General features: G+C 43.6%; 1 protein-coding gene across 1 annotated transcript; it reads left to right on the forward strand.

The window, feature by feature from the left end:
- The first annotated feature begins 7,207 nt into the window (after positions 1–7,207).
- LOC115137480 (deoxycytidylate deaminase-like) lies at positions 7,208–41,383 on the forward strand. Its single transcript, XM_029673795.2, has 6 exons — positions 7,208–7,353; positions 11,620–11,737; positions 18,081–18,216; positions 25,854–25,970; positions 35,464–35,560; positions 40,862–41,383. The coding sequence occupies exons 1-6, from the start codon at positions 7,286–7,288 to the stop codon at positions 40,938–40,940; spliced, it is 615 nt and encodes a 204-aa protein (XP_029529655.2). The 5' UTR covers positions 7,208–7,285; the 3' UTR covers positions 40,941–41,383.
- Positions 41,384–72,089: the final 30,706 nt, after the last annotated feature.

A 72,089-nucleotide genomic window follows, 5' to 3' on the forward strand; every position in this document is an offset into this window, starting at 1 on the left:
TATTGTGACTTGGAATCTATGTGGATAATACATTGGATTTGCAAAAAGTAATCTGTTGTTTTGAGGGTGAAATTTCCAACACAGAATTACGTCATCATGGTAACCTCAATTCTAGACAACCCTTATATAATATGTTGAATTTGTACCTCTGAAATAGTGGATATAACTTTGAAGATCTAACACGATCAGAAAAAAAACAATAGGCTAGGCAGCACCTCCTACAGGAGAGTTAATCTATATACAGCTATCCATTTGGTCTCCCATCCAGGATTTTAACCAGTCCTGCTTAGCTTTGATATTTGTCACTGACTACAACCAATGTGCAATCATGAGAATTATTATTCAGAGATCTCTTCATAAATAAATAGATTCACCGTTGCTATCGAAGTCACTCCAAAGGGTAGGCTTAATAGGGAAAATGAAATCTAACCATACTCTATAAGTCATTTAGGCCTTTGTAACATTTGCAGAGTCCTCAACAGCTATTGTTTCAATTCAACCCAGGGTTAAACTAAACATAGACAATACATATACGTAGATTCAAGCTTTGGTTAATGTCAAATGTAATCATAACTTACCTATTAACTTGTTAACACATGATATGTTGGATTCACATCTCCGACTAAATAAAAAATAAAAAAGTTTAAGAATAGGATTAATCCAGTGGCTCAGATGAAACTATCCAGGCATTAGGTACATCTCCTTCACTGTTGATATTTGGTTGTGTTGTCAACCAAACTCAATTCGATATGACTTGTAAAGTTAAGACTATCTTACAAACTAATGTAACAGTTTTTATTCAACCTTAAAATGAGTAACTAAACCATGGCCACATTTTGAGGTTGCTGTAACTATGAAAGTATGTATGTTCAAGATAGCATGCGTAGGTCGCAGGTCTTTGGAGAGCTTCACAATAGAAATATCTGTTGCAGAATCTCGAACAGCACTGATGACTTGCAAATGACCTTTCAATGTATTGTCAACTACAATCCATGTCATTTGGTTGTGCTTTCAGATAGTTGAAAGCATAGTTATAACACATTGGGAATTCAACAAACTTATGGCAGTCTTTTCGAGGGGGTGAATAAAGGCTCATTGATCAACGTCTCAACCAAAAATGTCCATCCATGACGTGGTGAGCCCAGTGGGGTGGTAAATAAGACAGGAAGTTTGATAGATGATGAAAGCAAGAAATAGATCAAGAAGAGTTGGAGAAGAAAGAGGGAGGAAGAGAGAGAGCGAGGGAGGAGGAGAGGAGAGAATAGCTCAGGAAAGGGTGCCATTTCTGCAGTGCTGCTGACTACGCAATATGATGAAATAAATCATTCTCACATCGCTGCTGGTAAACATCTTTGTCTTTTTATTTTCTCCGACTATCTCCAAACTCAATTTGGTAGATCAGGGACATTCCCGACCTTTTGATCTGATTTGCTGACCGAGGCAGGAATCAAGCTTCTACTTTCCATCCATATCTTCTGTCACATTTGATAAATGGATACCAGTGGATGCTGCTGAGAAGAGGATGGCTCAATCCAGCCATTATTATGAGCTGTCCTCCCCTCGCCAGCCTCCGCTGATGGATACTTCAGGGATGGTGACTGACTGCCATCGTAGTTTTGGGTGGAATAGCAACGCCCTACAAGTAAATCAAGTAAACACTTGAGTAAATGAGGGATATAAAGTATATTGAAACAGGTGATTCCACACAGGTGTGGTTCCTGAGTTAATTAAACAATTAACATTCCATCATGCTTAGGGTCATGTATAAAAATGCCTAGTTGCCCATTTTTTTGGCCACCATGGCTGGAAGAAGAGGTATCAGTGACTTTGAAAGAGGAGTCTCAAAGGAGCATAGGGGGTGTGTCTTAGTCACCAGATCTCCCAATTAAACACTGCTCTTTGACCTGGTAACGAGGACCACAATGGAAATAAGTCTTGTTCATTTGTTCGTTTGTTCATCCATTCACTCATCATATTTGTTAATTCATCCAACCTTTCACCCACCCACCCATTCAGTCATTCTTTCATTCACCTATCAATCCATCCACATATCCTTCCATCCATCCATTCACTAATCCATCCATTTTACCTGGTACAGCTCTTTCTGGGTGACCAGGGCATCCTGGGCTACTGTCAGGTACTCCATCCTCTCCTGCTCCTTCCTCCACTCCGCCCAGGGGTCCTCTAGCTGGGTACTCTCTAGAGAGGGGAGAATGTCATCAATGAGATCTACTCCCATAAACAAATGATGATGATGATGATGATACTTTATTTGTAGCCTCTTTTTGTGTCATACAGCTACAGCATGCCAGAACACTGATTCAGATATACAGGTAACTGCCAAAGTAATGGAAACACTTGAGTAAATGAGGGATACAAAGTATATTGAAAGCATGTAGTTCCACACAGGCGTGGTTCCTGAGTTAATCAAGCAATGAATATCCCATCATGCTTAGGGTCATGTATACAAATGCTGTGCAGACTATTATTATTATTCACAAGCGTTTCGCTACACTCGCATTAACATCTGCTAACCATGTGTATGTGACCAGTAAAATGTGATTTGATTTGGTCCATTATTTGGCTACCATGGCAATGCCCTCATAGGATGAAATATTCCCCCATCCACAGGGCGCGAGTGGTCACTGAATGGTTTGATGAACATAAAAAAGATATAAACCCTATGTCATGGCCGTCTCAGTCACCAGATCTCAACACAATTGAACACTTATGGTAGATTCTGGAACGGCACCCGAGACAGCGTTTCCCAGCACCATCAACAAAACACCTAATGATGGAATTTCTCGTGGAAGAATGGTGTCGCATCCCTCTAATAGACTTCCAGACACTTGTAGAATCTAAGCCAATGCCTGTGGTGGCCCAACAGCCTAGTAAAACACTCTATGTTGGTGTTTCCTTTAATTTGGCAATTACCTGTACATTCTAATGAACCAACAGACGCTTCTTTAAGGGTCACACAAAACCCTTTCAAGAATTTCATTTTAAACCACCAAGACAGAGAAATACAGTATCTTCCATTCATTTCAATATTTCCAGGAAAATACAGATAAACACTTGTTCATCAGTTTTCTCGGAGTTCTCCATAGACTTCATTGTGTGGTGGTGGTGAAGCTTTAGCTGCTAAGCACATTTCTGGAGAGTTAGGTCAGTGGGCTCTCCGCTCTACTTGTGGTTTAACACGAGAATTCCGCAGCATTCTTGTCGTTGGTAGTCATGTGCTACATCCCAAATAGAACCCTATTCCCTACATGGTGAGATAATGATTGGGCCCCTGGTCAAAAGTAGTGCACTATATAGGGAATAGGGTGCCATTTGACACTCAGACATGGCTTTCTTCAGATGCTACCTCTGGTTCAGTCCTCTACCGCTATTAGCTAAGCTGCTAAAATTGCTCTAATTGTAAGTAGAGCTTTGATGTTGCTGAGAGCAGTTCCACCCGTCTTTCCCCATTTAAATCATTTGCCCCCCAGCGACCCCTTCAAAGCCAAAGTCATCTCAAAGTTACCTGTTTTATCCCCTAAACACACTTTAACTGTAAACATTCCATTGAACAATTCTACTACAGCAGAATTAGCTCGAACGTACTCAAACGTACTAGAATACAGCAGTAAGTTGCATAATGATGACGTCTATTTTAGCAGTAATCTGTCACACTATACATTGACATAGGATATCGCTCGAGCACTTTTACAGATACGGGACACCTATGGGTACGGCGCTAGGGCATGACGTCAGGGGTTAAGGCATGATGTAATTGGATTGAAGTTGATACCTTTGTTACCCTTCTAGAGGTCTCGTTCCCATCCGATGCCTGTGTGTAAGTCTGGCCAAGTGAGACTACCTTTTCGGACCAGTCAGTCAAACATCATTTTGAGAAGGGCACCATCATGAGTTTGACATGGTCAACACGAGGCAGAGGGAAACATCTTTGGTGAAAATAGAGCCTGCATCAAAGAGAGAGAGAGAGAGGAGGAGAGAGAGGAGAGAGGAGGAGAGAGAAAAAGTTAGTTGTCAATACACTCCCTATTCAACTCAAACAAACACCTAAACAAACTACTGAAATACATATTTACGTAATCAACAACAGCATGACTGATGCATTCCTTAGGAAAAAGCCATTTTAATCTTAATTGGTTTAGCAACAGTGGAATTCAATGCATCTGGCCAATATCTCTTGGAGATCCATTCCTCCTGAAAGTGGCCGAAGGGGGAGGGAGAGAGAGGGGCGGAGAGAGAGAGAGAGTGAGAGAGAGTGTGCCTACTACAGCAGGAAGATGTGTGACCTGTTGCCACAAGAAAATGGCAACCAGTGAAGAACAAACATCATTGTAAATACAACCCATATTTATGTTTATTTATTTTTCCTTTTGTACTTTAATTAAAGGGAAGTAGAAATACATTATAACACAATAATGTTGAAGTAAAGACCCCTGCCAACTAATATCAACCCATATTGAGTTTGGGATAAATTATTTGCCGTCTGCAAGTTTAAGAAACAATGCCTTGTGCTTCGAAATTCCTTTCCAAAACCCACATACAGTATCTTTAAGATATTTTCTAATTTCAAGGCACACGGCAAAGTTCACAGAAGTAACAAGTAAAGATAGACATACCAATTAGTTAGTGTTTTTACTGATATACATTTTTGTTTATGAATTATTAAGTGATTAAAACGTGCAATTATTGAATTGGCTACAATGAGAAATCATAGTAGTCACAAACAATAGCTAGGTCACTTGCTACTGTCTTCCCTTCCACTGGCATACTGTTATGTTCAGATCCAGTTCATTTGGATCTCCCGGAACTTACCAACGCCCACCCTCGCTTTCCATTTACTGTAACCAGCATCTGCACCCACTGAGCACCGACCGACACGGACATCCACGGACGTTGAAAAGTAGGTGAAATTTGGTCAGTCCACCCTGGCCTTAATTTCATTTCGACATCATTTTTGTTGGTCCGGACCCGCCTTGATTTCAACGTCCACAGACGTAGATTGGTTTAGACCAAATCTGAACCAATCATGTACTTCTATGTTTCATAAGTTTGGAAAGCACAATACAGTACAGTACAGGGAAGCACAGTGGAGTGCAATACAGTAAAGTAAAGAACAGTAGAGTGTAGTTCAGTGCAGTAGGCCTACAGTAAAGTAGAGTTCATTACAGTACAGTAGAGCACAATAGAGTACAGCATAATGTATTGTACTGTACTCTACTATACTCTACTTCAGTGGTTCCCAACCAGGGGTACTAGGACCCCTAAGGGGACTTGGCCTATCCACCGGGGGTACTTGAGAAGACTCATGAGACCGTAGGCCTACTGGTAAAATGCACACGAGGGGGTAAATCAGGGGTACTCCAGGCAGAGCAAAATAGTTGGTGGTACAGTAACCGAAAAGGTTGGAAACCACTGCTCTACTCTACTGTCCTGTACTGAATTCTACTATAGTGTTTTTTATTTTATTTTTATTTTATTTCACCTTTATTTAACTAGGCAAGTCAGTTAAGAACAAATTATTTTTTACCATGACGGCACACAGATTTGGTTGGTCCGGACCAGATCAAATCTGAACCAATCATAGACGTCTATGTTTCACAAGTTTGGACATCACAGCACAGCACAGTAGCTTTAAACATCAACTATCTGAGCAGCTAACCGATCGCTACAGCTGTACATAGTCCATCTGTAAATAGCCCACCCAATCTATCTACCTCATCCCCATACTGTTTTTTTTTTGTTTACTTTACTGCTCTTTTGCACACCAGTATCTCTACTTGCACATCATCATCTGCTCATTTATCACTCCAGTGTTAATCTGCTAAATTGTAACTATTCGCTCCTATTTATTGCCTACCTCCTCATGCCTTTTGCACACACTGTATATAGACTTTATTTGCTTTACTTTATCTTGGCCATTTCGAAGTTGCAAATTAAGAAATTGTTCTCAACTAGCCTACCTGGTTAAATAAAGGTTAAATATAAAATAAAACAAATGTGGTCTTGTTTGGGGGCAGAACTCATTAGAACAATAGCATGTTTGTAGAATAATACCCATATATGCAAAGGAAGATATTGCATATTTCTCCCTTTGTGTACCTATTCAGGATACATCATCACTCCAAATTCCCAATCTGGTCTTCATACTGTACCATCATGGCCACCTAATCATCCCCAGCTTTCAATTTGCTGATTCATCCCCCCTCCTCTCCCCTGTAACTATTCCCCAGGTCGTTGCTATAAATGAGAATGTGTTCTCAGTCAACTTACCTGGTAAAATAAGGGTAAAATAAAATGCAGAGAATTCTATAATTAGGAATTTCTGTGTAGTACAGATCTGGGACCCATGATGTAATTCTGTTACCGTAATTCAGTTACCAAGTGAAATCCACTTCACTTACTTTACCAAGTATTTTCCCAGGTAAGATGAATCAGTTCAATAACCAAAATATATTTTTTCAAACTCAAGGTGTCATGTCATATAGCTGACACCCCATTCTTTCTGCAGACATCTTTGAATCTTAATTCAGGGCAGATATTTAACAAAGTTTTTGGAAAACTTAGCCACATAGAACAAGGAGCTAGCTGTGTGACTGTGTGTGTGGTCACAGAGAGTCAGAGGTGTGTGGCTGTGTGTGTTCTCAAAGAGAGTCAGAGGTGTGTGGCTGTGTGTGTGGTCACAGAGAGTCAGAGGTGTGTGGCTGTGTGTGTTCTCAAAGAGAGTCAGAGGTGTGTGGCTGTGTGTGTCGTCACAGAGAGTCAGAGGTGTGTGGCTGTGTGTGTCCTCACAGAGAGTCAGAGGTGTGTGGCTGTGTGTGTCGTCACAGAGTCAGAGGTGTTACTGTAACTGTTCTTCCCTGATGCAGATGTAAAATTCGGTAACAGAATAATGGTACAATCTCCTTTATTTTAATCTGTGGTTTTAGTAAAACACATGACTGCCACGTAGTGGCGGGGAGGAGGATATATTCTGTCACTCACTTTACTGTTTTTGGTCCTATGCAGCTTCAGCTTCAGTTTACAGTGGCAGAGAGCACACACATTCCGCAGGTTTTACATATTGTTCACAGAAGTCCACCTTGGAAGGCTAACTGTAGTTTGACGCGCTCTACAGATGTTCGTTCAACAAGACAACTACGTGGATTTACACATTCCCTAATATAGGCTGGTGGTTGGACCACGTGACATTTTCAAGCGCGGGAGATTTTCATGCCTTGTGTCTTGTCCTGTGACGCGGTATGCCAGTATCAGCTAGGCGACACATCACATGCAGCTTGCCAGCACAGAAGCAAAGATGAGCCATGAAATTAAGAACGAGACATCTCAACTGAATGGGTAACTTTTTTTGTTTTGTTTTTACTTTTCATTTTGAAGTTAGCAGCGAATTGTCAGTTGTTTGGTTGCGTGCGTTTCACTGTAGGACTAGCTAGCTAGGCTAAGTAGTAGTATATAGCTAGCCAACTCTTTCAGTTCTTTGATAACACACAACGCTACAACGTCAATATATAAACATAGCTCGTGTTTGTTGTTAGCAGCATTTTCAGAAAGTCATTAGACATGTAAGATAGATGGATATATAGCTAGCTAAGTTACTGTACAGTGTATTGAAATAAGGTCACATTCAAGCTAGGCACTTAATGTATACCTGCCAAAAAACTACTAACTGCATTGGGAACATGTATGTATGTATGTATGTATGTATGTATGTATGTATGTATGTATGTATGTATGTATGTATGTATGTATGTATGTATGTATGTATGTATGTATGTATGTATGTATGTATGTATGTATGTATGTATGTGTGTGTGACAGACTGGGGAGGGTTGGCAACTTCAACAGTCCTCACATTCCGTGTGTGTGTGTCTCGACGCAAAGTCAGAAAAGGACTACACACCTTAGAAACCACTGTAGCCATTCTCAGGATAAAATATCATCCTCTATCCTCTTCAGACATGATTATCACTTAGCCCCCCCCCTCCTCCTGTGTCTGTTTTGTATTTAGCGTCAGGTAATATTCTATCTACTCCCCTTAGTTCCCTATGCCATCTTGGTGAAAGACATGGGGGCGGGATGTGTAAGATGTAGAATATGGATACTGCATAAGCTGTGACACACATACAGTTTCTCTTCAGCTGAAACGAGTGCAATATGAATCCGTGGCCCTCAAAAAGGGAGGACGTCTCTCCCCCCACCGTTGAGTGTGTGCCCATGGAATGGCAGCAGTGTTGGCACAGGGAATAAGCTAACGCGCAGGAGGGCAATGAGGACACAAACACACATCCCACACACACTACTCCTAGTCCCAACCACACTGTCACTCTGACTCTGTGTCAAATGTCAAACACGAGGAGCACTCTAGCTCCACCCGTAACATGCCCTCAATCGTCTCGCACACACCTGGAGGGATTCCCGACACCCAGCAGAGTGCCAGGAGCCCAGAAAGGTGAAGAGGACCTGGGCCAACCCCTGTGGCCCCTGGCCCTCTTCACCACCACTTTAAGCTGCCTGAGGGCCCACTTTGGCTGTTTTGATCCCCCAAAATGAGCCGGTGCCTCCCAGGGCCTAGCTCGATAAGTCTCTTTCCACCGTGATTTCACGCTGTTATGAAGGCTTGAGTTCCGGATGTGGTTGATTGAAATCTGGATGGCATTTTGAGACTGGTTGCATCATGTTTAGCCTTCATCATAAATATTTTTTAGTGTACAGCACACAGCTGTTCTCTTTTAACTAGTTCAGCCTTCAAATGTTTTTGGCTCTCTGCTCTGCTTACACTTGTATCACCTTCATTGATGTGAAGAATGCTTTGGCTGAAGGCCTATACCTTTTCCATGTCAACCCTCAGCCTGAACTCTTTAGGCTGCCTTCAGAGTAACTGTTGCTTGCCATCAGGTTGACAGTTTGGTCATGTTCTTCTGACCAAGCTCTGAGTTTGCATTCTCATCATTGCTGTGAAGAATGCTGGTGCTGAAGGCTAGGCACATAGGCCTGTCTATTCCATATCAACTCTGAACTGGTTGCAACCATAAATGTCCTTTTAAATTCCTAATTCTATGGTAGCAAGCATAGGGTGCATGTATTCAGTTAGGTCGCGTACCTCTGACATTTCCATCCCCGTGCAACATGCATGTTGGCAAACTTGGCATTCTGAAGGGCCTTCCTGCCTTCCCTAATACCACTCCCTATGTCGAGCGTCCCTTTCTGACCGGCTTTGTGCACTTTCACTAAACTAGGTAGCCTAATGCCTTAATTTTCTAAATTCTGTTCCCAGATAGAGCCTACGATATAGGGCCGAGTATAGCCAGGAAAAGTCCTATTTTGACGTGCTGCTTGGAAGCGTGATGATAGCCTAATCCTCCAGCTCATTAAGCCAATAAGGAATAGGCATTTGCGGGAATAATAAACCCCAGAAGGGAGAACGCCCAGGAAGAATTACCCCATGTCATGTTATCTCTTCTCCCAGCAGCTGTACGGTTGAAAATCCTGTTTTGGAAGGCCGACCACCGTTCTGCAGAGTGTAGGACCTCTATGACAATCTGGTGCCTGGGAAAGCCTGTAGAGCCCAGGGGAGCGAACACACTCATCTGCGTCTCATTAAAGGACTAATGTCCTGAGTGACACTGAGACCACAGCAGCAGCTGCCATTGGAGCAGTATAGGAGAACCATATAATTACAATGAATTGAACTTGAGCGGCATGCAATTGGGGAATTGAATGTCTGACTGTTCTAGTCATTGTAATTCTATGTCAGCATTTGAACATATGACAGCAGGAAGATTCCAGGCTTCTGAATGACCGTGTGAACACCACCAGGTGTCAGGTCTCCGGTGGGGAGATATTAAGGTTTGCGGCCGGATCAGTGATGCTTTAATGAATAATGAGAAGGAAGGCCCTTCTGCACAAATTGATAACAGAAGACATTTACGCTACCACAGCTTCCCCGGAGACCAATGCTTAATTAGATGTATCAAGGAAGAGTCAGACACTCCCTAAAAAGCTGGATCAAATTGAAGGTCTGTATTGGAAGGTGGAGGCCTACTCAACCGAATGTGTTTCAATTCATGTTTTATTCCTCTCATCTTGTTATTAAACAGTTTGAACAAATCAAATCTATACATCAACTGTAAATGATTTTACAACAGCCTCTGTAACTAGATTCTTTAGGCCTAATTAAATGCAATATGCCACATTTGATCAAGCCACAATGAAAAACAAACGAGCAGTTTCTTTGTCTTTTGCGCAACGACGGCCCCTCTGCCCTATGATGTGCGCCACTTAATGCGTCCGAACGCCTGGAAATGTCACTTCACTTTAAAGTTTGTCCCCGTTTGGCAGTCTTGCTCCGCATGCTGTCAACCATTAGCCAATTTTGAAACGTAGGGACGAGAGATCTCACAGTCCGAGCTGTGGAGGAGTTCAAAGGGTCGGACTCCAAACGCATCCCTCTTTCTCCCTCTCTCTTTGATCCCTTCATTTCTTTCTAGTCCAGTCGTGTCTGCAGGGGTATAGGCGAAAGACGTCACCGATCTTGTCTTTGTAGACAGGCAGATGTCGTGCATTGCCGGACAACAATGGGTCTCGGTTGCCAACCTAGGGCAATAGGGCCACTCTTTCATTTCTTTGTCATGTGACAGCCAGGTGGGTAGGGTTTAATTGCCAGGTCAAAACGCATGGCCGAGAGATCACACTCCAAACTGTGGAGGAGTTCAAAGTATCCCTTCCTCTTCTGCCGTCACTGTGTCTTTGGATCCACTTTAGAGAGTGCTTTGTAGACAGGCAGACGTGGCATCTAGGCCTAGATCTATGGCACGATCCACCCTAGGTTGGTGTGACAGCCAGATGGGTAGGATTTAATTGCTGGGTACTGCTGCTTCAGTTTCCAAGGTGCTCCAGCCTGACCCAGTGGGACTTTCTGCAACTGTACCCATAATAGCTCCCGGTTCCTGTGTCTGGATCTGTAATGGTGGGTGAGTGGCCTGGAGCACAGCAGTAAAGAGAGGATAGAATGGTTTTCAAAACACAAAGAATGTATGCTGAGATAGTGAGGTCTCTAGACAGGGGTGTTGTCATTATAGGGAGTGGGCGTCTGTTCTCTGTGGGGTTAAGACCCAGGTTTGAAGCCCTTTGAATCGTCGCACTGGTGGCCTTGTGAGGATGTGTGTGTGAAGTGTCTGACTGAACTTGTTTGCGTTCACGACAGCACGTGTTTTCCTTTGTAAAGCAAGAGGACGGAGACCGAGACTACATCATGCTGACCTCAAGTGAAACATGCGACCGATGCCACTGACTGCCCCTTTTTGACAAACGAGCCTTTTGAAGGTTCTATTTTTGTTTATACGCCATCCCTCACTACCTTGTCACTTTCCTTCTATTCTGTCTTGTCCCTCTGACTCCCCTGTTCTCCTTCCCTCCTCAACCTCTAACGCTACCCTCCTTTTCTCTTTCCCCCTTCTCTTTCTCACTATTCTTTTGCCCATTTTTCTGACCTCCATTTTCTTTTGTCTTCATGTTTGTCTCTCTCCTTCTATCCTCCCGTTTTGACCTTTCTCCATTTTCTTTTCTCTCTGTCCTTTCTCCCTCTCCTCTTTTCCCCTCCATCAGGATCCCGGCCTCTGATCCTGCTCAGACGAAAAAGCGTGAGGACTACCTGGAGTGGCCTGAATATTTCATGGCTGTAGCTTTCCTTTCAGCTCAGAGAAGCAAGGATCCCAGCTCACAGGTAAACGCATATATATATATATATCACACACGCACAACTCAAAGAAGCATTCAAGATCCTAGGTAACATCACCACCCCCTACCCCCCTCTTCATTGACCCTGGTCCTCCAACCACCTTTCTCTCCATTTCTCTCTCTACCACGGCTGTGTAAGGCATCCACAGTCCCACCTGTTGTTAAATATTAATCCAGATGCCAGGCCCTTCGCCCTCAATAAGGCCTCCCTGCTTTTCTGATCAGGCCCTGGCACGGACTCCTCTCTTTGACACTGCCGGTCAAGGCGGCGGCGGGTATTTGATTGAGTTCCCAGAGTTCCCGGCTGTGGGGCGAGCACCAGGTTTGGGTGGTGTGGGGTGTTTCAAGCAGTTGGAGGCCTTAGCCCTTGTCTGCCTTAGTCAGGGATTGTTTTTCTGGTGTAGGCCTGTAAGCGCCAAGTTGGATGTCTGTTTTGATTTGTTTCGACACCTATACCCCCTGTCTGCACTGCGCTGTCTAGTTTGATGATCAACCTAGAGCTTGTTTTGATATGGATTTCTGACCCACAGAAGTGGATGGATGGAGTGAGGGATATCAGTGAAATGGAGGGGGGGGAAATGGCTACAGGTTTTCAATCCTAAAAATATTTGGTCAAAAAGAGATGTCTTGAGGGAAGTTTGGACTATGCAGGGTTTATTAGGGAATTTAAATCAATAAATTATTCGATCCAGATGTATGGAAGTGTGTATGTGCACTTTAGTGTGTGAGTAAATATAAAAGTCTCTCTCGCCCTAGCCCCGCCCCCTGTCACTCAAGGAGCGCTTTTGTTGTTGCTCGACTACGACACTTGCGTTCAGTAATAGAAATCTGCAAACAGCTTGTCAGAGCAAAACTAGCTAGCTATACAAGCCTGATACCAGTGACGGTTTAGGCCTAAATCAGCATGTTTGTGCAACCAAAGAGTATTTATTAGACAAAGCATGAGTATGTAAGCTACATGAAGTAGCTAAGATAACATTTTTAATGTAGCAACTTTGGTTCCTACCCTGTCACAATAACTCCTCCCTGGCATTTTCATTCGTTGTCATGTAAAACACTATGCCCACTATTATATTCTAACTATTGATTTAAAATAATAATAATATTTCTATGATTCCAACAGTTCACCCAAGTGTTTAAATCGCAAGTCAAATTGCAATTGCAACATTTGGTTAAAAAAAACGCAATTGCAACATTTGCCAATAGTGTGCAGCGCTATGTGGAGTGTGGATATGATCTCAAATTAGTGCAGGAAAGGCAGACATTTATGAAAAATTCAGAGTTGAAGTTTAATTGAACAGTATAAAACAATCAGAATGGAGAGACTCATTGAAATCACGTGTTTCCACCCTAGGGTCATGCACTACTCATAAATAAATACAAATATTTATATTATTCAAAACCATAAAATAACGTCAACATATGAACCACAGCTAATGAAATCACCAAAACCGTTAAAGAGTTGCAGTCTGTTTTGGAATGGGTGGCCAGTAATAAACTGGCCCTGAACATCTCTAAAACTAAGAGCATTGTATTTGGTACAAATCATTCCCTAAGTTCTAGACCTGAATCTGGTAATGAATGGCCTGATCAGGCCCTACACCCAAACAAGGGCACTGCGTTCATCCACCTCTGGCCTGCTCGCCTCCCTACCACTGAGGAAGTACAGTTCCCGCTCAGCCCAGTCAAAACTGTTCGCTGCTCTGGCCCCCCAATGGTGGAACAAACTCCCTCACGACGCCAGGACAGCGGAGTCAATCACCACCTTCCGGAGACACCTGAAACCCCACCTCTTTAAGGAATACCTAGGATAGGATAAAGTAATCCTTCTCACCCCCCTTAAAAGATTTAGATGCACTATTGTAAAGTGGCTGTTCCACTGGATGTCATAAGGTGAACGCACCAATTTGTAAGTCACTCTGGATAAGAGCGTCTGCTAAATGACTTAAATGTAAATGTAAATGAATGGTGTGGCTGTTGAAGAAGTTGATGACTAAATTACTTGGTGTTACCTTAGATAGTTTACAATCACGGTCAAAACGTATCGATTCAATGGTTGTAAAGATGGGGAGAGATTTGTACGTGATAGAGATGTCCTGCAGGCTCTAGTTTTATCTAATCTTAATTATTGTCCAGTCGAGTGCTGTAAGGAAAGACTTAGTTAAGCTGCAGCTGGCCCAGAACAGAGCGGCACGTTCTGCTCTTCATTGTCATCAGAAGGCTTATATAAATACTATGCATGCCAGTCTCTCTTGGCTACGAATTGAATCACTTCTTTTTATAAAAAAAAACATTGTTGAAAATCCCAAATTTGCATAGTCAATTTACGCACAGCTCTGACACACATACACACTTACCCCACCAGACATGCCACCAGGGGTCTTTTCACAGTCTCCAAATTCAAGAAGGCATACAGTATACAGGCCAGTGGGGCACAGCAGGGGGTCTACGGATCCAGTAATCCTCCATCCCTCCCTTCTGACTCCACACCTGCTGCTGGGAGTTAGTGCCTTTAGAAACTATTCACACCTGTTGACTTGTTCCACATTTTATTGTGTTACAGCCTGAATTCAAACTGGATTAAATAGATTTTTTTAACTCACTCACTCACCCATTCAATTTATTTTCATCCCAAAAAACTCCATAGTCCTTGCCAATGACAAGCATACCAATAACATGATGCCACCACCACCATGCTTGAAAATATGAAGTGGTACTCAGATGTTGAATTTGCCCTAAACATAACGCTTTGTATTCAGGACCCAAAGTATATCTCTTTGCCACAATGTTGTGGATCCATCTTCAGTTCTCCTATCACAGCCATTCAACTCTAACTGTTTTAAAGTCCCCTTGGCTTTGTTCTGTGTGTGTGTGTGTGTGTGTGTGAGTGCACATGAGATGCGTGTCTAGAAAACCTCCCTGGTCTTTGTGGTTGAATCTGTGTTTGAAATTCTCTGCTCGATTGAGGGAACTTACAGATAATTGCATGTGTGGGGTACAGAGATAAGGCAGTCATTCAGAAATCACGTTAAACACAATTATTGCACACAGTGAGTCCATGCAACTTACTGTGATTTGTTAAGCAACATTTTACTCCTGAACTTATTTAGCTTTGCCATAACAAAGGGGTTGAATATTTTTTTTTATTTTTTTAATACTTACATTTCAGCTTTTCATTTTTTAATGATTTGGAATTCTACTTTGACAATATGGATTATTGTGTGTGTGGGCCAGTGACCGAGAATCAAAATATAATCCATTTTAAATTCTGTCTGTAACACAACTAAACGTGGAAAAAGTCAGGAGGTGTGAATACTTTCTTTCGGCACTAGTTACCAACCAGCCCAGAAAGAACGAGAGGGGGGGGGGGGTGATGGAGATCAAGAGACAGAGGGAATGAGAGCGAGAAAGAAAGGGAGGAAATTTCAACAAGTCTTCTCTAATGACCTCTCCTTTCTAAACTAGTTCAGGATGTTGTCTGGTCTCCACCTCGAGGGAGAGAGAGGTGGAGGCGATGGGGATTAGAAGAATGACAGAAAAGTTTTTAAACCAGCCAAGCCTTCCCTGATCAAAACAGTGTGAGGATGAAACAAGAGGGTTTGGAGCTTTAGTCGTCTATCCTTTATTTTCTCCTCTTTTTTTTCCCTCTCGGAAGAAAGGGATATCTGGCGCCGTTTCATGTCTCAGCGACGGGTCCTCGCGAGGCCTCTGTTTACAGACGGGAGGACGAAGCTTCCGCCTTCCGCTTTTGCCACAATTCCCCCATTGATATCTGACCACCTTAGTTGACGCAGTCCACCAACAAGAAAGGATGGTAGCTTGTCCCTCAGGGGGCTCTCTCTCAAGAAGCCACTGTTTCTTAGTCCCCCCTTAAAACGCTACAGCCTCTGTTTTAAGGCTCAGCTCTCTAGTCTCTACCCTCGTCAGATGTATCCTTCAAATAAGCCCCCTACATTAATTCAGCAATGCTCTCTAGACAGGCGCATGTGTGCACACAGCACAAATCCAAGGGGACGCGAGTCGAGACTGAACTTAATTTGATCTGTGATCTGAACAGCTACACTACGTATCATCTTCAAGCTTCGTCTGACTTTGTCTTAGTCAGTCCTATGACACCGAGAAGGACCCTCTATCATTTCGCTCTCTCTCGCTCGTCTTTTTGTCTCTCCCTCTCGGTCTCTCTGGCTGACTTCGTCTTTCACACATTTCTCTGACACACTTTTATCATTCTAACATATGAGTGATGGAGCTGGGTGGAGGGCGGGTGGGGTTTTATGTATTGATGGATGGGGTGAGGCTGGGGGGGGGGGGTGCGGTGCGTGGGTCTTTTTAAAGTGATAAGGGGCCTGGCGGAGCGTTTCTAGCCCTGATCAAAGCACAGCGTCCTGGGGAGAGCCATGGCGGGGGGTGGGCTCTCTAGGTCGTTTGATGTGTTGGAGCTATGCCAGTTCACCTGGAGAAAACTAACAGTACAGTGAAGGGCATACGGTACGGTTCCACCGCCGCACCCTCATTGGTTAGATGACCGATCATTATTAGCCAAGAAGTGGTTAGAAAACTTCGATTTTTTTTGCGAGTTAGATTAGAATCCCTCCTGATTGGTTGTTCCACTGTGTTCGTTATGGTGGAGTAGAGGTTTTGTGCTTTCATGTGATTCCTGATAAGTTGATGCCCCCCCCCACTCTCATCTCTCTCGCTCCATCTCTAATTGGCCTAGCTCTCAGCTGGAGAGCCCTCTCTTCTCTTTCCCAAATCTCTAAACCACTGAACATTGACCTCCACCCTTCATGCCAAGTTGCTCTGCCTCTACTTACATACACAGTGAGCTCCAAAATTACTGGCAATGCAAAAACAATATAATTATAGAAACTCAAAATACCAACATGTGAGAAATACTGTACTTTATTAATGTTTCAATGGAACCCGCCAAAATCATTTATTGATTTAGTTAAAAATCAATGTCCTCCAAATCAAGGTTTCACAATTAATGGCACCCTTAAAGATGATTGTAAATTGCATCTACCAAAATTAAACCAGAAATTTAATTTAATTAGTTTTAAGTCTCAAGGAACTATATTGAGCCATTACATTACTTGTTTCACTAGGGTATAATGAGGTAACACGCATGCAATATCCCTTTGTCATCCAACACCATGAAGAAAACAAAAGAACTGGCAGTTCAAGAAAGACAGACTGTCATAGACCTTCATAAATCTGGTAATGGCTACAAGAAGATCCACAAACGACTGAGCACTGTCAGGGCAGTTATAAAAAAAAAAAAAAATCAGAAGATATGGAACACTTAAACCTTATGGTAGAGGATGCAAATGCATTTTGCCCCCCCCCCCAGGATAGGGAGGAGGATGGCGAGAGAAGCAACAAAAACCCCAGAATCACTGTGAAAGAATTGCGGGCCTTGGTGGCGTCTTGGGGGTCACCCAGGTTTCAAAAAGCACCATCAGACTCCACATCCACAGGCTCTTTGGAAGGGTTGCCAGAAGAAAGCCCTTTCTGACCCCAAGACACAAGATGCAAGCGCTTGGAGTTTACCAAACGTCATTTAAGTTATGACCGGAAGAAGTTGCTCTGGTCAGATGAGACCAAAATAAAATGTTTTGATCAGATACAGCATCAGATACAGCATCATGTTTTGCGTCAACAGAGATGCATACAAGGAGAGGCACCTCCTACCCACGGTGAAATATGGTGGTGGGTCAGTGACGTTTTGGGGCTGTTTTAATTCCAGAGGTCCAGGGGCACTGGTTAAGATTTGATGGCATAATGAATTCCACCAAGTATCAGGCAATTCTGGCTGACAATCTGGTTGCCTCTGCCAGAAGGCTGGGACTTGGCCCTAGGTGGACTTTCCAACAAGGCAATGACCCAAAACGTACCTCCAAGATCCACACAGAAATGGTTCTGTGACAACAAAATCAATGTTCCACCATGGCCATTTTGTATTAAATAATTGTATGATTTTGGTTGGTTCCATTGAAACATTAATAAAGTACATTATTTCTCACGTTGGTATTTTGAGTTTCTCTAATTATATATATATAAGTATTGTTTGTGCATTGCCAGCCAGGGGTGCCAGTAGTTTTGGAGCCCACTGTATACTTGCATACATGTTAAACTCTTAGGCCTACATGCTAGGCTAGATTGGGTATAAAAATATCTTCTCACCCAAATACATAATGTTTTGCCATTTTTGTTTTTGAGGGTGACCAATGATACGCCCAGTCACATCTTCTAGTCTAGATGCAACACAGTTGAGAAATAATATGCGCACTCTGTCTGAACTTTAAATGATCTCTCTCTCTCTCTGCTAGGTTGGAGCATGTATTGTTAACCAGGAGAATAAGATAGTGGGCATCGGCTACAACGGAATGCCCAACGGCTGTGATGATGACCTGCTGCCCTGGTCCCGCTCTGCTGACGACAGACTGGATACCAAATATCCTTATGGTAGGATCTACCCACGAACATCACTGTAGTACCACAGTCCACTACCAAGTATCCTTATGGTAGGATCTACCTAGGAACATCACTGTAGTACCACAGTCCACTACCAAGTATCCTTATGGTAGGATCTACCTAGGAACATCACTGTAGTACCACAGTCCACTACCAAGTATCCTTATGGTAGGATCTACCTAGGAACATCACTGTAGTACCACAGTCCACTACCAAGTATCCTTATGGTAGGATCTACCTAGGAACATCACTGTAGTACCACAGTCCACTACCAAGTATCCTTATGGTAGGATCTACCTAGGAACATCACTGTAGTACCACAGTCCACTACCAAGTATCCTTATGGTAGGATCTACCTAGGAACATCACTGTAGTACCACAGTCCACTACCAAGTATCCTTATGGTAGGATCTACCTAGGAACATCACTGTAGTACCACAGTCCACTACCAAGTATCCTTATGGTAGGATCTACCTAGGAACATCACTGTAGTACCACAGTCCACTACCAAGTATCCTTATGGTAGGATCTACCTAGGAACATCACTGTAGTACCACAGTCCACTACCAAGTATCCTTATGGTAGGATCTACCTAGGAACATCACTGTAGTACCACAGTCCACTACCAAGTATCCTTATGGTAGGATCTACCTAGGAACATCACTGTAGTACCACAGTCCACTACCAAGTATCCTTATGGTAGGAGCTACCTATATAGTACCACTACCTACTATCCCTGCGGTAATATTTACTTTAATATCACCACAATGAGGAATCCTAGGTTAATGTGAACTACAATATACACAGTGTACAAAATATTAGGAACAACTTCCTAATATTGGGTTGCACCCCCACCCAATTAGTTGAGGCATAGACTCTACAAGGTGTCGAAAGCATTCCACACGGATGTTGGCCCATATTGACTCTAATGCTTCCCACAAACAGGTGCGTCTGGCACCTACTACCGTAACCTGTTCAAAGGCACTTCAATCTTTTGTCTTCCCCATTTAACCCTATGAATGGCACACATACAATCCATGTCTCAAGTCTTAACAATCCTTCTATAATGTGTCCCCCTTCCTTCCTCTACACAGATTTTTGAAGTGGATTTAGCAAGTGACCTCAATAAGGGATCATAGCTTTCACCTGGTCAGTCTGTCATGGAAAGAGCAGGTGTTCTTAGTGTTTTGTGTATGCTGGTTCCATAACTTGACGTAAGTCGGAACTAGGTTAAAACAGCATGAGCTTTCTTTGAAATACTTGGAGCATTCGATTGAGCCTTTCTGGAGTGCCATATGAGCGATGTTAGAATTTTTGGGTCTATTCCATTGGTTCCAATGATCCAAACAACATTACATCATTACATTTAAGTCATTTAGCAGACGCTCTTATCCAGAGCGACTTACAAATTCAATCAATCTTAACTAAAGCATTTGAAGGGTTGAACCCAGGCCTGGGCAACATGCCGGCCATTTCAGCAGCTCGTGAACTGTGAACCCCAACTGACATGCCGCTAGGCCATAATCGCACTAGCCACTTGAACAGTACTAGCCAGTCCAACATGTGAAGTGTGTGCGGTGATTGACTTCTGCTTTCTCACCGCCCGATGCCCGGTCTCTCTCGCTCTCACAGACGCTAGGCTCCATCTGTCTGGGCCTGCTTTTTCCTCTCAAGACCACATGGTGCTCTTTTTCACACTCATCCTCATTTCTCTCTCTCCTCACCTCATAGCTGCCTCTCAATTACAGTGCACAACCTCTTTCAAACCAGACAAGCCCTTAACAATAAGCAGTAGTCAATCCCCTGTTGTTGCTAAGGCAGTTGTTGTTTAACGTCGAAACAAGCATAACCCGCGCAGACAACACAGCTGAGGCCAACAAAGAAGAGGGACTACTCGGCAGCACAGATGGGGTTTTAATGTAACACCGAAGATGGAGGCCAGGTGCTCTTAACCCCAACGAGCGGGAAAGGAAAGGAGAGATGTTTTTGTGCAGTTGTCATGGAAACCAGGTAGTTTGAGGGTGAAATGAGAGCAGGTGGCACACTGGAAAATAAATGCATTTCTGGGAAAACGATAGAATAGCTGGATGGAAGGTGGAATGCTCTCCTGTCTCCAACTGCTTGCTTGTACTATCAGTTATTACTTCTGAGAGAGAGCGTGTCCTTGTGAGAGTGAAAGAGCTTTTACAGTGAAATGATTCAGTAGCTATACCTCTGTTCTACAAGGACATCTTGATTCTTGTCTCAGTCCTTGGAAGTCTGAACTAGAAGTGACACAGTTTCACCTGAAGAGGGCGCTGGACACCAACTTCCAGTTAGTCTCCTTGTCCTCTCAAAACTCAGTGAATGTACACACACACCCTAGAGGGAACTTGCTAGTAGTGTTTTCTCTCCCAACTTCTGATATTGATGATATTAGACCCGACTCTGCCAACTATGACTGGCGTATTTTCAAAGTTTGACTTGTAAGCCTTGAGAACTCATGATAGGTAATCGGACCAATGGGGGCAGTTAGTTTGAAGTGAAACGAGTACATCCCTAGTAGTACTTACTAATCATATGCAATTATAGCCTATTAGAGATACCTAGGGTGACTAGACGTCCCCGTTTTCCACAGCCAGTCCCCGGTTTTGGTGGCCTGTCCACGAAAAATGTCCTTGTTGGACCTTTTTATAACGTTCTGATTGGTGATTCACTGTAACCATCTCATGGATAACCATGGCTAGAAAGTATCTCCAACAGCATAGGCTACCAGACTTGGATGGTTTTTGAATTACTAGATGGGCTAAGATTAAGAGAACTGGAGGGATAATCCTGTGTCTTACAATTAATAAAAGTATTGGAAAGAACTACAGCGAAAATTGATAGTTAAATATAGTTCCAGGGCATGCCATTTAAAAAAATATATATATATTTTTGCGCAGCTATACCCAACACCCTCCCGTAAAATAAAATAATTACACCGATTTTTATTTCCGGTCTCTTTACCTAGGGCTTTTCAGAGTCATACTTTTTACTGCAATCACATAGAGTAGGACACTGACACATTGAATTGTTTATATACAGTGTAGGCCACTCTGGGGGAAAAAGCTAGACTATTCTGAATGGGTTTAGGTATGGAGTTTAGAAGAGAGAAGGGGGGTGGGGGAAGAGTGATTGAGAGGGCTGAGGGCACAGCTGGCAGACTGTGGGCAGCAGATGCCAGCGTGGGAGACTATCAGCGGTTGCCATGGTGAGGGTGTGAAGAGGCAAAGCATTAAGAGCATTTTGTCAATTTCTTTGGGGGGGGGGTTGATCTTTTAAACTCTTCCTGACCCCCCTTACAAACAGTGTCTCTCAGAAATGACTTTCTACCTTTTTATATCACAATATGTTGCATTGTCCCACTTTGTTTAACTAGAGGGAATTTATGATCATACTGTAATACACAGAGAAGGATAGTATATTTAACACGACTAATACTGCGTCCACCCTTTCTACCTTTTTCTAACGGCGCATTCAGAAAACCCTTTTCTTCCTCAGTAACTATTGTCTCTCTGTTCTGTAGATGAATCGTTCTTTAAGTACTGTTAATAAAGAGACTGTGAGAATGAGAGGAGAGGAAGTTAAACCGCTCCCTTGGCAGTGACATACACACTCCCTCCCTCAGCAAAACGATCCAGGAATAATAGAAACTCGGTCCTCAGCCCGTAGCCCTGTCCTGCTCCCGACCCGGTTCATTCCTAATGCCTTATTCGGACCCATTCATTCCCTACTAACACACAGGAATAGCCATGTAATTGCTTGAGCCGATGTAGCAAAGTTAACGGCCCTCTATTTGTCTGCTGTGTCGGTCGGCTCTACAGCCTCTCTCCCACCGGGCACACTCTTCTTTTGCTTTTGATCTCCCTCTTTCTTTCTCTCTCTCTCCCTCCATCTCTTTTCTCTGCCTTCCCTCCCTATGCCCTCTCCATCCCCCCCCCCCCCCTCCCTATCTCTAGTCTCCTCAGGGTTGTGATATCTCTGGCTAGGGGCCAGGCACTCTCTCTGGTGTTCCCTGGCAGCCGAGACAGAATCTGTTCCAAATGACTCCCTAGTCCCTATTTAGTGCATTACTTTTGACCAGGACCTATAGGGAATGGCGTGCAGTTTGAGACGTAGACAGAATCTAGAGGAGCTTTAGAAGTCACATGACTCGACAAGCCTGTGGGAATCAGGAAAGACATGCGTCTCAATCAGAGTGACTGGCTGTATAGGCCATAGGCTGTAGTGCCGCAATATTCTATTTGTGCTGCAGTGGTTATATTAGCACATTTGTTTTTTGTGTGAGTGTGTTGACTCTGGGAGAAGACTCTGAATACCCATATATGTGTCCTAAATATTTGTCTGTTTTGAGTATGCAGGGGAAAAAATGAAATGTAATACTATGGGACATTTAGAAAATCGAGTATATTTTAAATGTCCAGATACTCGTGTTGGCTTTGACAACCGCTGATCAATTAGATAAGGGGATGCGCTCCCTGAAACCGAATAGCGTGAAACAGCGCAAAGACACATTCTCAGTAAACGAAAATAGAATGTTTTATAGTATGTGAATTTAAAAAAAAAAATTTGATGGTTTAAATGCCAGGATGTTATACTCATCTCAGCTCTTTATCTAGTATAATTAGATGCACACTTTTCCACAATGCATTGGAAGAGGTGAGATGCGAGTGATGGGCCCCGTTCTCTTTGAGTAGCCAAACAACAAAACCTAAGCTACTTAATTGGGAAGATGCTGAATAGCGAAGCTTCTGTGGGGGTTTTCAAATGTAAGCTATACTAGGCTGTTTGATTTAATTGAATATGTTACAGCACTTTGGTTTCACTAATAAATATGTTCAAGTGGAAAATATTTACCTACGGTATAGGTTGAATGTGATGGTCTGCTTATAGCCAGCCTGAGTAGGCCTATAACTCCATACCTATTCCATTCAGAGTTTAGAGAAATTAATCAAATTGGAAGTGAGCTATTATCAGGCTGGTTAATGTGATGCATGTTTGTTGAATTTTTAAAAATCCACCCGCACTCTGCCCCACCCCACTTACTCAACCAGTCAGGAGCTGCGACTGCGTTGCGGTCGTGGCATACTGCATACTTTTTACTAAACTGCGCGCTAAATAGTATGCGACGATGAGTACATGCATTGTATGCAGTTTAAGTATGTAGTACGCTAGTATAGGTATTCGGACATGGTGCGTTTTTTTTTTTTTAAGGAGCATGCAAATACCAGACTCAATGTCAGTTGACAGGTGGTCAATCTTGACCTCTGACCTCTCAATAGCTTCTTTAATTGGCTACAGTGGTCAGAGAGCACCTAACTGACCATCTGCCAGAACACACACACACACTTTGCATGTGTACAGTTTCTTTTACCTAATAGCCCAAGGCCTACTACTACAGATAATACAATTGTAGCCTTATAGAAACTTCTGCAGGGCTTTATAGGTTGGCAATGTACAGTCCTAACCCTTCAGTGCACTCCAGTCTATCCTTTCAATTCCAGACCCTTCCCTCTGGCTTCCTACAGAAACCCTATACACTATTCTATTGGGTCACAGGCAGCCTAACATCCACATGCAATTGGCTACAGGTGTAGCCAGAATATTCCATTCCAACATTCCCAGACAGACTGTACGTAAGACGCGTCACTGTTTCATCACAGCCGTTTCTAATCGCCACGGGAACCAGATAATTAATCTCCTGAGTTCAGGAGAGAGGGTTCCACGAAAAATATGGAAAGTCAAACTGCCCAGTTAATTTTTGAAGGAGTTATTTTTGAATTCTTTGTCTCATCGGTAATTGAAAGCAGTTTGAGTTAAGACCTGAAGCTTTGTGTGTGGAGATACCTGACGCTTTAAGGATGTCTCCAGTTAATATGCAGAGGTAGGGGGGGGGGGAGGGGTTGCTTAGTTTGGGGGACAGAGAGGGAGAGCGAACCGCCGAAAGTAAATGAGTTGGCGACTATCCAGGCAGCCCTTTTTTACATTCAAAGGATGTAGGCCTATTTCTTCCTCCAGTCCACTTCAGAATAATTTTAGAAGGGTTTAGAGAAACCCTGTCTAGTTTCTCCCTACCTATCTCAAGCTCTTTTATAAAGATATGTTTTTGCAGATGGAATATATTGGGCAACATATTGTGCATAGTTGTGCCCAAGTCTTCTTGTGCTGTTAGCAAAGCTTGGTGAAGAATCACTTATTTCCCCTAATCTATTTCTCACCCACTCTTTCTGGCCAATGGGTGTCTCTCTCCCCTCTTCCTCGCTCTTTCTCTTTCATGCACTCGCTCTATCCTCTTCTTGTTAGAAGGAAGAATCTCATTATATTTTATCTTCAAACACAGGATATATTCTTCACCCCATCCAGGGGTATCCTAAAAGCCCTCTTAGGGTTGCCACTATCCAGGTCCTTGTGGAAATTTGCTGCCCAGGTCATAGCATAGCACAATGTAACGTTTAAAAAAAAATGATATAGCCATTTCTTTGTGAAACTGGGTAAAGGGAGGTGGGGGGGGGGGGACCTTGTAGATGTCTAATCATCTTCAAAGGGAGATAATTGGCTGTAATAAAGGCTGTAATATGCAATTACAAGGAACAGCAGTCTTGTTAGCCAAGACCACACACACTTTCTTAACACCCCTCTTTTCCAGAAGGTCTCATGGTTACTGGGTATAATTGCCCTCTACCTGGGAAGGCCATTCTGGTAAACCTCAGCTGATTTTTATTTTTTTTACGAGCACAAATGGGTCATTTTAATTACCTGTTTTCAAGTAACTGACTCTGCAGCTAATTGGGACCAGAGAAGGCTTTTCTGAGGTCCACATTATTAGTCAGTTTCAGGAGCAGTTTTAAAGGGGGGTTGGCTGTTGGGTCACAGTGCGGATCAGTGTTCATTAACGCTATTCACCAGTGGTGGTAATGGTAACTACCACTGCTCTAATAGTAACTGAGACCAGTGACTGTAACATTAAACAGTGCTCAGGATAATATTTTATGTTCCCCAACAAATACACATTGCCATGACAACCGATTGCACAAATTCTCCAAGTGAACCATCCCATGGCTTTCTCTCGAATGGGCCTGATCGTATGAGTTCTGCCTGCTTGCTGTGAGAGCAGTGGACCAACGTGCATGTCGTGCCATGCTCTGTTGTGCCAAAGCAAATCGGCGAGGTTGGCTGGCTGGCATGGGGCTAGTGAGGGGATATGGTAATCACACTACAGTTTGACGGGTGGTGGTGGTGCTCCATAATCGGCCACCGTCGCTGATGGGGCAATTAATTTCCCATAATTAATGTTAGGAATGAGTCATTTTATGTCTGCCATGGTGGAGGAGAGAGAGGAAGGCATCTGTTCAACTCGGCACATTACTTTCCAAAGTGGAAAGTGGAATTTCTGAACTAGGATCAGTTTAGCCTTTTTAGATCAATGAATTAATGAGATTATATGGACAGGGGGGGGAACTGATCCTAGACCAGTTGATTAGTTGTATGTGGCTGTTGGAACTAGGAAACCTCTATCTGCATATTAATACGTCTCAGTTTTTGATTCACTGCCACCCCTGGTGTGTTTACTCTCTCTTCCCCTCTTTTCCTCCCCCTCTCTCCTCCAGTGTGCCATGCGGAGCTGAATGCGATCATGAATAAGAACTCAGCGGACGTGAAGGGCTGTTCCATGTACGTGGCTCTGTTCCCCTGCAACGAGTGTGCCAAGCTCATCATCCAAGCAGGTGAGACCCCACACGCAGATGAACACATGCGCAGATGAACACACTCCTATCTTTCTATACCTCTTCTCTCGGACACACACACTCCTCCCTCTCTCGTCCTTGACTCAGCTATTCACAGCGAGACACCTGTCCTCCTTCCACCAAACACATCCTTTATCTTTTCTCTCTATACATCCCGGTTGACAACCACAATGCATAGCTGTTTAGCTTCCCTGACATTGTATTTAGCCGAAGTACCATACAGTATTCACTATACAGTATCAGTTATGCAGGTGTTAGACTAACGCTGCTTTGATGGATGGGCAGACACACAACAGCCAGATATCTGCTAGTCTTCCCTTTTTGATTTAGCTTCCTCCTGTACCGGTGTTTGTTTACCAAATGGCAGTCCTATTTTAAATGTTTTTGAATACTAATTCAACTGCGGTGATTGTCCCGAGAGCAATCTCAACAGATTGTCAGCAGAGTGTGTTTGGTGCGTTTGATCATCGACGCCCCTCGTGCATGTGCCGTGGTACAGTCCGTGTGTCAAGGTGATTCCGACAGTATGCTCGGCGAGGGAGCGACGTCACACGGGGGATTGGGGACGACCCCTAACGGAGCACAAGGTTTCAAGGGGGGGTTACAACCCGTACCCCTACCCCCCTTTTGCTCCCTCCCACCTACGATAGAAAGCGAGATGATTATACTCCACAGCCTCCGCCTTTTTCAAACAACAACAAACAGCAAGCGGAGCTTCTTTTTCCTCTTCCTCCTTCGCACCCTCTCTACCGCTTTCTGCCCTTGCTCGAAAAACTTTCCCTCCCCCGTTATCTTCCCACAAACCCCTGCTGTTGCTCCTTAGGCGAGAGGCCCTCCTGGAGCTGCATATGGAAGGAAGTGAGACACACAACTCCTACACACACACACAGAGCTATATATACTGACATGTATGCAGGCATGCATACACATACTCATAGCTCCGACACTCTCCTACTCACACTATTTCACTCTGATTACCTTGCCAGGCCTTCTCCTCTCCCCGGCACAGTGGGGTGTAAGCTCCTTCTCCAGGCTCCTACTTCATTAAGGAGGGAGTTTATACACCACTTCCCGTTCACCTGCACCTTCAAGAGGAGGAAACTTAACGGCAACAAGTGCCGTGCTTCACAAAGGTGGCGTGTGATGACTGTTCACTCCGCCCCGCCACTAGAAAAAGCTTTTTTCCCTCTGGATCTCTTACTAATTCTTTCTTTCCCTTTTTCTCCCCAACTCTCTCTCTCCTATCTATCCGTCTCACTGTTATAACAGCATGAGGAGAATCAGAGGATTTAGCAATAGATGTGTTTAGATGTGTTTGCTATTTACCGTGAAACGTGTCAGTGAATCCGATAGGCCTACGGAAGGCAGTTGGGCTCAATTCCACAGCGCTCCTTAGCGCTGCACCTGTTCGTCTGGTTTTAGTCTCTCACTCTAGAAATGGGCTTATTTCCATTCAGCCTTGATTAGAACTTCTCCGTGTGTGGTGTCAAAGAGAGTGCGTTTCAACCGCTGAAACCTAGGGAATATGTTAAACTACAGCGTGGGCTGCTTTCTGTGTGTTTGTGCGCCATTCTGCCTGGCTGTTGGGTCGTTTGTGTGATTTAATAAATGCACCTCACGTACCGACGAACAGCTCAGCTCTCTAAGAACGGTAAGGGATCCTCCGAGTCCTTTTTTAAGTAACGTTTGCAAGGCCTTGAACGTTAGCCTCTCGGCCCCTCAACGTGTGTTGGTGCGCACCTTGAACGAAACCCTCTTGGCCTCTCAATACACAGGCTCTTCAGATGAGAGATGGAGGGAAAAAGAGGTGTACTCTTTTGGCTTTAGGGGGCACTGTGGTCTTATCATTCTCACCGCTCCCCCTCCTTTTCTCTGTCTCCAGCAGGACACCCATTCAATCAACGTTTGAACAAATCTCTCAGTTGGCTTATTTTTGGACTGGAGTTCAAATGGTTACTGAGAAGCAGCACAATTCGTGTGGAGCCACCCAGAACTCTCTCTCTCCAATCTCTTTCTACCTTTTTATCTTTGGCTTTTTTCTATCCTGTTTTTCTCCCATTTTCACTGGCTCTCTTATTCACCCAATTATTTACTTTTACTCACCCCTCTCTCCTCCACCCCTCCGTTACCAGACAGTTAATGGTACGTAACTATTTTCAGTATAAATCAGCCTCATCTATTATATTCTCAGCCAGTCTCAGTTCTAATGTGAGGAAGCTGCTGCTGTAGCCTGGCCTGACTCCTGCGCCGGTAGTGCTGTAGCCTGGCCTGACTCCCGCGCCGGTAGTGCTGTAGCCTGGCCTGACTCCCGCGCCGGTAGTGCTGTAGCCTGGCCTGACTCCCGCGCCGGTAGTGCTGTAGCCTGGCCTGACTCCCGCGCCGGTAGTGCTGTAGCCTGGCCTGACTCCCGCGCCGGTAGTGCTGTAGCCTGGCCTGACTCCCGCGCCTGTAGTGCTGTAGCCTGGCCTGACTCCCGCGCCGGTAGTGCTGTCGCCTGGCCTGACTCCCGCGCCGGTAGTGCTGTCGCCTGGCCTGACTCCCGCCGGTAGTGCTGTCGCCTGGCCTGACTCCCGCGCCGGTAGTGCTGTCGCCTGGCCTGACTCCCGCGCCGGTAGTGCTGTAGCCTGGCCTGACTCCCGCGCCGGTAGTGCTGTAGCCTGGCCTGACTCCCGCGCCGGTAGTGCTGTAGCCTGGCCTGACTCCCGCGCCGGTAGTGCTGTAGCCTGGCCTGACTCCCGCGCCGGTAGTGCTGTAGCCTGGCCTGACTCCCGCGCCGGTAGTGCTGTAGCCTGGCCTGACTCCCGCGCCGGTAGTGCTGTGTCTTTAGTCCTGAACGCTGTCTTGGTGAAGTGCGCCAAACTATCTCTTCCCAATCCTCAGTTCAATTATGTGTTGGTGCATTTAGCCTTAACGCCTCAATATGGGACTTTGAATTGAGGAATCATTATCCATCTTAAGGTCGTTGTACAGAAAATGAAGAATATTTATGTTGACAAGCGGACGGCACTGTCCTAACAATGTAATTACAACCTAGCAGGTTATCCGTCCTCTGAGTCTACGTAGCTAATTCACTGGTTGCCCCTCTTCACCCCTCTCCTCCCAGTGGCCCCGCTCCCATTGTATTCCCATTAGCTAATCTGGAGGACTTTTGTTGTTTTCCTAATCCCATTGGAATGCTCCTCCATAGTGTCTCCCTCTCCTGTTTATCACTGGCCCATTACAAGACCTGCTATTGTAAGTCACTTCAAATAAAAAATCTAACATTTTATTTGCCAAATACAACTCTTGTAGATTTAACGGTGAAATGCTTGTTTACAACAATGCAGAGTTGAAACATTAAATGGTAACACACGAGGAATAAAATACAAGAATGGAGCTATATACAGGGAGTCCCAGTACCAGATTAATGTGCAGAGGTAGGAGGTATTTGAGGTAGATGCACTATATATACAGTGCTGTTATTGTGGAGTGGAAACGTCTAGCAGCAACAACAGCTCACGAAGTGGTAGGCCACACAAGCTCACAGAACGGGACCGCTGAAGCTCGTAGTGTGTAAATATCGTCAATCCCAACTGTAAAGTTTGGTGGATGAGGAATAATGGTCTGGGGCTGTTTCATGGTTCGTGCTAGGCCCCTTAGTTCAAGTGAAGGGAAATCTTAACGCTGCAACATACATTCTAGACGATTCTGTGCTTCCAACATTGTGACAACAGTTTGAGGAAGGCCCTTTCCTGTTTCAGCATGACAATGTCCCCGTGCAGAACGCAAGGTCCATACAGAAATGGTTTGTCAAAGATCGTTGTGGAGGAACTTGACTTTCCTGCACAGAGCCCTGACCTTATATGGTCGTTAAGCAAACCCCCTCTGAAGGATGTGTTTTAGACGGACTAGTTTAATTTCATCCCATAAATAATGAGAGGTTGCTTTCTTCCTCACCTCAGATTTCCCTTGCCTTCTCACTCCTCTCGACTGCCACGTATTAGTCTCCCCTCTCCTTTTTTGCTTTCCTCGCCTGATATTGGTCTCTTTCCTCTCCGTCGTAGCTGGTCAAACGGATGCTTAAAACATGGATTCATGGGAGCCTCTTCAGTCTACTGGGCTTGGACTGACTCCCCAGCGCCTGCCTGCCTGCCATCCATCTCTGCCATCTTGTCACTTTGGGATGTGTCTGTCACAGGCACATGCTCTCACAGGCATGCACACACACACACACACACACACACCAACTTCCACTACCACTCTTGTAAGAGTGGGATGATTTGAAATGTTCTAAAGTTTTAGTCTGGTCCCAAATGGCTAGCTACCCTACCCCCTCCTTCCTCTCTTCTGAATTACTTAACTTGTTATGGCTGCAATCCCAATACCGGGATCGATATGACAACTACCAGTGAAATTCAAACTACAAATCTCATAATTACAATTCCTAAAACATACATGTGTCATATCATTTTAAAGGTAATCTTGTTGTTAATCCCAATGTGTCCGATTTCAAATAGGCTTTTCAGCGAAAGCACTACAAACGATAATGTTAGGTCTCCACCAAACCACAATAAGCACAGCCATTTTCCAGCAAAATATAGCATTCACAAAAAGCAGAAATAAAGAAAATGAATCACTAACCTTGAATTTTCTTCATCAGATGACACTCATAGGACTTAATGTTGCACAATACATGCATGTTTTGTTTGTTAATGTTCATATTTATATAAAAAAAAAATACAAAAGTTTACATTGGTTTATTAGATTCACTAGTTCCAAAAACATCAAGTGATTTTGCATAGCCACATCGTTTCAACAGAAATACTCATCATAAATGTAGATGATAATACAAGTTATACACATGGAATTATAGATATACCTCTCCTTAATGCAACGGCTGTGTCAGATTTCCAGATTTCCAAAAGCAACACATGCAATAATCTGAGACGGCGCTCAGAACAGAAGCCAAATTAGCCGCCATGTTGGATTCAACAGAAACCAGAAAATACATGATAAATGTTTCTTTACCTTTGATGAATTTAATTAGAATGCAGTCCTAGGAATCCCAGGTCTACAATAAATGCTTGATTTGTTCGAAAATGCCACGAAATGTCCAAAAGTTCCGTCAGTAGAAACATGTCAAACGATGTACTGAATCAATCTTTAGAATGTTGTTTACATATATCTTGAATAATGTTCCAACCGGAGAATTCGAATGACTTCAGATGACCAGTGGAACGCAGGTGCTTCCCCTGTGAACGCGCATAGTGAATGCATGGTCAACTCATGGCAGTGGTGACTATTTCCTGTGTCATTCGACCCCCCCTTCACATTAGTCATCAGACAAAGTTCTATTGACTGTTGACATCTAGTGGAAGGCGTTGGAAGTGAAAACTCATCCATATCTCGCTGTTATTTCAATGAGAGCTTGGTTGAAGATCTGCCACCCCCAGAAAAAAATCCAAACAGGAAGTGGAATTTCTCAGGTTTTTGCCTGCAATATGAGTTCTGTTATACTCAGACATAATTCAAAGTTTTTAGAAACGTATTTTCTATCCAGTATTTTCTATCCAATATTACTAATAATATGCATATATTAGCAACTGAGACTGAGGAGCTGGCCATTTACAATGGGCACCTTTTCATTCAAGCTACTCAATACTGCCCCTGCAGCCATAAAAAGTTAAGCTGTCCTCAGTGGACAAGTCACTGTTGTGGATCGTTCCAGAATGGTGCGTTTTTTAACTACTCAAACGGTCTCTCTGGTTCCAACTAGTTTTCCATCCCAGCATGACTGTTTACTAGTTTTCCAGTGTTTCTGGTTAGTTTGATAACAATATTAAATAATGTTTGATTTGTCACATGCGCCAAATACAACGGGTCTAGAATGAAATGCTTGCACACTCTTATTTAATTTACAATGAAATGCTTGTTTGCGAACCCTTCCCAACAATGCAGAGTTGTAAGAGTGTGCAAAGCTGTTAAGGCATAGGGTGACTACTTTGAAGAATCTCTAAAATGAAATATATTTTGATTAACACTTTTTTGGTTACTACATGATTCCATATGTGTTGTTTTCACTATTATTCTACAATGTAGAAAATAATTAAGATGGTTCGGGTAACTATTTAGCATTCTTAAGGCTTGGGGATTGAAGCTGTCTCGGAGCCTTTTGGTCTGTGATCCGGTGACATTTTCCAGACGTTAGCAGAGTGATCAGTTTATGACTTTAGTCTTTGGCAATTTCAGGCCTTCCTTTTACACCGCCTGATCTAGAAGTCCTGGATGGCAGGGAGCTCGGCCCCAGTGATGTACTGGGCAGTCCGCACAACCTTCTGTAGCGCTTTGCGGTCGGTTAGCAGTTCAAATGTATTGTTTCTGTCTTCAATCTACAAAATGTTTTTTCTTTTTTGCGAGTGTTGTCTTGGCAACGGCTAGAGATGGATAAAAGGCTTTTGTTTTTTTAGACATGATAAATTAGTGTGCCGTGCAGGCCTTTTCTTTTGACAGTATCTACAGAGGCATCGGTTTTCTAAAAGGTTGGGATGTGCATATCACCTTCAGTATACTTCACAATAAATAGATATCTCCCAGACGCAGAGAACAAATTTGCTTTATTTAAAGTTATTTTCCTTTTTTACATTTTTATATTTAAAATATGGATCTGTTTTCCTCTGTTGCTTCACTATAGATCAGTGGAAAGAAGTCGTGGGTGATTTTCAATAGTACATTTCTTCAATTGCGCACTTTTTAAAAAACATGACTACTACTGGCGTCTCAAGGTGTCAGATTCAGAACCCCATCTAGGAACTTCAGATTTTGTCGTCTGTTTTTGGACAGTACCTGGGAAAAGGGAGACCGATAGTAGAAGCATAGGCAGAAGGTGGCTGAGACTGGGCTGGCTCGCCGGGGGTGGGGGTTTGAGTCAAGACCACTAATGCTTGACCAGATTTCCCCCCCCCCCCCCCCTCCAACTTGGCTCTGAAGGATGTGTTTTAGACGGACTAGTTTAATTTCATCCCATTTGCTTTTAAATTGTGTGTCGGCTATCGTACACTAGACTAAAGGTCTTGTCCTTGGCGACTTGTAAAGCTCCCCGTTTGATGCAGAAGGTTATCTGAAACTGTCTCAAGCAGTGTGGATGTTGAGTCTTTTCTCTCTTGGAAGCAGCGCTTTCAAAAGGAAATACACCACTTCTCCGTGCTACAGCCTGTTAACTCAAGGCCGTCGATTGGGCTGATCTTGGATGCTCTACATGCTTTTCCTTCTTATTAGAGCTGTGAGGCTGTGAAGCCCCACTTCATAACCACTGCACCCCCAAACGACACACAATCCCACTCTCACACACAACCCGCGCCTTCCTTACACACATCAAAACGAAATGCCCAGTTGCCCAATTACATAGTAAGGACATTATTCACACACACGATTCTGTGCCAAAATAAACCAGTGTAATTTCAAGCCATCTCCCTGATTCCCCCTCTGTGCTACTAAGACTAATTTTGGTCTGACAGCATGAGCACCACCTACTGCTGGAGCCCCGCCTTTACCATCTTCACAACCAATCATTATATCCCTTGGAGTTCAGCCAAGCGCTAATGCCAAATCCTGCAGAGCCCTCACCAGGTAATATTGACAATGCATTTTTATTCATGGTTTGTTTAGTGGCTATACATTTGGAATACTGTCATTATCCCCTTTCAGACTGCTACCATATGTAAACTCACACCCGGACATTACTTCAATAAGTAAGCAAGTTTGATTAAATGTGTTTATTTGCAGTTATTTATTTTTGCGGGGAACACTTTTTTTAAAGTGTACAAGTTCTTCCCCAGATAGTCATAGGGTGTGTGTTTTAATGTATGTAGATTCACACTCATTGCATCTGTGCTTTTCAAAACCAATACACCTAGGAATAAGGACAATACCTTGTATGCAAATCTAAATATCAGAGATATTATATTCAGCGGGTGATTTATGAATAAAGGAGCTCGCCCCACGTACTGTCTCTGCACTCTGTGGCCTTCTACGGCTGCAAACAATCCGACCACAAAGCTCTTTGTTACTTCCACTTGGGAGAAGCGACGCTTTGTGCGTTTCATTTATTTATCTGATCCATTGTTAGCCCAGGCAGCGTCGCTGCACACATTCAGATAGGCTTTGTTGTTTTCGTACATATTTATTCGCTGCTAACGTTTCTTTTGAATAGTCGTCTGTATAGTTGTTGTGAAGTAGGCTAAACTCTTGTAATTTAGAGCAGTGTTTTTTTTTTTTTTTTTTTAGATTCTGGGGACTCAAAGGGGTGCATTTCTGCACTTCACACCTGATTCCACTAGTAAAAGGTTTGACGATGAGTTGAGTAGAATCGGGTGTGTTGTGTTAGGGCAAAAAAAACACACATGCACCCTGGATTACCAGAATTAAGAACCACTGGATCAGGCCGTAGCTTTACTGTGATTACAGTTGGATTTCAGTAGCTCCACATGCTGGCATTTCTCACCCTTTTATATTATCAGCGATTGGAGTAGTAACTGTACAATTACGGATGTGATACGAAGAGAATATGATGAGCATAACAGTCCAGTCCATACCAGGTGAGTGGATATTATCACCACCGTTTGTCTACTAGAAGGGGTAAACCACTATGCTAGAGGCTAGCCTGTCTTTCACTCCCTGTAGAGCTGGTGCTGCTAACAGTAACACCACCAGCCAGCCCTATAGTCAGTCGCTCTTTATCTACTGTGGTGAATAGAATTCACTCTGCGTGGTCTCCCCTCAGCGGATCACAGAATAAATACCAGCTCTTTCACAGTTTCCCGCAGATGAAACTGTCCGATAATACAGGGCAGGTGAGACTGGGAAGCCATGCTGGGTAAAGCTGAGCCGGATTGAGCCAGCGGCTCCTAAAGCTCTGATGATGCGGGGAAGATATCAGGCGGGCTCAGCACAGAGCCATGGGGGACAACCAATCCTATCTCTGCAGTTTAGGGGGGTTTCAGGGGGTGTTGGCAGATAAGGCGGGCACCCGCTGTATGTGACCTTTTGCCAGAGTGAAATTGTGTGTTTGTGTAGGAAGCTGCAGACCTCCCAAGCATGATGGTATGGTAGATATACTAATCGAGCCAGGCCCTGTTATAGTGCTTAGTGTCTCTCTCACACACACACACAGACACACACCTCCATTAAGTTGGAAGGGGGTGCTTTTAAAGATGACAGCTGGAGTTGGTAGATTTCCTGTTTCGTCTTTAGTTCTCGGTATTGGACTCAGCCTGCTGTTGAGGGTTTATCGACCGCCCCCATACAGTACGTGTGTGTGTGTGTGTGTGTGTGAACACAGACTCAGAATTGCACCCCTCATCACTCCGCAGGGTTTACTGAGGCCTCCCTTAGTCACCGCTCACCATCATCCCAAGCCTGTCCGATAGATAATTGACTCTCTCTCTCTCCCTTTATTTTCCCCTCCCTCTTTCCCCTCGCTGTCTCTTACCTACAGGTATAAAGGACGTGATTTATTTGTCAGACAAGTACCACGACATCCCTGAAATGACTGCCTCCAGACGGCTGCTTAACTTGGCAGGGATCCAATACAAGTGAGTCTTCTGAGCCGCCGTGTGTGTTGCCCCTGGATGGAGGGACAAGGATGTTATAATGACTTAATTGACATCTGCCAGCCAGAGAGGGCTGACAGTTTTGTGTGAAGAGGTTTCCAAACAAACAGGGTTGGGGTTTAGATGGCGCTCCCCTCAGAGTTACATGTGTCTTTGAACCTGTATTTCAGAGGGTTTGCGGGGTGGGGTTAGTGCCTGGATATTGTTGTTTCAGGGGTGTAAACCTACCCACTAACTACCTGTCCTGGGACTACTGGGGGGGTCTGCAGTGGAGAGTGATTAAGGGGTGGAGAGATGGCTGTTAGGGGAGGGGATGAGAAGGGGCGGAGAGTGAATGGTGTGATGGAAGGAGCAGGTAGATATTTGTTATAATGTTATATGATATAATGTTGTCTCTGTCTACATACATACTGAACAAAAATATAAACACAACATGTAGTATTGGTTTCATGAGCTGAAATAAAATATCCCAGAAATGTTCCATACTAACAAAAGCTTATTTCTCTCATTCTGTGCACAAATTTGTTTACATCCCTGTTAGTGAGCATTAATCCTTTGCCAAAATAACCCATCCACCTGACAGATGTTGCATATCAAGAAGCTTATTAACCAGCATGATCATTACACAGGTGCACCTTGTGCTGGGGACAATAAAAGGTCACTAGTCACACAACACAATTCCATAGATGTCTCAAGTTTTGAGGGAGCAGGCAATTGGCATGCTGACTGCAGGAATGTCCTCCAGAGCTGTTGCCAGAATTTCTCTACCATGAACCGCCTCTGTTTTAGAGAATTTGTCAATAAGTCCAACAGGCCTTTTATGGGGAAGTGGTTTGCTGATGACAACGTTGTGAACAGAGTGCCCCGTGGTGGTGGGGTTATGGTGTGGGCAGGCATAAACTAGATACAACTAACACAATTGCATTTTATTGATGGCAATTTGAATGCACAGTGATATCGTGATGAGATCCTGAGGTTTATTGTCGTGCCATTCACCAACCGCCATCACCTCCATGTATGAGAATGCACAGCCCCTTATTGCTAAAATCTGTACACAATTCCTGGAAGTGAAAATGTCTTTCAGTTCTTCCATGGCCTGTGTACTCGGACACTGAGCATGTTTGGGATGCTCTGGATTGATGTGAAGCAGCGTGTTCCAGTTCCTCCAATATCCAGCAATGCTCTGGATTGATGTGTACGACAGCGTGTTCCAGTTCCCGCCAATATCCAGCAATGCTCTAGATTGATGTGTACGACAGCGTGTTCCAGTTTCCGCCAATATCCAGCAACTTCGCACAGCCATTGAAGAAGAGTGGGACAACATTCCACAGGCCACAGTCAACCTCCTGATCAAGTCTATGAGAAGAAAATGTGTTGCGCTGCACGAGGCAAATGGTCACACCAGATACCGACTGGTTTTCTGAGCCATGCCCCTACCTTTTATGTAAGGTATCTGTGGCCAACATATACATATCTGTATTCCCAGTCATGTGAAGTCCATAGATGGGGCCTAATAAATGTTTTTCAATTGACTGATTTCCTTATATGAACTGTAACTCAGTCAAATCTTAAATTGTTCCATGTTGCATTTATATTTTTGTTCAGTGTATACATTTTAGAAATTCATATACAAACATTGGAAGCATTTAATGAGACAAATGTACAACTCTCGTTTGGCATCAGTCATGGCTGCAGCATTTCTTAATGACCAAGCCCAAAAACTAGGCCAAATCATGAAGTTCAGCCCCCCTTTAAGAATTATATCTTCATATTTTTACAATGCGACGCGGCACATTGCCAAAGATCCTTCTACAGGCTTTCTTATTACCAAATGAAAGCCTATAGCCGACAAATCAAAGTTTATCACATGCGCCGAATACAACAGGTGTAGACCTTACAGTGAAATGCTTACTTACAGGCAATAGTGCGGAGAAAACCTTTACATTCAATGTTGTTTAGATAATCAAATAGTTGAATTGAAACCTAAATAATTCCCAGAATCAAATAGGCTATAGGCTGCAAAAATAGCCTTCATTTATTGAGTAGGCTATTGGCTACTTTTACCAGATGCACAGGTTTAAACTGGCTGTGAACGGTCGAATTGAAGGAAAGTCTGAATTAATGTAGTAATCAACTGAATTATCGGAAACTCATACCTGTTGCACTTTTGCAGGCTGTGCATCCATCTACTGGGTTGTCCTCCTTGTCCACAATGACTCCAAACTGCCGATTTCAGTCGAGCAGCACCAGGTGTATTTCACCATCGTAACCTTTGTTTTTATTTCTCCTGTTATGTTACCCATTTTCACGTGAGCTAGGAGTCGGAAAATAAACTTTGCAGCGTAATGTCACGTGGCAGAAGGAAACGCAAGCTCTGCACGTCGACAAATTAGGAATGTTTTTTTTGCGGAACCGTAGGTATCCGACCCGTTGCAGGACTTTAACACACTGTATAGACCTCGAACAACACATACATACTCTCTAGATACACATATACACACTGGGAAAAATAAAAAATTCACCCACAAACATCTATCTGCAGGTACATGAATAAACAGAACTTTTTCATTGATTCCCATTGAAATGTCCTTTGCTACTTCACACACACACACACACACACACACACACACACAGTAGGCATGGAAATCTCCCACTGAGCCACATTAAATACACAGGGTTGCAGCTCAGGTATTTAAATACAGTCTTAATACTTCATCCTCGACAGATCAACTAAGACTTTTACTGTTGGAGACAGGAAACCAGAGGAGACAAGAAATGGGTTTTTGTTCCAAATGGCACCCTATTCCTTATGTAGTGCACTACTTTATGGCACTACCCATAGGGCTCTGGTCAAAAGTAGTGCACTCTACAAGGAATAGGGTGCCATTTGAGATCCACTTACACTGATTCAATTATTTTTTTTAAATTAATATAGCAATATTTGAAGATTTGTTCATATGGGCTACCAGTCTATGGAGGTGTAGAGGTTAACTCCACTAGCTTGAGGATGTCCTCTACATGCGCACACACATATATTCAGGTTGTCCTCTAGCTCAGGGTTTCCCATACTCAAGCTTTGATTATTTGAATCAGCTGTATAGTGCTAGGGCAAAAAACCATGTGCACCCAGTGGGTCCCCAGGACCGAGTTTGGGAAACTAGGCCAAATCCCTAAGCTGATCATGTACTTCCTCCTACACGTTTGCAATGACTATTTTATTCCTCTCCTTTCCGACCTCCCTTTTTCTTTCCGTCTCTATCCATCTTCTCTGTCCGTTGGCGTTTGGACCGAAAGCGTGTATTAAATTGGACTGTTAACTGGATCTCATACTCAATAGAAGTTTCAAGGGACATTTTTGACCTTGAGGAAAATCAATGAACGAATGTCTGAATCAGTGATGACGCAGTATAACCAGTTGAAATTGCCCTTAGTATTTGCAGATAGGAATTATTGCCTTTGTTGAAGGCTGAAACATTTCTTTTAACTCCACTTAAATAAAACACATTTGTGTTGAGCAAGTATTACGCCTTATCCTTTTCAATTATGATTACTTTTTTATTAGAACTTCTACTCACGTTGGTTGAGTGCCGTCCCATTGCCATAGATAGGAATTCGAGAAATAAAATTTACTGTAATTTGTCAAATGTTGTGGACTGAACTGTAGCCTTTGTAGTCAGACTGTCCTCTCTGCTACCACACGGCAAGTGGTACAGCTTCTACCTCCAAGCAATTAGACTAATGAACAGGTAATTAAATGTCTACCCGGACTATTGGACCCCCCCCCATTGTTTTATGCTGCTGCTACTTCCTGTTATCTATGCATAGTCACTTTACCCCTACCTACATTTACAGTATCAGTCAGTTTGGATGCACCTACTCATTCAAGGATTTTTCTCTATTTGTACTATTTTCTATATTGTAGAATAGTGAAGACAAACTATAAAATAACTAATGTAACCAAAACAAATTAAAAATATATTTGAGATTCTTCAAAGTAGCCACCCTTTGCCTTGATGACAGCTGAGTGTGCAAAGCTGTCGTCAAGCCAAAGGGGGGCTACTTTGAAGAATCTCAAATATATTTTAAGTTGTTTAACAATTTGTTTTGGTTACATGATTTTATAGTTTGTCTTCACTATTCTACAATATAGAAAATAGTACAAATAAAGAAAACCCCTTGTTTGGTGCGTCTAAACTTTTGACTGGTACTGTACATATTACCTCGACTAATCTGTACCCCTGCACATTGGCACGGTACCTGTATATAGCCTCATTTTATTTTTTTATGAGGTAATTCTTTCTTAAAAATAAAAAAAATCTGCGTTGGTTAAGGGCTTGTAAGTAAGCATTTCACGGTAAGGTCTGCACCTGTTGTATTTTGGTGCATGTGACAAATGACATTTGAGTGAGAACATCTTTGGCCTTGGGATTTAAAAGGAGGTTTGCAAGCAGCATTCATTCCGTGTGTGTGTGCGACTGAACAGGCTAAGGGTGTGTCTGTGCAGGACGATGGGTCTGTCTTCAGAAAGAAAGGTGTCCTGGAATGCTATTATTGATGGCATTTTAAAAGGCAGCAAGGTTTTTAGTGTGTCGTGCAGTGGTGGACTGTGACGCTACAGTGCCTCTTCTCTTCTGCTTGGGCACGTACGCCATGACATGGTGTTAAGAAACTGCGTTATAGAAAGGTTAGTGGCTTGCCATTTCACTGCAGTAATGGTAGCTGTTATGATACAAAACTTTGTTTACGTCCCGAATGGTACCCTAGGCACTGGTCAAAAGTAATGCACCACATAGGGAACAGGGTGCCATTTGGGATGTAGCCTGTGATACTCTATTGCGCTTGACCCACAGAGGCATAAGAGTGATTAGGACAGGTGGAGTCTGCTCTCTGCTGGTGTTGGGGACCTTGGCAGGGGGTTGAGGCGAGGGGCGATAGGGGGGAAGAATGCGCCCCTGGTCCTGGTCATTACCTCCTAGAGTGGGCGGCCGCTCCACCCTACACCCCCTCCCTCTCCCCAGGGGGCTTGTGGGTAATTGGACCCCCCCAGAGCTCCTTCCTGGGCGCAAGAGGATATTAAGTTGAAGTGTGGGGAGAAATCATCTGAAAGCTGAGTTTCTTCTTAACTGTCTCCCCTTCATCTTTGTCCCTGCTGCCTCTCCCCCTATTGTCTCTCACTCAAAACCAGTCCCTGTGCTGAAAAAGTTCCAGGAAAAGTTCATAGCTTCACAAAAAGAGTGACTTGCTTTTTCTCCTTTTCTCATCACACTGTTTGTCTGTTCCCAGGCAGTTCAAGCCCAAGCGAAGCAAGTTTGTCATCGATTTTAATTCTATTAACTCTGGGATGTTCAACGGAACAGGCTGAATACACTCACCTTGAGAAAGAGGACAGGGAAAGAGTGGGTGCTTTGATGTCTACTCCTCCCCTCAACCTACCACACCTAGAGGAACTCAAGTATGTCTACTGTAAATGTTGAAAACCATATAGAAACATTCATTGGAAAGGTTTTTCTTTTGTTTTTTACAGTGCAAAAAGTGATTTGAGTTGTGAAATTGTGAAAATTTACATTGGGTCTCATGGAGTTACTTTTACTGTGGTCTCGTTAAAAACACACAAAAATCACAATCAGGATACTCTTCCACTGAGTTTTACAGTTTTAGACCAACTACTGATTTTGTAGTTCTAAGTGTTAGACTAAATGTATTAGTACCATATTAGGTCAAATGTTGGGCTACTGAAACACTAAACCATATCATATTGTGTGCTGCAATGTCAACCAAATAAAACTGAGGAATGTTTTAAAATCATTCAAGTGTACAGTCTGTTTATGCAAAAATATAGAAACTGCTGTAGCTTTGTCTCATATCTTTGAATAGAAGAGCAATCAGCCGGTAGAAGTACTCTCAACTTCGAGGAATTGGAGATTTTATCAAAGTACAGACATATTTTGGGTGATATCCAAGCATAGATCTGCTGGACATGAAGTGGTGCAATACTGTGAATATGCAATATGCAGGTCAATTCAATACCCCACACTATGCTGTTCAATTTCACTGGACCCCACGTTCTCCCGAGTGGCGCAGCGGTCTAAGGTACTGCATCCCAGTGCAAGAGGCGTCACTGCAGTCCCTGGTTCGAATCCTGGATGCATCACTTCCGGCCGTGATTGGGAGTCCCATAGGGTGGTGAACAATTAGCCCAGCGTCATCCGGGTTTGGCCGTCAACGTAAATAAGAATTTGTTCTTAACTGACTTGCCTAGTTAAACAAATCGAGCTGGTGGTTGGACCCAGACAAAGTGGGAGAGAAATGGAATAGAAGGATAACTCCATATTAGATGCCTTTTAGGTGTGCTGCTCAAAACAGCCTCTATGTAGACATGTATACAGAATTTGAAATCGTTCCCACTCACACCTGACAAAAAGGCAGCGAGTGAAGTGGTAATAAAATAACCTGGCATCCATCTTTCCCCTGCTTTGAAACAAGTGTGTGATGAGGAGGGTAGAATGAGAAGGTAATTGATTAGCCTGCGTCTGATCTAGAGGGTGTTGATATGGTGAGTCTCAGAGGGTTCAGAGAGGTCTGTGGGACACCACACTCAAACACTCTTTTTTTCCCCCCGTTCTCTTCTCCTCCGACCTCTTTTCCTCCCTACCCTTCATGCTCTAATAGGTGTCATCCTCTGAGGTGCTCTATCCTCCACAGATTAACACGGGGAAAGACTTCTGACGGAGGTACACCGAGACTCCTGTGAGTTCAAGAGCTTTGGAAAGGAGCAAGGCAGTGCATGCACATCTTACCCTGGTTCCCCTCTACCTCCAGCTTGTCAGGGCCTCTGTTGGCCAATAAACCCTGAACCCAGCCACTAAACTTTTTGTTGGATGCCTCCACTTACAATCGCCTGTCAAGTCTACATCTCATCTTCCCCGAATCGCCTTACTAGTATTACCTGAACTGTTTTTGTCCTGCATGCTCACATCTGATTTTGACATGAGTGTCTTAGGTTTGCCAAGCAGCGCGGACGGCATGAGTGATTGCTGCAGTCATCGTATAAAAATGACACACCGGCCAGCCAGGGGGGGAGGAGAGAGGGAGCATGGTGCGTAGTGGACCCACATTTATAGCTAGCTCCATGTGGACAAGCCAACAAGCAATCACTCTGGTTTTGTCAATTCCTGTCTCTCACTGTCTGATTAAAGAAAAATATACATTTAAAATATATTTAGGGGGATGCATTTTAGGATACAAAAATATACATTTGTAAATGTATTTGTAATACACTAATGTTCAAGTTTGGGATCACTAAGATTTTTTTATTTTTAAGAAATGTACATTTTCTTTCCATTAAAATAACATCAAATTCATCAGAAATACAGTGTAGACATTGTTAATGTTGTAAGTGACTATTGTAGCCTGAAACTGCTGATAGGCGTTCAGAGGCCCATTATCAAAAAACATCACTCCAATGTTAGCTAATCCAAGTTTGAGAAACAGACGCATCACAAGTCCTCAACTGGCAGCTTCATTAAATAGTACCCGCAAAACACCAGTCTCAACGTCAACAGTGAAGAGGCGACTCCGGGATGCTGGCCTTCTAGACAGTTCCTCTGTCCAGTGTCTTATTTTGCCCATCTTAATCTGTTCTTTTTATTGGTCAGTCTAAGATATGGCTTTTTCTTTGCAACTCTGCCTAGAAGGCCAGCATCCCGGAGTCACCTCTTCACTCTTCACTGGCATATCAGCATTACAGAGCCATTATTTTCCTATCCGTGTGCATGCCAGTCTGGGACGGTGGAATCCGATGTGAAAGGACATATGACACCATGCTTGTCAACAACGTGTGAAATTGTCACCTTGGCGATAGGGACAGAAACAGGAAATTCAGTGTAGAATGAGCCTCCTGCTTGACATAGATGCTCTTTTATAAATGAGCTATACACACATGCTAAGAGACTGGTAGATGAGTAACAGAAGCCGTTGATGGAAAAACATGCAAGCAAGCACCCACACACAATCAACAAAAGCTACCTCGACAGGCCTTTGATTGCATTCGCTGACTACAGATCACCACCGAAGCCTCTGATTGGAAAGAACAGATCATCCACAAACGTCTAAAAGACGTGATACTTCACGACAAATCACAGCTGGGCCCGTTAAGGAATGTGAAGTGGATTTCTGGGAAATAGCATATTACTGATCCCGATGCCTCACATCCCATCTGCTTTTCCCGAGTGGGAAACAAGCTAAATAGTATGTCCAGCTGTGAACTATCTTTGATTAAGAACAACGAAAATAAGGGCTAGGGTGGAGAATGACAGAAGACAATACGTTTATTCTTTTTTAACCGGAGGCGTCTTGTTTAATATTCACTCCACTGTATGTCAACACACGAGAGCGCAAACGCGGATAGTTTTGTGAGACGATTTGCGCGCACCTTGAAATTGATTTACAGTGTATACCACAGCAGATGGAGTGTACTGAACATGCCTAGAAACAAAAGACATCTTCAGCTGTGTGCTGAATGTGTCAAATATGTTTAAGTAGTTTTACGTTTAATTTCAAAGAGGATAGTTTTGACAGCTTAATGAAAACGGACTATATTTAAAGATATCACATTCATTCTGTTTACCCGATTTGAATATAGAACAAAGAGATGAGTTTCAATTTATGTTTAGACATTGACTTTTTCCCACGGTCTTATATTTATTCCATTTCAAACAGGTAAAACCACATCTAATCTCAAACTACAATGTAAACCTTTTTCATCCGCCAAACATTCACACTCTCCTTATCTATATATCTATTTACCCATCTCTTTATTTACCCATCTATATATCTATTTACCCATCTATATATCTATTTACCCATCTCTTTATTTACCCATCTATATACCCATCTATATATCTATTTACCCATCTATATATCTATTTACCCATCTATATATCTATTTACCCATCTATATATCTATTTACCCATCTCTTTATTTACCCATCTATATATCTATTTACCCATCTATATACCCATCTATATATCTATTTACCCATCTCTTTATTTACCCATCTATTAATCTATTTACCCATCTCTTTATCTCTTTATTTACCCATCTCTTTATTTACCCATCTCTTTATTTACCCATCTATTTATTTACCCATCTCTTTATTTACCCATCTCTTTATTTACCCATCTATTAATCTATTTACCCATCTATTTATCTCTTTATTTACCCATCTCTTTATTTAACAATCTATTTACCCATCTATTATCTAGAAATTCAGAAATGGCAAGGCAAAGCACTGATGGTGTTGAAAAAAATCGACCTTTTACACTCTTAGACAAAAGGGTTCCAAAGGGGGTTCTTTGGTTGTCTGTATAGGATAACCCTTTTTGGTTCCAGGTAGAACTCTTTTGTGTTCCATTTATAACCCTCTGGGGAAAGGGTTCCTTCAAAGGGTTATCATATGGGGACAGCCGAAGAACCCTTTTAGGTTCTAGATAACACCTTTTTTTCAAAGAGTGTAGGAAAGATGATCCAGGCAATCTGTAGCAGACACATACGCACAAACGCAAAGACCCATCCATCCACCGCCCTCCTTACATTCCGTCTAGGACGGACGGGCAATTTGTGACACACTCCATAGCTGTCTCCTCTGCTGAAAGACAGGACAGGAGAGTGTGGCCAAATAATAATCATTACACACTTGTCTCTTCCCATTAAGTCAGTGTGTTAGACTAATAACCGCTGCGGAAATAACTACTGCTTCGCAGGTTGACATTTTTAGGGATGAATCATGTTCTGGAGGCAGCTCTGCCCCGAAGGAAAACGCATGCGATTGGTTGAAGTCAACCTGCTACTGCTTCTCTCCGACAAGGAGGGTCACGCTGGTCTCCTAGCTAGCTGACAAATATCCTGGGTGGCTGTGGAAATGGTATGTGATTGCACTCCAATTAGACAGAGAGACAGGAAGTTCCTTCACGGTTCTGTAGATGTCAATCAGGCGTTTTGGGGAGAAACAGAGTGCTGAAGCACCCTGGAAGACATCTTAGTTTGTGTTCATGGTCAGAGAACAGAGGTATGCATGGTTGGTGTCGGTGGGATGTCAACATCGCTGTTGTAGAGAATATCCCCCTTCCTGCATTACAAACCTATTCCCACCGGTAGTAGACAGCCGACTCCATCTAATACTCAGGAAATGAATAGAGATGAATGAGAGACATGATGAGATCCGTCCGTCTGTGGGGTCCTAATGATATCTCACAGGATAAATCTATCAAAGTAACAATTTGCTCTCTCTACCTGAGCAGATGTAATTGACTATTCACAGAGCTGTCCTGTCACGGTCCCTGTGTAAAAATAGATTCTCAACACTCCCACCTGGGAATAATATAACATTCCCGGGATAACATCTTATCTCAAGAAAACAATGTTGTGGAGAGGTTCAATGACCTCTCATGCACAACACACAGGAAGAAAGATAGAGTTGCTTTTCTTTAATAGTCAGTGTTCTCCTCGCTGCACCAACGTGTAATTCATTATTGGTAATCTAGTCGAGGGGAAGAGTTGTTTCAGCTAAGAATAGGAAAGACAATTAGATAGAGTGACAGAGGGAGAGAGAAATAAAGCGAGAGGAATGAAATGATGGAAGAGAGAGAAAGAAAAGAGAAAGAGGGAAGGGCTATCTATGTATCCCTTCTATATTACAGGTTGTAGGAATCAGGATGTGTCACAGTCGGCCAGCAGAGCCCCCAGGTCTGGGATTTTCTGCCACACACACACACACACACACACACACACACACACACACACACACACACACACACACACACACACACACACACACACACACACACACACACACACACACACACACACACACACACACACACACACACACACACACACACACACACACACACACACACACACACACACAGGGTTGTCCTGGGAGCTTCTCTAATTGCTGTGGGAGCTGGTCAGAAGCAGTGATGGGTGTGCGTTTTACTAATGAAAGACTGAGCTGGCCATGGGCTAAATAATAAGTAACTCCTAAATACACACACACACACGTGTGCAAAGGCCTACACACCCACACACTCTTTCTCTTTCTGACAACTCTCTCTGTGTGCGTGTGTGTGTGTGTGTACTGTACACAGATTTATCATGTCCTCCCTTAACCTCCCCTGCACTACAGAAGCTCCAACTCCTTCAAAAGTAGTGCACTATATAGGGAATAGGGTACCATTTGGGACGAATCCAGGGTACAGTTAATAGTTACACCATGCAACAGTAAAAGGGAAAATAAAGCCCAATTCTTCACATTATGTTTGGTCCATCTCCCAAATGAGTAATGGCCTATGCATACACAGTGGGCTCCAGCACAATGTCAAGCTAAATAGCTTTCCTATTATCCGCGGGAAGGAGCAATGCTGGCTGACTTCTTTTCCAATATAATTCAATGGGGATGGAATCTTGAGTGTTCTAGTGATACACTTTATGCACAACGTAGTTCATGGTGGTGAAATACGTTTTTCCCGATGCCATTCACACACACGCACACACGCAGGTCATTTTCAGCGGCAGAGATAGAACACGCGGCAGAATCTCCCACTTCGTTCACTTCCTCCTCGCCCGGCTGTCATCTTGTTGTTAGGCAGGGTGGGCGTTTGTTGCTGTTCAGCAAGGGGAGAGCACTAGCTCTGAAGTGGAATGGCTCGTGTCCAAGTCTTTGTTATTTCACAAATTTCTGTTTTCATTTAGAAGATGAAAAGAGAGTCAACTGCATTTTAATCAGGCTTTTTCTCAACACCCCTCAGGGGGAAACAGCACACACATTCCCACTGTGGCTACACTGACTGGAGGTGTTGGGTGAAATACATTTTGTTCCCCCACGTAGAATCTTGACATGTGGCTGACTAAAGGCCTACCAGTGGAGGCTGCTGAGGAGAGGACGGCTCATAGTAATGCCCTGAGTGGAGTGAATGGAATGTTATTCATCCCCTCAGCAGCCTCCACTGAGGGCTACTGTACAATACTTGTAAAAAGCAGTCATTCTCACTGACTTCTTTTCCAATGTTATTCGATGTGGATGGAATCTTGAGTGTTCTCTCGATACAGTTTATGCACAGCGAAGTTCATTGAGATGAGAGAAGCTTTTCACGATGCCGTTCACAGCGAGAATGAACACACGCGCACCACACACACAAGTGCCACAATCTCCCACTTATTGCATTGTGATAGTCGTCAATTATTGGCCGAGCCGCCCTTCCTTAACTTCCTCCTCGCTGACATCTTGTTGTTAGGCAGGGTGGGCGTTTGTTGTTATATTTTGTTCCTCCCTGGTCAATTCCTACAGACGTGCTGTTAAAAGAGGAGAGCCAGTCTTCGTTTTTGAGCTCTGAAGTGGAATGGCTTGTGTCCAAGCCTTTGTTATTTCACTCATTTCTGCCTTCTCAAAACACGCCTCGGGGGAGGAGGCCAGGGGAGGCCACACACATTCCCACTGTGACTAAACTACAGTACACCACACCGTCAGTTTATCTTGTGGTCAGTCTGGAGATATACCCCCCCCCATGTAGAATCCTGACATATGCCTGACTGAAGGCCTACTGTATAATACTTATAAAAACCTGTCAGTCTCACTGCCTTTTCTGTCAGTCAGTCCACAGTGTATAAGACAGATGGGCGATGACACTAGACACCAAGGACTTGGTGTCACCACGTCCTAACCCCGGAGTGACCTTCAGAGGGTTTCAGTTAAGGGTCACCTTGAAATGTTCTTAAAGAGATCGTCCCTCAGGATAGGTTGACAATGACCAGCCAGAAAACGTCATGCAGATTGAATATTGCCATGGGCTTAAAAGCAAGTACATGAGTTGCTTTATTGCTGCAGGATGGAGACACACGAGAAGGAAGCTGGTAAATTAGATTCTAAGTAAGACGGTGCACACGCACACACACACACACACGCACGCACGCACGCACGCACGCACGCACGCACACGCTCGCTCTAGGCCGACGTCAGGAAATGAGAGGGTTTAAAAGCTTGACCCAAGAGGCCTGCTGGTAATCTTTTGGCAGACTCAGGATGCTATCCTGCTAATGTGCGGTGTGTGTGTCCGTGTGTCCATGTGTTCGTGTGGGTCTCTCGCTTGGAACACTCAGGACGCTCTCCTGCTAATGTGCGTACCGTGGCTCATGCTTATCTGCTGTGACATTTGGATTAAAGAATCATTCAGCAAGCAGCGCTTGACCTTCTCAAAGATAAATTGAAGTCAATAGTGCCACACTTAAATAATTTGTATAGACAGCTCCTTGATATATATTTCATTTTATGTAGTGTCTTTTGAAGATGTCATCAACTTTTGGGAGGGGTTATTTGGAGACTGACAATTCATGTAGGTTTAGGCTAATAGAAGGAAAAAAGCAAGGGTTTTTCAGCGGCTTCTCTCATTAGTGTGAATTAAGAAACTGAAATGAACTGGAAAATAAAAGGTCTTAATCTGTACTGTCAGGTCCAGATGGTGAAATTGCTTGAAATAATTCACTTCGAATCGCTTTTGGATAAAAGTGCTTCTTGTTGACCATATCATCATTAGGCTACTACACCGCTCCAAACCATTATCATTACTACATTACTACACCTCTTGAAACCATACAGCCTTAACTAGGTCCATCTTCTGAGAAGTAAGAAAAACACAAGGTATATTGGTCTGGTAAACCAAGTAGTTCTGTATGGGCCAGTTTCCCTGACACAAAATAAGCCTAGATGTAGGACTAAATAGCTATTTAAATGAAGATTTCCCATTGATACATTTTAGTCCAGGACTAGCCAAAATCTGTGTCTGGAAAACTGGCACTTACCCACTGGTTGAATCAATGTTGTTTTAACATCATTTCTCAACGTATTGTGATTTGGAAAATAATTGGATTTGAAAGAATAAATCAACGTAAAATGTTTTTTTGAGGGGGAAATTACAACCACGGGATCACGGTAACCAAATGTCAATAGAGATGAACCTCTAAAACAACGTCAGATTGTCCACGTTATACCCAAGATCAGAAGGGGGGAAAACGATATGCTGGGCAGGGCCTCCTACTGGAGAATGTATCGATGTACAGCTACCCTTTGATCTCCCATCCAGGGTTTTTTAACCAATCCCAGCCCTGCTTAGCTATGATATTTGTCACTGACTAACCAATGTGCCATCATCAGAATGATTGTTGAGAGATCTCCACTTAAACATGAAATATATTCACTGTTGCTATCGAAGACATTCCAAAGGGAAGGTTAAACAGAGCAAATTAAATGTGACCATACTTTATCACTTATATATAATCAAATATACTATTTAGGCCTATACTGTATAGCATCCACAGCTAATGTTTCAACTCAACAAGGAATTCAACTAAAAATAGACAATAGTCCTCGGATATTTAATGATGTTGAATTGTGTTTAGTTGTCAACGCAACCAAATAGCAACATTTAAAAGGAGATTAATCTTCTGCTTGGATAGTTCCATTTGAGCCACTGACTTAGTCTGGCTTTAATTCCAGTTTGTCGACAAATTGATAGGTTGGATTCACGTCTCCTTCTTAACCAAAAATCTAAGTTAGTGAATATAATTAAATCAAACTTTATTTAAAGTGCATTTAAAGTTTTATTTCATTTATTCCTATTCTTTAACTTAGATTCTTGGTTGAGATGGAGAGTGAATCCAACATCAATTATCAGCTGTCCGGGTGGCTGGTCCCAGACAATCCTGCAGGTGAAGAAGTCGGATGTGGAGGTCCTGGGCTGGCGTGGTTACACGTGGTCTGTGGCCGTGAGGCCGATAGGCCAAATTCTCTAAAACGATGTTGGATGCAGTTTATGGTGGAGAAATGAACATACAATTCCCTGGCAACAGCTCTGGTGGACATTCCTGCAGTCAGCATGCCAGTTGCACGCCTCCTCAAAACATGAGACATCTGTGGCATTGTGTTGTGTAACAAACCTGCACATTTTAGAGTGGCCTTTTATTGTCCTGATCAAATGGGTAGCCTAGTGGTTAGAGCGTTGGACTAGTAACCGGAAGGTTGCCTGTTCCTAGGTCGTCATTGAAAATAAGAATTTGTTCTTAACTGACTTGCCTAGTTAAATAAAGGTCAAATTAAAAAAATGAAAAACAAGGTGCACCTGTGTAATGATCATGCTGTTGAATCATCTTCTTGACATGCCACATCTGTCAGGTGTCTGGATTATCTTGGCAAAGGAGAAATGCTCACTAACAGGGATGTAAACACATTTGTGCACCACATTTGAGAGAAAGAGGCTTTGTGTGTGTATGGTACATTTCTGGGATATTTGATTTCAGCTCATGAATCATGGGACCAACATGTTGCGTATCTATTTTGTTTAGTAAACATTTGATTGTATATTACCTGGTCGACAAGTTAACAAAATGAGAAGTTGGATTCTCTTCACCAACTCAACTACAAATAAAAGTTCAATGTGATTAAGCCAATGTCTCAGCTCATGGAAATACCCAAGCAGTAGATCTCCTTTAAAATGTAACTATTGTAACATCCAACCTTAACATTTGGAGGTTCCTATAACTATACATTTCTTCTTGTATGTAATCATATAAAGCCTGCATGTTTAAGATAATATGCGTAGGTCATTGCAGGTCTGTGGAGATTTTCACACTTGCTGTAATAATCTGCGCCATGTATTTTTTTAAATGTAATCTCAACTACAATCCAGGTCATTTTTTTGCTGCTATCACAGTGAAAACATGTTCATCTGTTGTACAAATAAACAAAATATCTGACATTGTATTCCCATTTTAACTTTGCTGTGGTGGTTTTAAAATGGTTGAAAGCGCAGTGACAGATATTTGGGTGACAACTAAACCAAAAATTAAAATAAAAATAAAAAGTCCGCTGGAATTTGGTTGAGGTTTTAGCTGGTTGAAAACCATGGTGATAACACAATGGAAATTCAACTAACTTTTGGCTGTCTTTTTGAGTGGATGAATATAGGTGGTAATCTCATTGATCAATGTCTCAACCAAATATTACCCAATTATCCACGTTGAAATGACGTGGTGTACCCAGTGGGTACTCCTTTATTGGATTGGGATAGTTGGGCCCACATCTGCCGTAAGGCCATGTCCCTCCCTGTCACGAGAACTAAACGGGGACGACAAAACAAAACATTAAAATGACATTCTTGACAGTCTCTCTAGCTTTCAGACCGTGTTGCTTGGCATCCTTTTATAGTGTCTGTGATTGACAGATTAGAAACCAGGGTCTGTATTCATAAAACGTCTCAGAAGAGTACCGATCTAGGATGAGGTCCTCTCCTGTCCATATAAACGTATTCATTATGATCTAAAAGGCAAACACTGATCCTAGATCAGCACTCCCACTGAGACGGTTTATGAATACGGGCCCAGATAGACACAGAGAAAAGAATGGAAGAGGAAAGTTAAGAATGTGTATCTTGGCATCCTCTTCCTCTTAGTGTAGTGACTTTGATTGACAGCTTAAAACCAGATAGTCATTGAGGGGAAGAAAAAAAAAATGGAAGAACAAAATGAATAGCTGTTTCCTTCGTAATCTCAGTGTGTAGATTTTAGACTGTATACAGTCAGTTAGATCACCCAGTGTTGAATTATTATAGAAACTGTCACCCAAAAACCCAGTGAAATATAAATGAAACAGGGGTTTAAATGTCCCCATAATGCAGTTGTGTGTCCCTAGGGGACTTATAATCTGCACTCAATCTCTTTTCTCTGTTTTTTTTCCTCTCTAGCTCTGTTCCATTCTCTCTCTCTCCACCCCCCTCTCTTTCTCTTCACTTGAAGCCAAAACTCCTCTGCACCTCATTGAAGGCTGAAAGCCTAAACCCCGTTTGGGAGATATCAAACATTTTGGCACTGAACCTGCCCTGAGTGGTGGTTCTTTTTCTAATCCGACATTAAGACACAGCTTTGACAAAAAGCTCTGACAAAAACGCTCGGAGAAACAACTTCTTCTTCCAGCACACTGAGAACACACAGAACACACAGTACACACAGAACACACAGTACACACAGTACACACTGTACCAACACTAAATCTAAATGTTAGTCATTAGCATTAGACCTTGAAAAATGGGCACAATTGTTTTGTGAAGGCTCCATTAAAATGAGCCATTTAGTATTCCTATTATAGAGTAATACTGTAAACACAACTGAGCCAAACCAAGCTGAGCTGTGCCGAGCTGTTCTGGTGTTGGCCTGTTCACACATCCACCATAGCTACTGGAAAGAACAATGTGAAAAGAAAATATCAGAGCCAGTACAGTTCGGGTCGGATTTATAACGCGAATCAGGCACAACACACTGGTTGAATCAACATTGTTTCCACGCCATTTCAATTCAATTATTTGAAACCGAAGTGTAATAGAATTTATGTCTGTGCCCAGTGGGACATCTGTCTGGGTAAGGCAATCTTCTTGCTGTTTGCTGGGCCAAAGGCTTTCATTTTGTTCCTCCAGCATCAGTACAAGTCACTGGGCAAAAACTGGCTGAATCAACGTTGTTTCTACGTTATTTCAACCTCAAAAATCTATACGATGACATTGAATCAACGTGGGAAACCGATTGGATTTGCAAAAAGTAACCTGTGTCCAATGACATGTTGACATTTCTTGTCGATTTCACGTTAGTTGACCACTCAATCAAATGTAAATCCAAACTAGACGTTGAACTGATGTCTGTGCCCAGTGGGAACTGACTGAAAAGACCTGCTGTTGTCTTTCATACCAATCTGCTGTCTCTCACCTCTCTGGGGGTAATGGGGAGTCTGGGTCTGGACATATGCAGTGTGTGTCGGTGTGTGTGTGTGTGTGTGTGTGTGTGAGATTGTGTGAGTGTCCATTCGTCATTACTCCTCTCCAGCCAGTCTCTCTATGGTCCTGTCCATTGTAATGCATCTGGACAGCTGGACAGCGGCAGGGGGCTCGGGAGTTTAAATTGCTCCCCTAGCAGCTCTATGACAGGAATAGAGCTACCATGATCACTGACAAACTCATACATCTTGCTGTTGCAGCACTCTTCACAAGAATCTGAACTTTTCTCACACAGTCTGAAAAGTTAGGGATTCGTGATAGAGGCTTACTGAGCTAATTTCAAGCGGAGATTCTATTTTGAAGGCAAATATGATGTGCCATCGCCATGCACTATTACGATAGAAGAATAGAGTTGGCCTCAGCACATACGCTATAGTATGGCTTCATTCAAGGCTACAATAAAACCCAACCACTGGGAAAACAAGAATCTTTGCTTCTTTTGTACCTTCTTAGTTGGGATGTAAAATGTGGCGTTTTCTGATCGACTCCACACTCTTGGAAAGGTTTTGACTAAAGGAGCATCGTCACAAACAGAGACATTTCCTTCTGACTTCTAGATTTCTGATTGATCTTTGCGTTCAGAGGAAGTGGCGGTAAACAACGATTAAAGTCTGGCTGATGAATCAAAAACAATCTGTCCCTCTCTCCCGTCTCCCTCTCTCCCGTCTCCCATCTCCCTCTCTCCCATCTCCCTCTCTCCCGTCTCCCTCTCTCCCGTCTCCCGTCTCCCTCTCTCCCGTCTCCCTCTCTCCCGTCTCCCGTCTCCCTAGTCTCCCTCTCTCCCGTCTCCCTCTCTCCCGTCTCTCTCTCCCGTCTCTCCAGTCTCTCCCGTCTCCCTCTCTCCCTCTCCAGTCTCCCTCTCCAGTCTCCCTCTCTCCAGTCTCCCTCTCTCCAGTCTCCTCTCTCCAGTCTCCCTCTCTCTCCCGTCTCCCTCTCCCGTCTCCCGTCTCCCTCTCTCCCTCTCTCCCTCTCCCGTCTCCCTCTCTCCCGTCTCCCTCTCTCCAGTCTCCCTCTCTCCAGTCTCCCTCTCTCCAGTCTCCCTCTCTCCCGTCTCCCTCTCTCCCGTCTCCCGTCTCCCTCTCTCCCGTCTCCCTCTCTCCCGTCTCCCGTCTCCCTCTCTCCAGTCTCCCTCTCTCCCGTCTCCCTCTCTCCCGTCTCCCTCGCTCTCTCACTCCCTCCCTCTCTGTCTTAGACGCGTGACAATGCAGAGTGATGGGACGGGGAAAAGCCATCAGAGAGACTTGGATGGATGATCAATGTCAACAGTTTGTTAAAAGGGAAGACAGCAGCCATTTTGTATGGAAAGCGATATGATGTACTAGTTTGTTTATCCTGTGCTACATCATAAATGAGTTCAAAGAACGTGCTGCATTTAGAAGAGGAACCATTTATGTACATTTACTATTTGATTATGCAATTCGGAAACGTGCGAGTGATTTAATTGCAACAAACTACACTTTACAGAGGCAGCCATTGATGCAGCACTGACTGAGAGTACATGATATGCTCATTGTTGCCTTACAGTCCATGATGTGGATTCTCTCCCTATGGCTAAATCACAATGTCACCTGCCAGAGGCTAGATGAGTGATGCTGAAAATACCTGGAGATTCAGTGCTGTGATGTTGATATGAAAAGGCATCTATCTACACGAGGTGCCTGACAGTACCAATCCAGCATGAACGTGCATCATGGGAGGAATATCCGACCCGAGTTAATGGGACATAATTCCCTTTTTATTCCAGTTTCCCCTTTACACGTATTCTGACCTTGAACTTAAGCAGGAGAATAGCATGTTATTCACCCACTATTCATTTGGGATGGAGTTCAAAGATACTGTATGAAGGTGTGGTGGAGGTGTGTCTACAGATTTGCAGTATTCTGACCTCGGCTTAGTTCCATCATACTTCTACCACCTTTAGGCGCGATGACATCACGAACAAGGTCAAGCAGCCTGTCAGTTCCTAGTGAAACAACATCTACTTCCGTTTGCCCCAATAGAAATAGCGCCATTCTCCATGCTCTGTAATTTACAAACTGATAAAGAGTTATTGATAAGAGAAAGGTAAGTGAGTATGCCGTTTGGATAAGGGGATTGTAAATATAAATGACGATTGTTTAAGATCTATTTTACCTTATGATTACCGGAGAAAAAAAATGTAAAACCAGTCACATGGCAGCAAACTGAGGCATATCAACATATCACCTTTTCCACAGTGACATTACGAAACGCTGGCTTTATAACTTGCAAGGATGATATTTGGAAACCCATCGCTACAGACCCTGGTTCGATTCCAGGCTTTATCACAACTGGCCGGGATTGGGAGTCCCATAGAGCGGCGCACAATCGGCCAGCGTCGTCCGGGTTTGGGTTTGGCCGGGGTAGGCCGTCATTGTAAATAAGAATTCGTTCTTAACTTTTATTTTTTTAAATGTCATTTCACCTTTAGACAAGTTCTCATTTACAACTGCGACCTGGCCAAGATAAAGCATAGCAGTGTGAACAAATAACAACACAGAGTTACACATGGAGTAAACAATTAACAAGTCAATAACACAGAAGAAAAAAAAGAAAGTGTCTATATACATTGTGTGCAAAAGGCATGAGGAGGTAGACAAATAATTACAATTTAGCAGAATAACACTGGAGTGAAAAATGGACAGATGGTCATGTGCAGGTAGAGATACTGGTGTGCAAAAGAGCAGAAAAGTAAATAAATAAAAACAGTATGGGGATGAGGTAGGTGAATTGGGTGGGCTATTTACCGATGGACTATGTACAGCTGCAGCGATCGGTTAGCTGCTCAGATAGCAGATGTTTAAAGTTGGTGAGGGAGATAAGTCTCCAACTTCAGAGATTTTTGCAATTCGTTCCAGTCACAGGCAGCAGAGAACTGGAAGGAAAGGCGGCCAAATGAGGTGTTGGCTTTAGGGATGATCAGTGAGATACACCTGCTGGAGCGCGTGCTACGGGTGGGTGTTGCCATCGTGACCAGTGAACTGAGATAAGGTGGAGCTTTACCTAGCATGGACTTGTAGATGACCTGGAGCCAGTGGGTCTGGCGACGAATATGTAGCGAGGGCCAGCCGACTAGAGCATACAGGTCGCAGTGGTGGGTGGTATAAGGTGATTTAGTAACAAAACGGATGGCACTGTGATAAACTGCATCCAGTTTGCTGAGTAGAGTATTGGAAGCTATTTTGTAGATGACATCGCCGAAGTCGAGGATCGGTAGGATAGTCTACTGACTTGCCTAGTTAAAGAAAAGGTGAAATATTGTTGTTTCTAATGTAGGCCTACATGGTTTCTTTCATTCATTCCCAATGTTCTGAAATTCTCTCCATATATTCTAGTGAGTCTGTCGAGAAAATGTGAACTAAATCGTACAACGAATTTGAAAATGGATGGCTTTAGACAAATTAACTGAAAATCCGATTGGAATCGGGCCCATACGCATACATAGTTATCCACTCTCAACACAGCAAGTCCATAGGTAATGATTGTGAGATTTTGTATTCTTTACAACTGAGAACCACATAGGGAAACTTTGTTTTAGTGCTTTGATGTCCCCTGGGCCCTAACACATTATGGCATATCTCAAATAAAATCAATCAACCAATCAGTCCATCAATCACAACCACAGAAAAAGTTCTATAAAAACAGTGTCTGGAGTTCTATGAAACGTCTGTGTGACTAGAACTCCAGCTCTGGCCTAAGCTCAGTCAGAAGGAAATGACAGATGCAGGATTACAGTAGTGAAACTGGGCAGCTGGACTGTAGGATGAGTCCTTGGCATGTCTGTGGTGGCCATTTTGTCTCTAATGTTTGCCACTGAGATCACTCACTCAGTTGGCTGAACACAGAGCCTCAGAGACTCTCTCATGTTCAGCCAATGGACATCAGTGACCATTCATCTGCTCTACTATAAGTTAAGTGGACATGGTCTGTCTGTGGAGTGGCGGCCATTTTGGCTCTAACGTCACAGTGGGATGTGTGAGAGGATACAGATGGAGATGTGGTCCCAAGGTTCTTCTAGCTATTCATTTCTCTCAGTTGATTCTATTCTAATAATATCAACTCCATAGGCAATGCAGTAGACATGGAGTACATCAATTGAATCCATACTCAATGGTCATTTCACTGAACCACCGCCACATACAGTAGAATGTAGAAATATGGTCCCATCCTAGAACTTCCCTCTTCCTAAACCTGATGATAAACCTGTTTGTCCAGACCCATCATCGCCTCGCTGCACTTCATGCCTTCACAGGGTTAGTGCGTTGGTCATCTCACACACACACACACACACACACACACACACACACACACACAGAGCTGTATTACATGCCCCTTACAGGGCTAGAACAGTGGTCTGTCGCTACATTGAGAGTTACCCATTAGACTGAGGAGGTGCTGTATGTGACATTACGCTGTAGTTAAAGACCAGACCAGAGGCCTCTGATAGAGACAATGCCAAATCTGGGGCTCCGTTTCCCCCCAAATAAGCACAAACCAGAAGCAAAGAACTATACAAGATTGATCTTACCTTTTTAGTTCTACTCAGTCAGTAAAGTCATCAAAATAAAAGTAAATTCACGAAAGAGGGATGTTATCTGAAAAAGATACCCCAAGTAATCCAGTCATCCTCAGAAAACAGCCTGAGTCTAAACATGATGTCCAGATGAATAAACTGTGAATATAACACCACCAGCATTTATGATGCATTTCTCCTAGTTGTCCAACCTTCCTTCCTGACACACCCCACTACCTATTTGACTCTAACGAGGTAAACGAGGAAGCCGCTATGGGTTTTGGCTGGTGATTGACTGGGGCCCACAGCCTAATTAAACATTCTAAGGAACCATGGACATTTGTGGGTTACAGTTAGTCCCAAAAATCAAGACATGCCACTCAAACCTAGAACCCTGTTTGGTCAATGCCAGTAACGGCTCATTATGAGACGGCAATGTTGGAATCAATTCACACATCAGTGGGGCCTGCCAATTGGCCGCAGGAAAAACATTGTCCGGTGTTCCACTGTTGCCTTGGCTTTACTAATCATCACCCTCATTAAAAGATTAAAGAGAACACCTCAGAGGACAAGACCCCATGGATGGTAAACTATCAATGAATGGTAAACAAACAAGGCAAGATGGACGCCAAACCTAAACTCTACCAAACACTGCAAAAAATATCCCCAGATAACTGTAACAGAGTTTCTTCTCATCCTCTGAAATCAATGCTAATGTACCTATACTCCCCCTCCACCCGTCCAGCAAGGCAACCAAACCGCACAGAGGGACACAGGGGTGTTAAAAACTAAACAAGGGACCCAATGTTGTATATCATATTGATTCCCTTAAAATTGCTTCAAACTATAAAAAAACTTCCAGTCGGGACAACCCACGGGGAAATAAGAGCAAACATCATGCATCAATACAGTCAGATCCCATAGTTCTTTTTGTCATTGTCTACTTCCCCCTATGGACTGGAATCATAGTCTTTAAGATGTTTTTTAGTCTAATGGTTGTGTTATGATTGTTTGGGTTTCCTAATGGAACTTATACAATAACACACACACACACACACACACACACACACACACACACACACACACACACACACACAGCTGTATTACATGCCCCTACAGGGCTAGAACAGTGGTCTGTCGTTAAATTGAGAGTTACCCATTAGACTGAGGAGGTGCATCAGTAGGTGACATTAAAGGTGCATCAGTAGGTGACATCCGTTTCTCAGCGTTAACCCCCTCCCAAATAAGCACAAACCAGAAGCAAAGAACAATGATTGATCTTACATGCTTAGTTCAGCTCAGTCATTAAAGCCACCAAAAGGAAAGGAAATTCACGACAGAGGGATGTTATCTGAAAAAGATACCCCAAGTAATCCAGTCAGCCTTAGAAAATGGCCTGAGTCTAAACATGATGTCCAGATGAATAAACTGTGAATATAACACCACCAGCATTTATGATGTATTTCCCCTAGTTGTCCCCCTTCCTTCCTGACACACCCCACTACCTATTTGACTCTAACGAGGTAAACGAGGAAGCCACTATGGGTTTTGGCTGGGGAGTAACTGGGGCCCACAGCCTAATTATACACTACATGGCCAAAATTATGTGGACACCTGCTCAACGAAAATCTCATTCCAAAATCATGGGCATTAATATGGAATTGGTCCCCCCTTTGCTGCTATAACAGCCTCCACTCTTCTGGGAAGACTTTCCACTAGATGTTGGAACATTGCTGCGGGGACTTGCTTCCATTCAGCTATTAGTGAGGTCGGGTAGTGATGTTGGGCGATTAGGCCTGGCTCGCAGTCGGGGTTCCAATTCATCCCAAAGGTGTTCGATGTGGTTAAGGTCAGGGCTCTGTGCAGGCCAGTCAAGTTTTCCACACCGACCTCGACAAACCATTTCTGTATGGACCTTGCTTTGTCCACGGCGGCATTGTCATGCTGAAACAGAACTGTCGCCACAAAGTTGGAAGCACAGAATTGTCTGTAATGTAATTGAATGCTGTAGAGTTAAGATTTCCCTTCACTGGAACTAAGAGGCCTAGCACGAATCATGAAAAACAGCCCCAGATGATTATTCCTCCTCCACCAAACTTTACAGTTGGCACTATGCATTGGGGCAGGTAGCGTTCTCCTGGCATCCGCCAAACGCAGATTCATCCGTCGGACTGCCAAATGGTGAAGCTTCAATCATCACTCCAGAGAACGCATTTCCACTGCTCCAATGGCGGCGAGATTTACATCACTGAACTGATGCTTGGCATTGCTCATGGTGATCTTAGGCTTGTGTGCAGCTGCTCGGCCATGGAAACCCATTTCATGAAGGTCCCAACAAATAGGTATTGTGCTGACGTTACTTCCAGAGGCAGTTTGGAACTTGGAAGTGAGTGTTGCAACCGAGGACAGACCATTTTTACGCACTACGCACTTCAGCGGTCCCGTTCTGTAAGTTTGTGTGGCCTACCATTAAGCGGCTGAGCTGTTGTTGCTCCTAGATTCCACTTCACAATAACAGAACTTACAGTTGACCAGGGCAGCTCTAGCAGGGCAGATATTTGATGAACTAACTTAACTATGACGTTAAAAATCACTGAGCTCTTGAGTACTGGCCATTCTACTGCCAATTTTTGTCTACGGAGATCGCATGACTGTGTTAATAATTTTATACACCTGTCAGCAGCGGGTGTGACTGAAATAGCAGAATCCACTCATTTGAAGGTGTGTCCACATACTTTTGGCCATGTACTGAACATTCTAAGGAACCATGGAACTTTGTGGGTTACAGTTGGGACCCAGTGTTATATACCATATTGATTTCCTTAAAATTGCTTCAAACTACAAAACTTCCAGTCGGGACAACCCACAGGGAAATAAGAGCAAACATCATGCATCAATACAGTCAGATCCTATAGTTCTTTTTGGCATTGTTGTTAGTCTATTTCCCCCTACGGACTGGAATCATAGTCTTTAAGATGTTTTTTGTGTTATGATTGTTTTCCCCGTTCTGGGTTTCCTAATGAAAGTGATACACACACACACACACACACACACACACACACACACACACACACACACACACACACACACACACACACACACACACACACACACACACACACACACACACACACACACACACACACACACACACACACAAACAAACAAAACGGAGAAAGTTCTACATTTGTACCAGCTAAGATTGACCTGACAAGGGAGAGTGATGGTGAGAGATCCCAGTTGGCAGGCCCAGACGCATAGTCAATAAAACAGAAAGAGAGAGAGAGGGGGAACGAGAGAGAGTGAGAGAGGGTACGAGAAAGAGAGAGAGAACGAGAAAGAGAGAGAGAGATCGAGGGAAAGAGAGAGCGAAAGACAGAGAAAAAGTGAGAGTGACTGAGTGAGAGAGAGAAAGCGAGATAAATTATATGTACAGTTGAAGTCAGAAGTTTACATACACTTAGGTTGGAGTCATTAAAACTCATTTTTCAACCACTCCACAAAGTTCTTGTTAATAAACTATAGTTTTGGCAAGTCGGTTAGGACATCTACTTTGTCCATGAGACAAGTAATTATTCCAACAATTGTTTACAGACAGATTATTTCACTTTGCCTTTAAACAGTTTAGAAAATTCCAGAAAATAATGTCATGGCTTTAGAAGCTTCTGATAGGCTAATTGACATAATTTGTGTCAATTGGAGGTGTACCTGTGGATGTATTTCAAGGCCTACCTTCAAACTCAGTGCCTCTTTGCTTGACATCATGGGAAAATCCAAAGAAATCAGCCAAGACCTCAGAAAGATAATTGTAGACCTCCACAAATCTGGTTCATCCTTGGGAGCAATTTCCAAATGCCTGAAGGTACCACGTTCATCTGTACACGGCAATAGTATGCAAGTATAAACACCATGGGACCACGCAGCCGTCATAGCACCCAGGAAGAGATGCGTTCTGTCTCCTAGAGATGAACGTACCTTGGTACGAAAAGTGCAAATCAATCCCAGAACAACAGCAAAGGACCTTGTGAAGATGCTGGAGGAAACGGGTACAAAAGTATCTATATCCGCAGTAAAACGAGTCCTACATCGACATAACCTGAAAGGTCGCTCAGCAAGGAAGAAGCCACTGCTCCAAACCGCCATAAAAAGCCAGACTATGGTTTGCAACTGCACATGGGGACAAAGATCGTACTTTTTGCAGAAATGTCCTCTGGTCTGATGAAACAAAAATTGAACTGTTTGACCATAATGACCATCGTTATGTTTGGAGGAAAAAAGGGAACACTTGCAAGCCGAAGAACACCATTCCAACCGTAAAACACAGTGGTGGCAACATCATGTTGTGGGGGTGCTTTGCTGCCGGAGGGACTGGTGCACTTCACAAAATAGATGGCAACATGAGGTAGGAAAATTATGTGGATATATTGAAGCAACATCTCAAGACAGACATCAGTCAGGAAGTTGAAGCTTGGTCGCAAATGGGTCTTCCAAATGGACAATGACCCCACGCATACTTCCAAAGGTGTTGCAAAATGGCTTAAGGACAACAAAGTCAAGGTATTAGAGTGGCCATCACAAAGCCCTGACCTCAATCCTATATAACATTTGTGGACAGAACTGAAAAGGCGTGTGTGAGCAAGGAGGCCTACAAACCTGACTCCGTTACACCAGCTCTGTCAGGAGGAATGGGCCAGAATTCACCCAACTTATTGTGGGAAGCTTGTGCAAGGCTACCCGAAACGTTTGACCCAAGTTAAACAATTTAATGGCAATGCTACCAAATACTAATTGAGTGTATGTAAATGTCTGGCCCACTGGGAATGTGATGAAAGAAATAAAAGCTGAAATAAATCACTTACTATTATTCTGACATTTCACATTCTTAAAATAAAGTGGTGATCCTAACTGACCTAAGACAGGGACAATTTTATTAGGATTAAATTCAGGAATGGGGAAAAACTGAGTTTAATTGTATTTGGCTAAAGTGTATGTACACTTCTGACTTCAACTGTCTATAGATATAATGACATTTGAAATGTCTTTATTCTTTTGGAACTTTTTGTGAGTGTAATGTTCACTTTTTATGATCCATTTTACTTGCTTTGCCAATGTAAACCTATATTTCTCATGCCAATAAAGCCCCTTGAATTGAATCGTGAGCGAGAGAGAGACAGAGAGGAAAAAGGCCTATATGTTGTATAGCCATTTAGATTTCTCCTTTTATTAATGCCCCACTTGCTTTAAACTAGTGCTTTAACACTATGACCAATGTGGCCCCTCTCTTTTAACATGATAACCTGATCAAATGGTGTGCGTGTGTGATTGAACGTGCCTGCATGTGTCTCTATTCTCAGCAGCCGTAACAGTAACAGCAGCAGTACAGCCTTACTCAGCAGTCCTCCCCTATATACTGTAGCTCTGGGGATCTAATTTCTCATGGTAACTAATGGTTCTAGAATGAGCCATGTAGAACGTTACCGTGCCCCCCCCCCCCCCCCCCCACAGACAGGCAGTTTACTCAATGTAGTGTGAGACGCATCGATAAATCACTGCTAAGTATGTGTTTTACGACTTAATTAGTCAATTCAATCAAAGTCATGGCTAGATGCTACTGTGGCTGTGGCCGTTTCCGAGCGAATGAGATCTATTGGGCCTTGAAGGCCTCAGCCCATTTACTCCACGTGTAGACTAAAAGGTTGCTGAGGTTGCTGATTGGAAGCAGGTTAGGTGCGGACTGACAATGAACACACATGAACAGACAGAATCACCCCCGTCACCCCCAAGATGTGGTTATATGTATCTAAACTACAGGCCCAAACAAATACATCAATATAACGATGACCAGGATTTGAGAGAGAGGGACAGAGCGAGAGAGAGAGAGAGCAAGGGGGACTTTGAGAGAACGAGACAGAGGGACCGAGAGAGAGAGAGAGCGAGAGGGACAGAGCGAGAGAGAGAGAGAGCAAGGGGGACTTTGAGAGAACGAGACAGAGGGACCGAGAGAGAGACCGAGAGAGAGGGACAGAGCGAGAGAGAGAGAGAGCAAGGGGGACTTTGAGAGAACGAGACAGAGGGACCGAGAGAGAGACCGAGAGAGAGAGGGACAGAGCGAGAGAGAGAGAGCAAGGGGGACTTTGAGAGAACGAGACAGAGGGACCGAGAGAGAGACCGAGAGAGAGGGACAGAGCGAGAGAGAGAGAGAGCAAGGGGGACTTTGAGAGAACGAGACAGAGGGACCGAGAGAGAGACCGAGAGAGAGGGACAGAGCGAGAGAGAGAGAGAGCAAGGGGGACTTTGAGAGAACGAGACAGAGGGACCGAGAGAGAGACCGAGAGAGAGGGCCAAAGAAGGGGAGAGTGAGAGACAGACGGAAGAATGGAAGAAGAGAACAGAACATTACGGCCAGCCAAAATAGCCCAAGCTTCACTGCCAGGCCTCTGAAATGGGCTGTCCGTGCCGGTGCAAACATCATCAAGCTTAGCCGGTCTGAGCCTTTCAAGAAAAACACTTTAATCTTCCTGGTGTCACAAACTAAGACTTTCTCGACAAGAGCACCACCCGCCACCCATCGACTCTGGCTTGTTGCCAACTCCAAGGGGACTGGGGAGGAGAATGAAAAGGACTGCCGAGTCATTACCTTTGCCTTTTTTAAATGATCGACTCACCCCAGTCTCCCTCCACAAGCAAGGGTGCATTTATCAGCAACACTTCATAGACAAAGAGAGCCGAGTTTCTCGATGGAGATGTTAAAGGCTAGCCAGGTTAAACTATTTTGACTCAAGCCATTGTGCTGCCATTGTGAGCACAGCGTTCAGTCTAGCTTATCCAAGCTAGCAAAACATTAAAATGGTAGATGAAACGTGACAAAGAGGGGGACAAGTAATTCTTCTATGACAAATATAGTGACTTTGTCTCGGCTAAATGCGAGCAAAGTCCCTCCTTGGCTTGGTTCAAAGCCAGAACAGGGAGCTGATGGATTTGTTGTTGAACAGTAACCAATGCCAGCATATTGCCTCTCAGAATTAATCTATATATACCCAATACCAAGGTTTGATGGTTTAACCTCCTAGAGTCGATTGACACACCACTGCGTCAATCTGAGTTACATAATACAGAAATCCACATCAAAATCTGCCAGTTTAAACTAGAGCTGTTTTTTTGCAATGGACACGTCTCAATCCACCGCATCCGTCTGTGTCGCACTGACTCCGTCTGTGTCGCACTGCATCCGTCTGTGTCGCACTGCATCCGTCTGTGTCGCACTGCGTCCGTCTGTGTCGCACTGCATCCGTCTGTGTCGCACTGCATCTGTCTGTGTCGCACTGCCTCCGTCTGTGTCGCACTGCATCCGTCTGTGTCGCACTGCATCCGTCTGTGTCGCACTGCCTCCGTCTGTGTCGCACTGCATCCGTCTGTGTCGCACTGCATCCGTCTGTGTCGCACTGCATCTGCAGTGAAAGGTGGCAGAGCTAAAGCTGTGTTTGTCATACCACTATTATGACCACTCTATAGAAAGGGGAGACTCATGAACACGGTGGTGTTCTCTGTTTTGCTCCACAGGTGTCAGGAGACACGTGTGAAGTCGGTACCGTTGATGTGCCAACTTCTGTTTGGTACAGTAGCGTCTGAACCATTTTGGCTACACACTAATGGGACCCCAATGTGGAAAGAGGAAATTCCCACGAACAGGTGTTATCTGTTTTGCTCTATGAAGGTACTTGTGCTTAAATAAAAAAAAGTGGTTAAAAATGTTTTTTAAAAAACAGATATACAATTCCTGAGTTGTTTTTTTTTACATATCCTAGATTTAGGACAGACACATAAAATCCTTGTTTGCCATTGATGAATGTGTTATTCAATATGTTTCTATTGGGTTTAGTAGTAAATGTCAAACTTAATATTTATTGAAAAACATTATTTTAATTTTATTTTTATACCTATCGGGGTCCTAAAAATCTAAATAAAATAGCTAAATGATCCATAACATGAGCATCTTAAAACCTTTCCAAATGTCAGCTCAGAACCCCCCTCTCCTCCAACGTCTTAGACTCAAAATAATTCATTATGTTTAAGTCCTATTCAACACCCGCTCAGAATTTATTTAAGTAACTCATGATTTCATTAAAAAAACCTACCTGGAACCGTATTGAACTTGACAGACCTCTGATGAACTGCTGATGTGAGCACATATCAAGAGATAAATATTTCCATCACAGAACCACCCACCTGGAGAGATGAACAGGAGATAGAATATTATTACTGAGGTAGAAGAAGAAGCAGTCGTGTTTTTTTGCACATAAATTCAAATAAATATGCATCACCTAAAGAGACCGGTGACATTTAATCAATTACAGCTCAGAGCACAGAGGTGAATCAGACATGCCTGTTTCCTGCTCTTCCTCTCCTCCGCTACAGTACGGTTGTGATTTAGAAAATGCCACAGACAGTCCACAACAATGTTTAAACCCAACCAGGTCCTGTGTGTGTGTGTGTGTGTGTGTGTGTGTGGGTGTGGGTGTGTGTAGCAGAGCCACATAAAAGTGACACAACGTGACACTTGTGAAATTGAATTATGGAGATCAAGCAAAACGCCTCACTAGCAGTCAGACAGTCTAAATAAAGCTTGTGCTGTGTGTGTTTGTGTGTACGCCTATCTTTGTGAGAGAACGTGTGTGTGTATGTGTGTGTGTGTCACAGCAGGACTATTAACCTGAAGTCCTCGAGAGCTACCATGGGTGTTAATGTGTCTGTACCTGTGTTTCTCCATGCAGTGTAGAGGCAGACCGTGAGTATCCTCAGACATACATATGCTGATTTGTGTTTTACATAATCTCGCTAAGTGTCAATACTAGCGTGTGTCTGAATACCTCTCAAACTGAATATTCTAATCTAGCGTGTATGTGTGTTTGTGCTAGCTTGTGTCTATCTTTGAGTCACATCCTAGTGTGTGTGTGTGTGTGTGTGTGTGTCAGGTCTGTTTCTATTGACTCAGTGTACCTGGCTGGGCTCCAGTCAGTCCCCTTGAGCTGGAATAAACAATTGTGACTGCATTATGCTAATCTGTTTTTCTTTTCTCTCCTCTTTCTCCCTCCCTCCGTCTCTCCTTCCCTTTCTCCCTCATCCTTTTATTTCTGTCTGTGACTCTCTACCTCCCTCCTTCTCTCCTTCATTCACTCTGTCCATCCCTCCATCTCCCTCCCCAGACCAGCCAAGTCCCTTTCTTTCTTTCAGTCACACACTACTTCCCATGCAGATACAGATTGATCATCCGTTTCCTCCGGTCTTCACTGCGCTGTGCTGTCTCAAAGAACCAATGGAATAACCCCTAAAGTGCGAGCCCTGCACATATTTTATTCGTGATAAGCTCAATCAACCGGGCGGAAACTATTTGAAAAGAAACAGAGAACAAATGGCATTTGAACCTGGCTGATATGAAGCCTTGAGGCCATATGCTCAGCCCCAAAAGAAAGTATGTCGTACATGTCGTCAATAAAATATAGCTCTTCTGTCAGACACACACACACACACACACACACACACACACACACACACACACACACACACACACACACACACACACACAAACACACAAACACACCAGGTGAGAGGGGAACATAACATCCAACCCGTCCAACGTCCCTAAGCGTCTAACACACAATAACATGTGGGTTTGGTTTATGCTTCACAGCCGGCTAATAAATGACAAGGTAGATGGATGTAGTTTCACATGACGGCTGGGGGATCGCTGCACTATGTCTGTGTCCCAAATGGCACCCTATTCCCTTATAGTACACTACTTTAGACCAGGGTCTACAGTGCTCTGGTCACAATAGGGAATAGGATGCCAATTGGGATGCGCACTATGAGGTATGACACACACGGCCAGGTCTGGAAAAGCCATTTCACCAGGGTTGGGTTGTTTAATGAGGTTCACGTCGGCCTTGGAGTTGGGTCTGTTTCCTCCCAGTAGTACCTATTATATTCTCTACAGCACTGAGAGACTACAACAGAGGGACAGTATGTGTGTGTGTGTGTGCATGCGTGCGTGCGTTGTGTTTTGTGAGAGATAATGAGTGGGAAAGAGAGTAAAAGAGAGCAAGCGTGTACCTCTCTGACTTGCATATCTGAGAGAGAGTGTCAGTGTGTGTGTGCACGGGAAAGCTAGTGTGTGTGATTACAACACCAGTGGCCTGTACTGCACCACTGTGTCTCTCTAGAACAGTACAACCGGTTGCTTCACGGTGGTCAGGGGACGCCGCTCGGTCGGCTTTCGCCTTTTGAAAACAAAGTCACCGGAGCGCATCGCTCCGCTACGCGACGTAAAAACACCCGTGAAACCAGAGACTGTGCTAGTGATGTGGACTGGAGGCTCCTGGGGCTGTGAGCCTGCAGCCTAAATGACATCCTATTTAGTGCATCACTTTAGACCAGGACCTATAGGGATCTGGTCAAAAGTAGTACACCATATAGGCCCTTTATTATAGGGAATAGGGTGCCATTTGGGATTCAGCCTAGCTCTGTCTCAGACGTGAGCTAAGAGGTCGTAGGCCGCGGTTCTCTCACAGACAGGCGTTCACTTTGTCAGAGCTTTTAGCATACGAATAACAGGAAGAGAAACGAAAGAGAAAGCTACACAAAAGTCCTTAGCTGCTGGCTAACTGGAAGGGCAATAGTAAAGGGTTACATGTGTTCCATATGTATACTGTATGTTACTGGAGAAGGTCCATTTGGGAAATGTATACGTTCCCCGTAACACATTTGGTAACAGGAAAGGAGCCAGCATATATTACAAGTTAAATCAGTTGACAGACAGCTTGACAACTTTTATTTTTTGAAATGAATTTAAAAAATCTTTTTAACACTTTGTTCTAGCTATTTGTGTAGGTAGCTATCAAGTAAACACGATCTTGTCAGAGAGGCTAAGTTGCTGGCTTAGTTATTGGCTGAAGTTGCCAGGAGTATGTTGCTATAGAGTTTTTGTCCCTTGGTTGTCAGGTTCCCTCAGTAGCTACAGTGGGAAAAATCTATATTCATCATTCATCTAATCAATCTGCACCCTTCTCTCTTACCTGGCAGTTGTCTAAACTCTTCCCCTTCTTCTTGGGGTCCCAAGGCATATGACTGCTCCAAGTCAAGACAACTTCACCTATGGTAGTGGGGTCCCAAGGCATATGACTGCTCCAAGTCAAGACAACTTCACCTATGGTAGTGGGGTCCCAAGGCATATGACTGCTCCAAGTCAAGACAACTTCACCTATGGTAGTGGGGTCCCAAGGCATATGACTGCTCCAAGTCAAGACAACTTCACCTATGGTAGTGGGGTCCCAAGGCATATGACTGCTCCAAGTCAAGACAACTTCACCTATGGTAGTGGGGTCCCAAGGCATATGACTGCTCCAAGTCAAGACAACTTCACCTATGGTAGTGGGGTCCCAAGGCATATGACTGCTCCAAGTCAAAACAACTTCACCTATGGCAGTGGTGTCCCAAGGCATATGACTGCTCCAAGTCAAGACAACTTCACCTATGGTAGTGGGTGCAGTCAGTTTTGGTGGTTGTATGGTTGTCAATGGGGAAACTAGTATTTATGTTTCATCTACTAGAATGTTCCCTCTCTTACCTGGAAGGGTTGTCTTCCAACTCTGTATTATGATCCCTCCAAGACCATTAGGCCTTCGTAGTCCTTCAAAAAAGTCCTTAGTTACTTGGTCATAAGGTTTCCTACCCGGTAGGGTTGTCCAGCTTTCTCTTCTTCTTGAGGTCCCAAGGCATACTGTACACTCTTAGGAAAGAAAAGGTGCTATCTAGAACCTAAACACGTTTTTAAAGCTGTCCCCATAGAGAACACTTTTTGGTTCCAGGTAGAACCCTTTTGGGTTCCATGAAGAACCCTTTCCAAAAGGGTTCTACCTGTAACCAAAATAGTTTTCCTATGGGGACAGCCGAATAACCTTTTTTCTAAAAGTGTATGATTGATCCAAGGCATCTTCACCTATCAGGGCTACACAGCTCAGGATCCCGTTCAGTAGCCAGACGTTGTCGAACGTTGAGCCGACGTGATTCCTTTCATAGAGCCGACGTGATTCCTTTCATTCTACATGTCAGAGAGGCATATTTGCTCAACATAGCATTTTTCTATCTGAATGTTTTGAAACGTTCGGTCCTGCTGAATGCACCCCAGGCTCTCCGCAGGTTGTTGCTTGTCCTGGGAACTTACTTCCTCAGTGAATGTTACAGGTCAGCTGGAGAATGCACACACACCAGGGGCCTCATTTATTAAACCTTTGTATATGCATTTGCTAAGGATTAGGTGGAAATCATGCATATAAATAGACACTGCTTAATTGCTTAAAAATATGTCCTCTTCGCCGATCTTCAGTTCATCTGCACTGATTGAAAAAGACTTGACAGGTGAAAACAAAATGGTGGAATCTCATCATTAGGTTGGCTTTCACCTGGTCAATTTTTTGTTTTTCAAAATCAGAAGAGGACTTTTCAGGCAATAGCGGAGGTGTCACGTTCTGACCTTAGTTCCTTTGTTATGTCTTTGTTTTAGTATGGTCAGGGCGTGAGTTGGGTGGGTTGTCTATGTTAGTTTTTCTATCATTTGGGATTTCTGTGTTCGGCCTAGTATGGTTCTCAATCAGAGGCAGCTGTCAATCGTTGTCCCTGATTGAGAATCATACTTTGGTAGCCTGGTTTCACTTTTGAGTTGTGGGTGTTTGTCTTCCGGGTCAGTGCTTGTTGCCACACGGGACTGTTTCGTTTATTCACATTTATTGTTTTGTTCCAGTGTTCTGTTTTGTTTGATTAAACATTATGGACACTTACCACGCTGCGCATTGGTCCTCCGATCCTTCTCGCTACTCCTCCTCAGAAGAGGAGGACGAGATCCATTACAGGAGGTGCATAAAGATGGCGGCCCCCATGCACTTACAAGTTCCTCGTTCTGCTAAGTTCACCGTACTGTACATTGCTCTCTGTTATAATTTTTTTTGTACGGTATTTAACACAGCATACATGACTCAAATTTCAGCTTCAAAACCCCAAAATTGATAAAATTCTGATTAATTGGCACATTGAACCATATTACACGCTGTAGTTTTAACAACTCAGTGGATATAGTGCCAAACGTCAAATCTGAGTTCTGCCATCTTTATGCACGTTCACCATTGAGAAAGAGCTTTGTCTCAGTGGTACCACCAACACTAGAAATAAATGATGTGCAACCAACAGTAAATTATATAACACTGATGAATATATACACTGGCCAGTTTATTAGGTACACCCTCCCGTTCATTAAAATGGTTCGCTCCTACAGACATTGAGTCACGTGACCATGGCTTGCTATATAAAACAGGCACGCCGGTTCCAGTACCTCAGAAACGTCCGGCCTCCTGGGCTCTTCAAGCACAACAGTGTCTAGGTTTTTCTTTTACAGAGAATGATGCGGCAAACCAAAAACACCCAGTCAGCGGCAGTCCTGTGGGCCAAACCAAAAACACCCAGTCAGCGGCAGTCCTGTGGGCCAAACCAAAAACACCCAGTCAGCGGCAGTCCTGTGGGCCAAACCAAAAACACCCAGTCAGCGGCAGTCCTGTGGGCCAAACCAAAAACACCCAGTCAGCGGCAGTCCTGTGGGCCAAACCAAAAACACCCAGTCAGCGGCAGTCCTGTGGGCCAAACCAAAAACACCCAGTCAGCGGCAGTCCTGTGGGCCAAACCAAAAACACCCAGTCAGCGGCAGTCCTGTGGGCCAAACCAAAAACACCCAGTCAGCGGCAGTCCTGTGGGCCAAAACTGCTTGTTGATGAGAGAGGTGGAAGGGAGAATGGCAAGAATCGTGCAAGCTAACAGGCGGGCCACTAACAGGCAAATACTGTAACCGTTCAGGACAACAGTGGTGGGCAGAACGGCATCTCGGAACGCACAACTCGCCGGTCCTTGTCTCGGATGGGCTATTGCAGCAGATGACCACACCGGATTCCACTCATATCAGCTAAAAACACAAAGAAGTGGCTCCTGCGGGCACGCGATCACCAACCCTGCACAACTGAGGAGTGGAAAATAGCGTGGGGAATGTTTACTTGGCACACGTTAGGTCCCTTG

This window comes from Oncorhynchus nerka, linkage group LG11 (assembly GCF_034236695.1).
Source record: "Oncorhynchus nerka isolate Pitt River linkage group LG11, Oner_Uvic_2.0, whole genome shotgun sequence".
NCBI lineage: Eukaryota > Metazoa > Chordata > Actinopteri > Salmoniformes > Salmonidae > Oncorhynchus > Oncorhynchus nerka.

Excerpts from the sequence above, each read along its gene's own strand:
- LOC115137480 (XM_029673795.2), top strand. The coding sequence starts at position 7,286 with ATGCAGCTTGCCAGCACAGAAGCAAAGATGAGCCATGAAATTAAGAAC. Across the intron at positions 7,354-11,619 it reads GAGACATCTCAACTGAATGG|GATCCCGGCCTCTGATCCTG; the intron begins GTAACTTTTTTT and ends CCCCTCCATCAG. Across the intron at positions 25,971-35,463 it reads CAAGCTCATCATCCAAGCAG|GTATAAAGGACGTGATTTAT; the intron begins GTGAGACCCCAC and ends TCTTACCTACAG.